At 47.0% G+C, this 69,288-nt stretch overlaps 7 protein-coding genes across 9 annotated transcripts; 4 read left to right on the forward strand and 3 right to left on the reverse strand.

Moving 5' to 3' along the window:
• Positions 1–3,943: 3,943 nt before the first annotated feature.
• rps29 (ribosomal protein S29) lies at positions 3,944–4,935 on the reverse strand. Its single transcript, XM_037449861.2, has 3 exons — positions 4,781–4,935; positions 4,170–4,269; positions 3,944–4,049 (listed from the first exon to the last, which is right to left on the reverse strand). The coding sequence occupies exons 1-3, from the start codon at positions 4,897–4,899 to the stop codon at positions 4,041–4,043; spliced, it is 228 nt and encodes a 75-aa protein (XP_037305758.1). The 5' UTR covers positions 4,900–4,935; the 3' UTR covers positions 3,944–4,040.
• Positions 4,936–5,077: 142 nt separating this feature from the next.
• On the forward strand, positions 5,078–8,532 carry mgat2 (alpha-1,6-mannosyl-glycoprotein 2-beta-N-acetylglucosaminyltransferase). The gene is made up of 2 exons (XM_037449860.2): positions 5,078–5,524; positions 6,725–8,532. Exon 2 carries the CDS (start codon positions 6,983–6,985, stop codon positions 8,390–8,392), a length of 1,410 nt encoding a protein of 469 aa, XP_037305757.2. The 5' UTR covers positions 5,078–5,524; positions 6,725–6,982; the 3' UTR covers positions 8,393–8,532.
• Positions 8,533–11,964: 3,432 nt separating this feature from the next.
• wdr20b (WD repeat domain 20b) lies at positions 11,965–18,562 on the reverse strand. The gene is made up of 4 exons (XM_037449421.2): positions 18,276–18,562; positions 15,929–16,111; positions 14,301–15,812; positions 11,965–13,970 (listed from the first exon to the last, which is right to left on the reverse strand). The coding sequence occupies exons 1-4, from the start codon at positions 18,522–18,524 to the stop codon at positions 13,914–13,916; spliced, it is 2,001 nt and encodes a 666-aa protein (XP_037305318.2). The 5' UTR covers positions 18,525–18,562; the 3' UTR covers positions 11,965–13,913.
• Positions 17,821–24,413, forward strand: hsp90aa1.1 (heat shock protein 90, alpha (cytosolic), class A member 1, tandem duplicate 1). Of its 3 annotated transcripts, XM_062559477.1 has the most exons (12): positions 19,991–20,181; positions 20,707–20,848; positions 20,951–21,097; positions 21,209–21,575; positions 21,675–21,808; positions 21,893–22,198; positions 22,303–22,468; positions 22,625–22,815; positions 22,918–23,065; positions 23,170–23,438; positions 23,548–23,881; positions 24,000–24,413. In XM_062559477.1, the coding sequence occupies exons 3-12, from the start codon at positions 20,951–20,953 to the stop codon at positions 24,107–24,109; spliced, it is 2,172 nt and encodes a 723-aa protein (XP_062415461.1). In that variant the 5' UTR covers positions 19,991–20,181; positions 20,707–20,848; the 3' UTR covers positions 24,110–24,413. The 3 variants fall into 3 exon arrangements, with proteins under 3 accessions (XP_062415462.1, XP_062415461.1, XP_037305316.1); XM_062559478.1 differs by lacking the exons at positions 19,991–20,181; positions 20,707–20,848 and adding an exon at positions 17,821–17,839; XM_037449419.2 differs by lacking the exon at positions 20,707–20,848 and having other exon boundaries at positions 19,992–20,181.
• A 272-nt stretch (positions 24,414–24,685) lies between these two features.
• hsp90aa1.2 (heat shock protein 90, alpha (cytosolic), class A member 1, tandem duplicate 2) lies at positions 24,686–29,496 on the forward strand. Its single transcript, XM_037449661.2, has 11 exons — positions 24,686–24,844; positions 25,900–26,049; positions 26,203–26,569; positions 26,692–26,825; positions 26,900–27,217; positions 27,303–27,468; positions 27,608–27,798; positions 28,008–28,155; positions 28,254–28,522; positions 28,643–28,976; positions 29,072–29,496. Exons 2-11 carry the CDS (start codon positions 25,900–25,902, stop codon positions 29,182–29,184), a joined length of 2,190 nt encoding a protein of 729 aa, XP_037305558.2. The 5' UTR covers positions 24,686–24,844; the 3' UTR covers positions 29,185–29,496.
• Positions 29,497–30,412: 916 nt separating this feature from the next.
• On the forward strand, positions 30,413–46,892 carry ppp2r5cb (protein phosphatase 2, regulatory subunit B', gamma b). The gene is given in 17 exon segments (XM_037448966.2): positions 30,413–30,539; positions 30,960–31,019; positions 32,765–32,930; positions 39,961–40,160; positions 42,778–42,888; positions 43,035–43,127; positions 43,205–43,335; positions 43,443–43,502; positions 43,613–43,721; positions 43,820–43,873; positions 44,177–44,347; positions 44,485–44,612; positions 44,750–44,851; positions 44,995–45,067; positions 45,390–45,506; positions 45,781–45,843; positions 45,845–46,892. Coding segments are annotated over 17 exon segments (1,737 nt in total). The 5' UTR covers positions 30,413–30,512; the 3' UTR covers positions 45,917–46,892.
• A 6,605-nt stretch (positions 46,893–53,497) lies between these two features.
• On the reverse strand, positions 53,498–54,933 carry LOC119194685 (thyroxine 5-deiodinase-like). The gene has a single exon (XM_037448972.2). It carries the CDS (start codon positions 54,889–54,891, stop codon positions 54,085–54,087), a length of 807 nt encoding a protein of 268 aa, XP_037304869.2. The 5' UTR covers positions 54,892–54,933; the 3' UTR covers positions 53,498–54,084.
• Positions 54,934–69,288: the final 14,355 nt, after the last annotated feature.

Here is a 69,288-nt window from a genome sequence, read left to right on the forward strand (position 1 = left end):
TTTTTTTTTTTTCACTTGATGATGAAGCGCAGTCGACTGGTGTGGGAAAGTCTTACCTTCCTAACTGAAGATGTGAAATTAGCATTTGTCTGACCTGACCTTTATGTTTACTTTAAGAGGCTTACTTACTTACCTAAAACTTGAATCTCTTTGATAGCAGAGTTCTAACGCTTTAGTTGACTCCTGTATTTCCTGTAGTAAAACCGCTCTTGTTTAAAATGTATTAAGAAATGAAATGAGTCCCATAATCAGCCATCAACCAAAGCAGGGTAAGAACTAAAAGATACATATTCGGTTCAGTGGTCATGTGGTGTCAAGACCTTGAGCCACACTAAAGGCGGCCATTTTGACTTGTTGCAGAGGGGACGCATGGGTTCAAATAACCACACCGACGACGGCTCTGTGCCCTTCAGGTGTCTCGGTGAGGCGGCGGGAGCCGGGAACTAGCTCGCCGTCGTCATCATTGGCGCCTGTTGAGAGGCGTCGGCTGTCACCGGTTTTACTGAAGCCCAGAGACCACCGAACGCCCGTCGCAGTTTCCATAATCTGACGGAGAAATGAAGGGCTGCTAAAAGTCCTCTGAGCCTGACCTGAGGCTTCGGAGCAGGAGAAAGCTTACCCGAGAGGCGTTGGATAATCAGCTTGTATGCACAGAAACCGAGAAAAAAAAAAAAACCCTGTAAAAACTGCAGTCTGGTTGTTTATGGCAACAGATATAACAGTGTTCTCGTAAGAGGGAACAAATGGATTATTGAGGACTTTCATGACGTCTCCAGTAACTGTTGCTTAAAGGAATTCACGGGATCGAGAACAAAACATCCGGTAACTATCAATAGTTTAGAGCCCCCTCTTAGTAGCTGCATGACTTCACAGCCAGAGTAAACCGCTGCCTCTTCCTTTTCAATCATTATTTCCACGTGTTAATTCGTTTAGTGTGTTTTGTGTTTTATTACACCAGCCATCACTGAGCCGAGGGCCCACTGGGTGCAGAGCGATGAGGAGGACGTGAACGAGCCGCTTGTTGGCTCACGGCTCTTTTGAGGAACCTTGCGGGGGGGGGGGGGGGGAGAGAGAAGTGGCTCTCGGTTCCACAATCGAAAAAGCAGGTGAACCCGGGAGGAACGTTTCCGTGCCAACGGTGCGCCGCAAACATCTTCAATTCCCTTATTTTTCCCCGTACGGCGGTAGATGTGTCGAATGGCCCCCGGCGTGTGACGAGCGAGGCCCCCCCCCCCAGGTCCCTGGACATTAAGCAAGCGCTCCCTTCGGTTTCCGGGCTGTGTGAGTCGGGTTTACCTTCGTGGCTGTAACACCAACACGTTTATACGGGAGCACGTAGCAGCCTTGAACTTCACGCATGGGTCCACTCTCTCCAAACAGTTGATTATTCCTGCAACTGTGCATCTCTGTTGCTGCGACACAAGTGATGAGGGATGGATAACGCTCGGTCACATGAGAGGCCCCCATTTTTTATGGATAGCTATGAAATGAGTGGATTGTGTTTGATAGCTATTGATAATCGTTGATTTTGCACATTCAATTGATTTTTCGGGCCTGGTAATAAAAGATGCTACTACCTTAACTTTGCAGTTTTTATTGTATTATGTTCTAGTGTCGTAATCCTTCTGAGCACAAAGAGATTTGTTACTTATTAACAGATAGGAACTATTTACGTGTTAAACCTCTAATCAGAAGGAAATCAAGGCCAAACGTTCAGCTGACAAATAATGAAACTGCAACCCGGGAACCTGAAATGAAGATGCTGCCATCTAGTGCTTCACTTGACCCTTTGTTTTAAAGACAGAACTGAATCCTGACCGAAACGAATCTGCACAGAATCCCACCCGCCGTTGTGCATTTTTGAATGGTGTCAAAGACACAATTCACCGAGATTAGAAGCCATCTTTGATCTGAGCTTACAGTTTTTCTCCATTGGTTTGGCTCATTTTTTGAAACAGAAATGACATTCTCAAAACAACATGGACAAACCTGCAAACAACTTAGCAATTTCTCAATACAGAATTGAATTTCTCATTCATTTGGTTAAATTGTAAATGTCTAAGTACATGTCTCAATGTCTCAGTACATCTTTGCAAATGATTAAGTACATGTAGCCTACGTTTAGCACAATTTCCAAGTGAATAGATCTTGTTGATCTAAACTGATTGTTGATTCTCAGTCTAATTGTTTTTCGCTCCAAAACGTCTCAGCGTATTTTCATTGTATAAGTCATCACATGCACAATAGTCTGTTCAATTGTCAAAATTACTCAAGAACATAATACCATGAATAACATTTGATAAATTCACAGTATTACAACAATTGACAGTTAGGTGAAACTAGAACTTTATTTTATCTATTCTTTGACCGGCTTTATTTACAGCACTGTAGTATGCATATAATTTACATTGGTTTTTGTTTCTGTGTTTATTTTACAGTATATTATGCTGCTTTTTACTTTGATGTATGGAAGTTATTTTATGTTTGTGAATGATAATTGCAATTACAATTTCCGGTAGTATGAGTGCAATGTGTGATGTCAAACCTTGGAGGCTAATCTTACCCTAAAATCCCATTTTATTCTGTTAGCTAGACAAAAAAAACAGTACAGTAACCATTGTCAATGAAGGACTGGGCTAAGACTGGTGGACATGAGGGATTTCAATGGTCCTCTGCCATAGTGACAAAACAACTAAACATTTTGACCTGCAGTGTTTAAACAATGACAAAAGGACTTTTCCTTTTGGGGGCACTGACTGTATGAGAAAAGGAATTCGTTGTGACTGATGAGTTGTCTGTTTTGGGAGAGATATGACCTTTTGCAGGTGTGCCATAGTGTTTTGCTAAACCATCTAGGTTATTTTGGCAAATGTATTTAAAGCTTTGAGAATGTTGTTTTTTCGAGAGATAGATGAGCCACAGCAATCGAGAAGGAAGTTTTCAATTGGGGGCACTGACTATCTTTATGAGAAAATGATTTGGTTTTGAAGCTTGAGTTAACTGTTTTGGGTGAGATATGACCTTTTGAAGGTGATCTATGTAGTTGTGCTGAACCATATAGGCTATTTTACCAAATGCATTAAGAGCTTTGAGAATGTAATTTCTGTTTCAAGAATTGAGCCAAAGCAATGGAGAAAAACTGTAATAGTCAGCATTTAGCTAGCCACGCCACAGGCGACCGATCACATTTCACTCATCTGGAACAGGAACGATATGCCAGCACGACGCCAATTCCTGGATGTGCAGGAGGTCCTTTCATCCCAATACATGCTGACGAGCTGCTCTTTACTGCGGTGTCATTGCTAATTACGTATAGCGGCGGGGATCAAAAGGCTGTGCCTCTTTTGAGGGCCCTCCTTTTATGTATTTGAATATTTGAGCATTCTGTTCAAACTATTTTCTTTTCATAGCTACAAATCATCCAAAATGGGCTCAACAGGCCTGCAATGAATATATTCTGTACAGTGACATCTGCCTTAACAGAAACTTGTGCTTTAACTCAAGACATTTAGAGAATTACAGACCCTGCTGGAACATTGGACTAATTAAAAATGTATATTGATTAGTAAACACGACACTACAGTGGGGATGCCATCTGAAAACAGGAGCTGAAGACACCTCATCCTTTTTAAATAATGACGCTCCACTGGTCAAGCAGCGTGACCATCACTGACCTTCCCTACAATGGGATCTCTATATACACAAGACCACAAATGCTCTGAACTCTATAAAACAAGTTCGAAACCAGTTTTTGGTATTTTACGTTTGTTAAGATTGCTGACAGGTATTACAGGATGCTCAATAAGTTTGTGTAGTCACTTAGTTCAAGTGTTTTCTTTAGTGTCCATGTGGTGGCGAAGTCTTCCCCGTACAGCATTGCAAAGACATTCTACAAACGTTTGTAATAGGGGGGGGGGGGGGGCGGAAAAAAACCCAAAAGACATTTAGTTTGGACAAAAGAACACATTTATTTGCAGTGCTAAATTATCCCATCTTGGCCAGCTTGACAGAAATCACTGGACCATCTTAGGATGCGACATTTAGTCCAGCTGTGAACAGAAAAGAGGATGCAAAGTATAAGTTAAGACCAATATTGACTTTTTCACCCGACCGATTGGGTAGACATGATCGACCCAAGAGCAACACAGAAAGGGGAGAGGAGTACTTGCCTTGACGAAGCCGATGTCTTTAGCGTACTGCCTGAAGCACTGGCGGCACATGTTGAGCCCGTATTTACGGATCAGACCGTGTCTGTTCGAGCACACCCGGCTGAAATAGAGAAGACGGGTTAAAAACGCGGAATGGGGCGGGAAAATATGGTTGAAATGAGCATACTTATATATACACACAGACACGCTACGACGGCGGAAGTAGTTGAGAATCAGAATTCTCAAGAGCTGAGAATCGGCTAGTGCGACGGTCTCTGTGCAAACACGGCTAGCACCAAGCACCGCGACGCTAGCTGGACCCGGCCGGCAACGTTGGTAGAAAATAAAACATTCCATCCAACTACAGAACTCCCGAATGGACGATTTTATTTGAGCCGTGTGGCGATACAACGAGACCCATTTCGATTGGGGGGGGGGGGAAACAGCGAGCGGCTAACTGAAGCTAGCCCGTCAGCACCGCGCATCCTCCACCGCCATATTGGCTAAGGAGCAGCTTCCACGCGGTGGACAATTGCTGATAAATTCTGAAGTTTGGGGATTCGCGGGCGCCTACAAAACTAAACGGCTTTCGCACACGTATCGATAATGGACCAATTTAAGGCAGAACTGACCAGGAACGGGATCCCTGGCCGAATTTTCGGGGATGACTCCAGTAGAGCTGCTGATGGCCCATCTTGTCTCTTTCGCTCGAGTGTCGGAAAGGAAGACAGAAGGTTGCGCCTGCGCACATGAAACGCTCATATGCGGTGTTTCCGGTTTCGGGGCGTTTGCGTGCTGCCACCTGGCGGTCAAAAGAACTGCGACATGTAGCGGGACGGCACAGCAGTCGCTACCATGGAGGATATTAATGACAGATGAAAAGAGGCATTTAAATCGACAGGAATGTGAGGCTCTGGGTTTAAGGAGGCTGTTCGCACTAAACACGTGGGTTAAGTGGATCAACAAAAGGCGTTTGAGTGGAGTGAGATGAATATGACAAAGAGATGAAATATAAGACTTTTTACAATTTCAACACGGTGTACAGAAAATTTAATATTTAAGTGGATTTCTCATTTACTCAAATGGTATATATATAATATATAATACACATTAACTGAAATGCGATGAGATAATACTATAATTAGGGCACCGGTGCCCCCGCCCCCCTCTACACCAGTGCATTGTGGGACAGCGGCAGGCAGCGGTTCCGTATTTACGATATTAACGTTACTTCTTTCTTTTTTTCTTTTCTTTTTTTTTACAGCTAATGCTAGCTGACGTTTCCGTGCAGCCTGCGTGACGGCACGGAGGAAGATGGGCCGCCGCCGTTCGGATGTTTCTCGGTGAACGGACCGCACGGCTGCCTGCAGTTCTCGGTGAGTCTTGTGGACGCGGTGGTCCCGGTTCTTCCTGGACACCAACAACACCCCCCCCCCCCCACACACACACCCGTTCGAGGTTTGGGCAGGTTCGGTTCGGTTCCGGCCGCCCGGGTGGTAGACGGAGACGTTAGCCTTAGCTTAACGTTAGCCGTTGCTAACTTACTGTTAGCCCCCCCCCGGGGAGATGCTCGCTGTCACAACGGAACGCAGCTGTTGTTGTTGTTGTTGTTTATTTTAATTTCCTTCGTCACTTATCACTTCGCGAGACTAACGCTAAGGCTGCGTGGTTGTAATAATCGATCAAAGGTGTACCCCCCCCCCTCCATTTAAAACTAACGGTTAGTGTTAATACGACGCTCCGCTTAATGGGACTCGCGCTGTGAGGATGGAAGCGGATCCGGTTCTAATAACAAAACCAAATCCGAGGTAAAAACTGCAGCACTTTTAGCTGCAGAAGAGACGTCTCACTTGATTTGGCTTTTTAACTGGGTCAAAACCATTGAGGGGCGAGATAACAAAAAAAATAACGTGCTGCTGTCCTCGATGTGTGTGTTTGTGTATAATATTACTAACGTTACATCAAAGCACTTGCACCTTTTATAGTGGTTACCACCGATGTATCGATGCATACGATCACAGACTGCACATCAAGTACCAGGCTCAACTCATAAATGGGTCAGGCAGTAAAAAGAAGGAGACCATTCATTTATTAACAAGGAAAAGATGGAGGTTTGTTCTGAGGAGTGAGTGCTGATCAATATTGATAATATTGAATCTTGTTGCTTCTATTCAAGCTACTATTGATGTGATGTCACCACCTTACACAGATACACGTACTCATGTTATTCAGGTATTTCACAAAATGAACTATTTGATTTTCTTCTCTGGTCTGTTGCACTCTGCCGCATTTCCAGGTCTTCATTAGCAAATGGAATTTGGCTCAGTTGTAGAGCTGAAACTATTAGTTGATTATTTGATTAGTTAAAACCCCAGAAATTAGTCAATAACACATTTGGTAATCAGCTAATTGTATAATTGATTTGCTAGAGTTCCAGCTGAAGAAAAAGAGTAATTTTATTATCTCTGTCATGGGCTTGTTATGGTCATGATTGTGATTGTGTTTACAGCCATATTGCTCAGCCCTGACCGATACGATGCACCTGACTCTTTGGCTTTTATTCATTTTTCACTCAGGTGGTTCATGCACGCTGCTGCCCTGCTGCCTCCCGGCAACCGTCATGCCTTATGGAATACTCACCCACCATCAATGACATTCCAGCTGGATGTCCCATGTTTACAGTTCATTTTGCCAAAAAAATAGCCTCATATCAGCTTCCTTTTTGAATCAGGCTTGCTCCCTTTGCAAAGCGCACAATCATAGTTGCAAAACCCGTGCTCTTTGTTTCACAACAATCAACTTCTCTCCCTCCGCAAGAGGTCGACCATCCTATCATGAGATTTCGAATCTACAAGAGGAAGGTGGTGATACTGACCGTGGTGGTTGTCATCTGTGGCCTCGCTTTCTGGAGCAGCGGGAGGCCGAAGAAGAGCGGCAGCGCTTCGTTGGAAGCCGAGGCGGCGCGGAGAAGCAGCAGCAGCAGCAGCAGCGGCGGCGTCGGCGTCAGCGTCAACAATCATATCCAGGCGCCAGCCACACCCGCGGTCAGCAGGGCACCGGCTCCGCCCCCGGCTGCGCAAGCAAACGACACGCACCAGGACCGAGCCAAGGTCAAAGAGAAGATACCCAGACCAGAGGTCGACAACACCACCTTAGTCTACCGGGGCATCGTCTTCCAGCTCAACTTCGACCAGACGATAAGAAATGAAGAAAAGTTAAAGGCAGCGCGGCGGAAGGACGACCTGGTCGTGGTGGTTCAGGTCCATAACCGACCCGACTACCTGAAGCTGCTGGTGGACAGCCTGCGGAAGTCGAGAGGCGTGGAGAGCATACTGCTGATATTCAGCCACGATTACTGGTCCCCCGAGATAAACCAAGTGGTGGCCTCGGTTGACTTTTGTCAGGTCCTCCAGATCTTCTTCCCCTTCAGCGTTCAGCTGTACCCCCACGAGTTCCCCGGACACGACCCCAACGACTGCCCCCGAGACATTCCCAAAAAAGACGCCTTAAAGCTGGGATGCATCAACGCCGAGTACCCCGACTCGTTCGGCCACTACCGCGAGGCCAAGTTCTCCCAGACCAAGCACCACTGGTGGTGGAAGCTGCACTTTGTGTGGGACAGAGTCCGAGTCCTGGAGGACCACCGGGGCCTGGTCCTGCTCCTCGAGGAGGACCACTACGTGGCCCCGGACTTCATCCATCTGCTTAGGCTGATGTCGGCCCTCAAGGGGGAGCAGTTCGCCGACTGCGACGTGCTCTCGCTGGGGAGCTACAGCCACATCGGCTACTCCAGCAAAGCCAACAAGGTGGAGGTGAAGCCCTGGAAGTCCACCGAGCACAACATGGGGATGGCTCTGAGTCGGGAGACCTACCGGAAGCTCATGGCATGCACCGACACGTTCTGCACCTACGACGACTACAACTGGGACTGGTCCCTGCAGCACCTGACCGTGTCCTGCCTGCCCTCCTACTGGAAGGTGATGGTGAGCGAGGCGCCGCGGGTTTTCCACGCCGGCGACTGCGGCATGCACCACAAGAAGACGGCGTGCATGCCCAACAGCCAGAAGACGAAGATCGAAAACGTCCTGCAGTCCAGCGGGAACCAGCTGTTCCCAAAGAACCTGCTGATAGCAAAGAGACTGCCGGCCAACGGCGCCGGGGGCGTGGCCCCGCATGTGAAGAACGGGGGCTGGGGCGACATCAGGGACCATGAACTCTGCAAGAGTTATGTTCGAATACAGTGACCTTAATTGATACTATTCTATATTATTGTCTCTTTTGCATCCTCTTTAAAGAAAAAAAGCCTTTTAAAAGCATCTCTTTATGGACTATTCCTCATATTGCCTGTTTTATTGGACTGTTCCAAATAAAGACGAATGTTGGATTTCTTGCCTCTTTAACACAAATATGTCCTCACGTTGAATTATTTAAGTATTCCCTGCTTTGTTGTAATTTCCAAAAATCATAAACTAAACAGTTTTCTCTGCCATAACGTTGGGATTGGTTTCTTTTTTACAAAAACGACTTGAGCTGTGATGGATATTTATAACACATCCATTTGCTGAGATCCCTTGAGACTCCTTGTCCCATTTATAAAATAAAAATCCCCCGCCTATCTACCTTTCAACAGGTTTTCAGAGTCTCATTACTCCTGTAGAAAGGATGTCACTTCAGGTAGACGCATAAATAGTAGGACAGGTGAGTAGAGGAAGCCCAACAAAACCCTCGTCTTTCACACACGGGCCTTGTGAACTCTTTCATTCCTAACGCGCCGTGAAGACATGTGACCCGCGGCGGAGGTCCCAGACAATTGGGCCCGCGCCTCGAGGGAAAGGGGCCCAGAATAGAATCGGGCACGGGGAGGACGCGGCGCTGTGCTCCAATGGTTAACGGTAGCGTGCAGGCGCCTCTGCTCTGATGGATGTCTGAGGGCGACATGGAATCTTTTAGTGGCCCAGTTATGTGTGCAAATCAATCTCATAACTGGCTGTATAATCATTCCTCTGGTTTTATTCCACACTGAATACAATTCAATCAACCCTGTTTTAATGCGTTAAAGAGTGCACATTGACTTAAGCTCTCTTTTTGGAGATTTGAAGATGAACTCAAAAATGGCCCCAGTACACAATTCCCCATAGCTGCATGGAGTATTTTAACGTCTTTCAGCTTCTTGTTTTGTTCTCATTGTGGACAGGAAACTATTAGCGGCAAAGCTAACCGCTAACAACCTGCAGACATAGATGCTAACGTGAGTGCGCAGTAGAATGTTTTGTTCAGGTGGTGGAACCCAAAAAAACGAGCCAAAAGGAGAGTGGATATTGGATTTACTGGCTTGAGAGGATTTGCTAAGAATCCATTTAAAAGATCACTTAAATGTGAACAGCAGGTTCCATTTACTGAACACTGCACCCTAATTGGCCATTAGTTATTATGCCCCGCCCCCTATTGTGCATGCTGACATCACTGTGACAACAAATGTTGCCATCACGCATTTGATCAACTACACATGCTTATCCTGCTATGATGGGTCAAAGTGGCCACTGCACAGGCGGTATGAAGGTGCTTCATGAACCCCCCCCCCCCCCCCCCCCCCCCTCCCCCCCCACAGTCCAAGCTCCCCACCTGCCAAATGCCAACCCGGCCATTCCAGTGTTCATTATCCCCAACTCCTGACACGTCTCCTTCCTCGTTCTCTGAACTCACTGCAGGTGACTCAGTGGACTGAATTAGTCTCCCGGTGGAAAAATACGGCAACAAAAAGTAGGCCGTGTTCAACAATCGGGATTGTTTGGAAAAGAATCCATCAAGGACGTAACTAGAAAGTGTCATTGGTGCACACTCCATTGTTAGCATTGGTTTGGACTCTCGTGGAGGGCGTATTAATCACTCGCAGCCATTGCACACATCTCCGGGTAAACAAAGCTCCCGGGGGTCAGTACACGGAAGGCAAGGCGAAAACGATTAAAGCGGAACCTTCCAGAAGCCTGAGGATTCTCCCTGCATGCGTTGACTACCAATTAAGCGGGAACTATTTCCACAAGATGAATGGAGTTCTTTCCCAATGCTCCAGACGTCTGATTGCCCTTTAGAGTAAAGCGTGGCTGCGTGTGATGAATGAACGTTACGGTCAGCGTGGCGTCACCGAGCTCTAATCCTGACTGATGCCTGCTCAGCATCGGGCCTCTCCACCTCCACCCCAACCCCCCCACCCCGATGCCACCGTTTAACGGCTTAAATGGCTGCGAGTGCTCGGGTTTCTTCTAAAAGTGACTCGTAAATTATGGAGGAGCGGTTGTATTCCCCACTTGGAATATCAAATATATATGAAGTGCTCAGGTGAAGTATTAGGAATACATTTGAATGGAGAGAGAGAGAGAGAACAGGTAATGGAATATAGACAATGGCTGGTCCATTCAGAGTGATGGTTGCTATTAGTGCAAGTTCTCTCGCTTGACTGAGCGACCCTGCCCCCTGCTGGGGTGTGGAAGAGGAGGAAGTTCAAATCCACAGCTCATGGCTCACAAGCCTCCTGCCTCCTCACATTTTTAGACGTTTTATCAGCAGAGCTCCACCCTTGAAAAGATTCCCCATTGCATACCTTTTTACTTTTACCACATACTGTATGTGTATATATCAGAGGTGGGATCAAGTCACTGTTAGGCAAGTCACAAGCAAGTCTCAAGTCATTGCCCTCGAGTCCCGAGTCAAGTCGAGTCAAAGACGAAGCAAGTCCCAAGTCGAGTCACAAGTCGTACCATTTTATCTTCGAGTCATTTCGAGTCATTTTATTATAGTGGGGACGGGGAACCCTGGGTGATGGTGCGCTGCCTCACAGACCTAGACTACGAAGGGAAGGGTAATGGTGGATCGACTGTGACTGTGTTATAGTACTGTAACGCTCACCCCAATGCTGCAGCGTAAATAAGGAGGCGATGACTGGCTTGCAACTCCGCTGCATTTATTTATATAAAACAACTCAACTTCGGTCACTGTTGGCCGTCACCACGCCGAACGAACACTTCCGCATACACGGCCCCCCAAAACTTGGGTTGTCTCGCGTAACTACAGCTGGTAACGGAGCATAACGTGAACACATGCAACATCTGCATAACTGATTAACTAATAACTTTAACTCAGCTCATTACACTACTTTAAAACGCACGTTGACATAATGTTGGCGAGGATTTCCATCGGAGTCTGAATCCGGGTTCAAAAATCCCGATTTTTGTAACCATGAACGAGCTGTCTCGTTGATACGGTCAAATGGACTGCAGTGATTGGATGTCGTGCAGGCAGCGCGCGCTCTCTGCATACAGGTGCCGCACATTTTTTGACAAATGCAGATAAACAGAGCGGCGCGGTGGTGTGAAAATGTTTTCCCCCAGTTTTCATGGGAAGTAGCAAGTCTTCTCGAGTCAAAAGGCTCGAGTCCAAGTCAAGTCACGAGTCATCGGTATTCAAGTCCAAGTCGCGTTGCAAGTCTTTGTACGTTTTGTCGAGTCGAGTCTCAAGTCATCAAATTCTTGACTCGAGTCTGACTCGAGTCCAAGTCACATGACTCGAGTCCACACCTCTGGTATATATGCATTGGGACATACATTTCTGATTGTAGGATATTGAGTGTATTGTATCCCAGCAGTGTGTTAACTGCAGTACGCCAAACAATACCAGGATGTCCATGCTGCATCTGGTCATATTTTTTTTTGCAGTACGGTTTACCCACAATCCTTTGTACAGCGGACATGTGACAGCAACAGGGTTCAACATTCAAGGCACTGATGCAAACGCCCAATAAGAGTCACACAAACGGAACACGTAATCTGTCAAAGCTGTTTTAATAGGCGTCACATGGGAGGGGGGGGGAGGAGGAGGAGGAGGAAGAAGAAGGGGGGAGGCTCCCACTGTTAATATCCTCAGTCTTGCTATTTGGGTGTTTGAAATAAAGAAAAAGAAGAAAAAAAAATCCTCAAGCACGCACGCCATCGAGTGCCGACGTCAGTTAGTTGTTGTTGTTGTTCTTTTTTTTTAACACAGTGTCAAATGTTTGTTCGGCATCGAGTTTCAGTAACTTACTCACAAAAAGGACTCAAACAGATCGCAGCCCCGTCTGCAGCACATGGTCGTCGGGTCTTATTAGTTTTTACAGTGAATTCACACACACACACACACACACACACACATGTTGGTGGATGGAACTAGTGGGTGAGGGTTGGGGGGGGAATGGGGAAGGGGGTGGGGGGTGGGGGGGGACGGGGGCAGCGTAAATTCTTCCTGTGGTTTACCTGAGCTCGGAGTGATGGCTGAATTAAGACAGCTGCATCTGCGCCTGCCTGCCTACGTTGTAAAAGGAATATCTGCAGCATTCAGCACTACCTGTTATTTAAGAGGACTTCATAGCTGTCTCCTATACCAAACGTCTCGTTAATAAAAATACACCTGAATTCTCTTTATGTACAACAGAAAAGAAACATGTTCACCTGCATATTCAAGGTTCATTTAATATTAGGTATAGATCTTCTGTATTAGAAATATCACTATTTTCTGAAATAAGGATCTTTGAACTAAAGTAATAATGATCATTTCACCCATAAATCATTGTGGTACAGTATTTACATATATTACAGAGCCCATTTAATCTGAAACAATATTAAAATAAATGTTCAATAGATACAAAGGTTTCTTTTTAAATTCTATTTATATATTTCAACCTTGTCAAGGAGTCCTTACACACTCCAAAAAATGTAAAGCCATTCTCCTCTAACAAACTACTAAGTGCAAACAATTTTTTTTCCATATAAAAAACTATGATTGCAGCATCCAGCGTTGAGACAGAGGGCAACACGAAGCCGTTTCCACAAGTGCTTCCAGAGCGGTCTTCAGTATATTCTGCCTGTGTTCCACAGCCGCAATGTTTTTTTTCTTTTTCAAAATGGGAAAAAACAAAAAAGCATCAAGAAGGAAAGAAAAAAATTTGTGCAAATACACTTTAAAGTGTGATTCTACTGATTAAAACATTTCTGAAGGAAGTGAAACGCTCCGTTTCTCTTGAACGGGCGTCGGCTGCTCAAGAGATCGCCCAGGAAGTGAGAAATGAAAAGAGTTGTGGCTGCTGCTCCGAAAACAATCCCCCCCTCATACCAATTCCACCTTTTCCCCAAGTGAATACGTTTGAAGAAACAAAATATTAGGAGAAATCTCCAAATTAAACCCACACACAAAAAAAAAAAAAAATATAGGTTAGGGCTGAGGCATCGGCACAATGCCTACAGCATATCTAGTCATTAAAGGTCTACAGGCACAAAGGATCGGGTACTAGAGTTTGCTATTTTCAGACTAGACACGACTTGATATGACCACACAATGGTACAATGAGACAGCAAGTCCCTCCCATAATACCTCCTGGGTGATTTAAAGCTTGCCATCTTACTTCCAATAGCACCCTTTTTTTTTTTTCTTCCACGCCCAGACAACAGGACGTCGAGCTTCTAACCGAGGCTCGGCCCACGTCGGCTATCTGAGCACGAGCAGTAACACAGAAAGGGGGGGGGGGGGTGACTGGGGAGGGGCAGGGGGGGGGGGGGAGGGGAGAGAGAGATAGATAGATAGAGCGTCTGGATGCCTGTCGCGATGAGAATGACGGGGGGGGGGGGACACTGGAGGTCATGTGGTGTGTGACAGTTATGTGAAGAAGCGCTGCAGGACCGTGGCCTCGGTCGTCCCCGTCTCTGTTGCATGGAGCTGTCATTAGCAGCACCAGCACTGGGGCTATACTACTGTTCCACTGGGGGAGTTGGCCGGGTTGTTTTGAGATGATAGCAAACCCTGTGGAGAGACAGATAACACACATTGATAACAAACAACAGTCTTACTCAAATGTATTGGAAAAAAAAACAAAAAAAAACAATGGAAAAAAAAGGCAGTTTAGTGAGGTCGTGAGGTTTACCGACGGAGGACAAATGTGCTATCAACCATTGAAATGCTGCAGGGGGGGGGGGCTTAGTGTAAATCTGGCAATGAAATAACCAAAACCTTTGGCCGCACTGAGTGGCGATAACAGCTCTCTGAGCGCGGATGGGTAAACGCCTGCGCTTGGAGGCAACGTAAAGTTAAGAGGCGTCACATGACAGTGTCCTCGAGAGGCCCGTCACTCACCACTTTCCCGGGCCTAGCCCATGTGCAAACGAAACCCTCCTGACAGGCTGTTACCAGACAGTCCTCGAGGAAGATTAACACAGTGAGTCTCTCGTGAGCGATCTTCTTGCACACCAGCGGCTCGAGCAGCGGCACGTCCTCCATGCGCGGGCACAGCGTGGTGCCCAGAGTCTTGGCGGCCTCGGCCTTCGCCGTCCGCGTGGAGCTCAGCTGGTTGAGCTTGTCGCTGCTCTTGCTGCTGATGTGGCCCATGCTGTGGTTGCGCTTGTGGTCCTTCTCGTGGCGCTCCTTGCGCGAGTCGTGCAGCGACAGGGTCGCGAACTTGCTGACGCCGGTGGCGATGAAAGCGCTGTCGATGATGCTGTTGGCCTTGGTGGAGGTGGTGGTGGTGGTGGTGGTGGGGGTCGGGGTCGGGGTGGCGGCGGCGTTGGTGGTGGAGCTGCTGTTGCTGCCTGTGTGACTGTTGGGGGTGCTGCCCCCTGTTGGGTTGGAGGAGTGTGGCAAGCTGTTGGACCGAGGCAGGGTGCCGGGGAGGGAGTTGGGCGGGTTGCCGCTGGCGCTCGTATTGTCTTTAACATTGGCGCCACCGGGGTAAGTGGCGGCCACGGCGGCGGGCGCAGCAGCAGCAGTAGTAGTAGTAGTAGTAGTCGCGGTTGTTGTCGCCGGCGTCGTCGTCGTCGTAGTAGCAGTAGTTTGTCCAGTGGCTGGAGGGCTTGTGGCACTCATGACATTAGTGTGAGTCCTAGTGCGGGACAAAGGGAGGTGAGGGAAAAGAATGTCGTCCGTCAGGTCCCACAGACACAGCTGGGTGTCCTGGCCCACCGAGCCAAACCTGTAGGTCACGCTGACGGGCCTGCTGTCCGTGGAGTTTCTCTTGGAGAGCCGCGAGTGCGAGCTGTTCGCCCTGTCTCGGCCCGCGCCGAAGTGAATCTGCTCGTGGAACTCCTCGTCGCTGCCGCTGAACTCGGCGGGCGGGTCACCGTCCTCCACGCTCGTGGTGCAGTGGTCGAACGCCACCACGCTCACCCACGACTTGTGGCCGTGGCCGCGCGCGATCACCCGGCAGTCGGAGAAGGACCAGACCGTCACCAGGTCGTCCTCCCCGCCCGCCACGATGTACCGTCCGTCCGGGCTCCAGCACACGCACAGCAGGCCGCCGAAGTAGCTCTTCATCGTCCCGTGGAGCTCCGCCGCGTCGAAGCCGAACACCCGCAGGAAGCCGTCCTGGCTCGCGGAGGCCAGAAACTTGCCGTCCGGGGAGAAGGCGAACTCGTTGAGCGCCCCTTCGCCCACCGTCCAGCGCAGCAGCGGGTTGCGGGCCGACTTGCTCTTGCAGGTGTGCACGGCGTAGTTCTCCCCCTGCTTCAGCAGCTGGTAGTGAGGCGCCGTGGTGCCGCAGGTGTTCTCCACGTTGTACAGATACATGCTGCCACTGGAGTGAGCGACCAGAAACAAGCTCTCCGAGCCCGGCACCCATCGCACACACGTCACCCGGGACTTGTCTATGAGTCTCTGGGGGGGGGGGGGGGGGGGGGGGAAACGTGGAAAACAAAACAGAGACACTCGGTCAGCAAAGTTCTTGGAGCGGGCCTGAGCGTCAGAACATCGGACGCCGAAAGGAAACCCACCTCCTCGTTGAAGAGTTTGCTCGTCTCCTTCTTTATCGGGTCGATGAGCTGCACCTGGCCAGCCGAGAAGCCCACCAGCAGGGAGACGCTCTCCGCCGTAGCCGTGATCGGGTTGAAGTCATGGCACGTGGGCTGCGTTCCTTTGTATATCCGCTTGTCTATTGGCTTACTGAGATCAGCAGCCTAGGAACAATGACAAATGCACACAAATGAGGGAAAGACGCAGCCGAGTGCTGCTTAGAAAGGATAAACAGCTGTGAATGTGAAGGACACTCACTAGGGTACTTATTTCTTTGCTTCTAATAACTCTATATCAGATCAGTACCTCTCCTCTTTGGGGAACCGGATACTTAACTCCACAACTGAGCGCTTTCGATTATTGTATATCTTTAGCGACAAAAAATATTTCTTGTATTTAAACATCAGTCGCAGTAAAGAACACCATGTCTGAGAATTGCATTTGATTTGCTCAACCAACAAATAAACCCGTGGTCTACAGAAAAAAACAACACTTTTTATGAACTCTACATGCTGGAGAGGAAGATTCTCAGCACAGGGCTGCCACCCAGTCTTTGTTGGTGTCTACAAAGTGCTCCTTGGTGCATGATAATGATGCACCGTGACACATGGACAGTCATTATCCAAAAATAGAGAGGACGAGCAGGCCAGCCATACCATATAGATTAACCGTTTAATTTGTCTCGCAACACTCAGCTGAAATCAAACACGAGAAGATGAAATGTGACGTACAAGCCGTCTTTTGTCCCACACCACATGACACAAGTTTCAATGGAGTTACTTTTAACAGATTGACAATGTTACAAAACCAAACCTAATCGTCAATCAACCTAAACCTCTATCAGGGCTAATAGGAAAATGATGTGTAGCCTTAAAGTGACTGCTGAACTGGCAAGAAGGTATTTGGCATTGAACCTGCAAAAATATGATGTTTGAAAAGGATTTATGTTCTATTGGCAGAAACCCTCATGTGGTTAGAGAGTTGTGTGAATGCATTAAAAAAACTTAGGGGGCATATTTTAAAAAGCTGTCAGTCGCGTGAGGATGCTCTAAATCAAATAAGGACATTTGGCACAGCTTAACATTTAAAGTGCTACAATCATGATGATAAGCTACCAAAAGTATTCAGAGGGGAAAGTGATTCATGCATTGAAATCATCAAAAGATCTACTGGAAGAGACCAGCTTAAAGAATAGATGAGCAATCTTTCCTGTGTATTGAGATCAGCTAACTGAAATATTCTTCGTCAACAATCGAGCCCCATGACTTCTCATCCTTCCCCAACTTCCATCGGTAACAGAGTCTCGTATTTTCAGCAGACCTTTCGAGCTGCAACGCCATTAGAGACCATGTCAAATCACAATATTCAATTACGTTTCACCTTACTTCTGTCAAACTACATATCGGAAAATATTTCAAAGCAAGGACGGTACTGTAATGACACTTGTGCCGGTTTTAAAAGATAAAGTTGGAAAGGGGATCCAATAAGATACCACTTTTAGCTGGGTTGACTGAATGGAAAAAGCAACTTCCTCTGGTTGTTTTTACGGTGCTGTGAGATAGTCACGGTCCAACGAGGCACCTGGGATGGATAAGCAGCAGCAGGGAGGTTTGGCTGCCCATCTAGTATTGTGTAGCTGCATCGGGGGACAACCACATAACCACTGTCCCAGTCCCCAACCTTCCCAAACAAGACCCAACGTGGATTGCTGCAGTGACATCACCGCCGACTCGGTGCAACCAAACAGAAGATCATATTGTATTACATCACATCCAAACCCCAACAATGGATTGCACACACACACACACACTGCATCACGGATAACAAACAGCCCCCTCACTACCATTCTGCAGTAGCGGTTACAACTTGGGACACCGGAGTTGACCCTGCTGGTGAGCACTGTTGACAACTTGTCACCCGTATATGGCGTTATAAGAGCGGGGATAAACAAACGCCTCGTACGACATGACAAGGCTTTTCCTCAAGTTAGCCCCCCTCACCGGGAAAATAAAACAGCCGCAGCTCAACGCCGCCAAAGGGCTCAGATTGAAAAGACCTGGCGGACTTTTGAAGCCGCACGCGAGACAAATAGAGGCGCAAAAAAAAAAAAAAAAAAAACACCACCAACTGTGGCGATGTTAGCTAAGAATGCTAATTAGCCACTAACTTAGCTATGGTCTGCAACACGGCCTCGTCTTGACAGCCTGCGCACTTCAATGACAGAAGCTGAGAGAGTTGACAGCCACGGTGCGACACGCCTGAAGACGCCGAGCCAACGGGCGGTTCGCGGACAGCGCGGGCATCGTCGCCGCGGTCAATAGTGTTTACCTTTCTCACGCCTTTGTAGATATAAAAGTACAGTTCCCGGCCCACATTGAAACAGATCCTGTCGCCGTTGCCGGACTGGTCGTTTACATTGACGAAGGAGACCTTGACGGGGTTGGAGCCCTGCGAGTTGAAAGGCACCCTGTTCGGGCGGCTGTATTCGGAGTGAGTGAGGAGTTTGTAGACACCTTCTCGTGTGGTGAATTGAGTTTTAATTTCGTTCATCTCCTTCCCTCCTCCCTCCGCCGCCATCTTGGAAATTGGCGTTCATCCTTGTCCGAACCCCGGATGTTACAGACTGCGCATGCGTTGAGCCGTTGGACCCGCGGCCATGCGTAGAGAGGTGTATATAGTCATGTGAGGTAAACCCGAGATAAATAAACAGTTCATACAAGTAGTATACACCGGCTCCAAACGGCTTCTAGCGCAATAAATAGACCAATTATGTATAAAAAATAAACCCTATTAACATACCGTTCATTTAAAGTCGTCTCTTACTAAAAAGCAGTGAAAAACTAAGAAGCTGTAATCATATAATAACATACAGCAGTATGTACTAGTTAATAATGCAGATACCTTCGAATATAAATTTAAACAAAACAAATGTAAACAACCAGTTTCTAAAAAATAACCATCCTTTAAAAGAACAAAATGCACATATATATAAATAAACAGTTCAGCATGTTATTACTAAAAATAATGAAATTCTTGTGGACCAAGAAAAGAAGACACTAAGTCCTCATAACCAGACTGAGATTGACTTTGCTAAAAATGAATTTTCCAAAATAAGAAAATTATTAAATTAAATTATTAAATTAAATTCCATCCATCATCTATAGGGCATCGGCTCTCCCCATTTGAAAACATTGGATTTGTGATTGCATCATTTCTTCATGGTTCCTTGTTGCAGAGCTGCTTCTAGACATGTGTGGAAACATTTTTATTATGTAACAGATCTGTAGCAAAGGAAATATAGTGCCATCCACTGGTCAGCAGGAGAAACTTACACCCACACGAGACTAGATGGTTCTAGACCTCTAGAAATGTTGTGTCTACTGTGAGGTTTGAAAACCTGGCCTGTGAGTTGTTTAAGGTGAATTGGAAATGTTTCTTGTTTTTCTAGTCAAGAAATACTGCATGAACATAAACTCATGTCATTATAAGACATCAATTACCCACAATGCCTGCATGTCAAAGCCCAGGACAGGCACTACATAGCTGAACTCATAATTCCAAAATGTCCTGAATATTATCTTTGTTTTACAAAGCAGGGCCTTCTTATCACAACTAATCAAAGTTTGCAATCGTTGCCAGTTACCTCATCACGTTAAGGTGGCTGATTGTGTTTCCAAAGTCCATCTGGTGATGAATCCCAACAAGTGATGTGGCTGAAAGTTATGGAAATAACATTGTGTTTAGTTTTACTGTGAAAACCTTTGCGATTTCCCCCAGTCTTGTAGGCCATAAAAAGAAACGGGCCTGCTGTCTTGGGCAAGGCCTGTGGTATGTCGGTGGCAGCTGTGACGCTTTTGGGGGGTATGGGGCCTAGGAGCTGGACAAGCTATCAGGATAAGAGCTGGATTTGAGTGACAGGCACTTCTTGTGACTCTGCAGCCCTACAAGGGCACATCAATTTTAGGGCTCTGGTGTCCCCCCCCTCGCCAACACCCCCCCTTAACGTAGTGAACGTTCTGGGAGCTTCCATTCAGAAGCTTCCAGAAGCCCCCACGCCAAGGTATAAAAAGACCAGCATGGCGTGGGGGTCTGCGTAGATTCACTTGAACACACCGAAAGAGACTTACTGCCTACGGGAGGAGAAGAGAAGAACGCGCTTGGAGTTTGTCAGGAAGAGAGGACAAATTCAGTCATACATTTCAATACTATCGTCAAAGAAAATATTCGATTCAAGGTAAGACTGAAGAATAAATAGTTTTATTATTTTACAGTGATTGAGAAGAAGAAGTACAAATTAAAATCCATGAAAAAAACTAACAAATATCAAATAGTGTACGTGAATTTATACTAAAAAAGTAAGTTATTTGCAGTGTCTGCAGACAGGCCCTTATTACCATTAGTATCCTGTGGAGGTTGTAACCTGCAGGGAACACATGGCGAGCAGGGTGACCCTGGGTGTGAATGTAATGGCGGAGGAGCAGAAAAGCCGGTTATTGCAGATACTAAGAGCAGATACTGCATGTTTGACATTTTAGTGCAAAAAGTGGCAGTGTAAAGACATGGCAATAGTAAGACCCATGTTTGAATTGAATAAAATCACAGAAATGGCAACTTTGTAGGGTCTAATATAATTCTGAATACAAATAAGAGCTGTATAAACGTACGTACAAGGTATAATCATCACTCATGAAGAAAGATCACAGATCATTATCCCTCTAAGGTTAGAACCAGTTGGTCTTCTTCTTCCTTCAAGTTAAAGGTGTTGAGTGACACATGGTGGATGCTTTGGGGGGTTGGGCAAAGCCTCCCAACTCCACCCATTCGACAAATGGCCTTTGATTGACAGAAGCAACTGACCTCATGCCACGAGGCTGCATTTAACAGGGTGGAAGATTTAAAATGTTGGTGATTAGTTTAGAGATTTCACACTTTTATTTAACTTTAACTTTATATATCCAAGCACAAGGAGCACAATTGTGATAAACAATTATGCTTACTCTCAGATGCCTGCCGCTGGAAACGTCATGGAGGAGGAAGTGGAGACCTTTGCCTTCCAGGCTGAGATCGCTCAGCTGATGTCCCTGATCATCAACACCTTCTACTCCAACAAAGAGATCTTCCTCAGAGAGCTGATCTCCAACTCCTCAGATGTAAATAAAAAACACAACTTGATCTTATGTTCCTTTTTCTTTTGCAAATACAAGCCAGTCTCCCATGTGTGCAAACATAGCGTTTTTAACAAGCTTATCCGTTCCTAACAGGCCTTGGACAAAATCAGATATGAGAGTTTGACAGACCCCAGCCGACTTGAGTCCTGCAAGGACCTGAAGATCGAAATCAAGCCTGACCTGCACGCTCGCACCCTGACCCTGGTTGACACCGGTATTGGCATGACCAAGGCCGACCTGATCAACAATCTCGGCACAATCGCCAAGTCGGGCACCAAGGCCTTCATGGAGGCCCTGCAGGCTGGAGCCGACATCTCCATGATCGGTCAGTTCGGTGTGGGCTTCTACTCGGCCTACTTGGTGGCAGAAAGGGTGACGGTGATAACCAAGCACAACGATGACGAGCAGTACATCTGGGAGTCCGCGGCTGGAGGCTCATTCACAGTTAAGGTGGACCCTGGTGAGTTCCCTCGTTTGTTACATTCAATGAAATTGGTATGATGAACATGTCTCGTAGCCCGGGGTTAGCGCTCATCATCGGTTTCTTTTCTACTTTTAGGAGAATCCATCGGTAGAGGCACCAGAGTCATCCTCCACCTCAAAGAAGATCAGACGGAATACTGTGAGGAGAAGCGCGTCAAGGAAGTTGTGAAGAAGCACTCACAGTTCATTGGCTACCCCATCACACTTTACGTAAGTGCCCATGAGCAAACCTAATAATAACCAATGACATTGACCACTTCCTTCCTTAACCACCACTCGTTCTTCACATTTAAGGTGGAGAAAACGAGGGAGAAGGAGGTGGACCTTGAAGAGGGAGAGAAGGAGGAGGAAGTCGAGAAGGATGCCGCTGAGAACAAGGACAAACCTAAGATTGAGGACGTGGGCTCCGACGAAGACGAGGACACAAAGGACGGCAAGAACAAGAGGAAGAAGAAGGTCAAGGAGAAGTACATCGACGCCCAGGAGCTGAACAAGACTAAGCCGATCTGGACCCGTAACCCTGATGACATCACCAATGACGAGTATGGAGAGTTCTACAAGAGTCTCACCAACGATTGGGAGGACCACCTGGCTGTCAAGGTGAGCAGAGTCTAATAACGAAGACTATACCACAAGGCCTCTCTTGGCTTAATGTGATGGGTTGTCAAGCTGATCTATTCATACTTCATTCTTGCCTCTTGCAGCACTTCTCAGTGGAGGGTCAGCTGGAGTTCCGCGCCTTGCTCTTCGTACCCAGAAGGGCGTCTTTCGACCTCTTTGAGAACAAGAAGAAGAAGAACAACATCAAGCTGTACGTGCGCAGGGTCTTCATCATGGACAACTGCGACGAGCTCATCCCCGAGTACCTCAGTGAGTAACATAAGTGACACATCACTAATCATCCAAATATTATTTCTTCTTTATGTTTTTGAGATGCACACTCATTTTTTGTTGTTAATTGTAAGAATATTTGGTTAAATTTGTCTGGCTTTTGATGGCTAAGCACTCGTTTTCATCTCCATTTAGATTTCATCAAGGGTGTGGTGGACTCCGAGGATCTGCCCCTGAACATCTCCAGGGAGATGCTGCAGCAGAGCAAGATCCTCAAAGTCATCCGCAAGAACCTGGTCAAGAAGTGCCTTGACCTCTTCACTGAGCTGGCTGAAGACAAGGACAACTACAAAAAGTACTACGAGCAGTTCTCCAAGAACATCAAGGTAGGTTGATGCATCTGAATTTATGTATTTAACTCTAACATTTCAGATAGTAAATTTGAGGTTCTGCATTTGTTACATGTGACACGTCTTCTCCTGTTTCAGCTTGGCATCCATGAAGACTCTCAGAACAGGAAGAAGCTCTCCGAACTGCTGCGCTACTACACCTCAAACTCTGGAGATGAGACGGTTTCCCTGAAGGACTATGTCTCCCGCATGAAGGACAACCAGAAACATATCTATTACATCACAGGTCAGCATTTAAACTCGCTCCTTCACTGTTTTGCTTTGAAGCTGTCTCAAAAGGGATTCAGTCATTTGCGTGTTGACTTGACAAACTGACATGAACCTCCACAGGTGAGACCAAAGACCAGGTGGCCAACTCTGCGTTCGTGGAGCGCCTTCGCAAAGCCGGCCTGGAGGTCATCTACATGATCGAGCCCATCGACGAGTACTGCGTCCAGCAGCTGAAGGAGTATGACGGCAAGAACCTGGTTTCGGTAACCAAAGAAGGCCTGGAGCTGCCTGAAGATGAGGAAAACCTGAAGAAGCAGGAGGAGCTCAAAAACAAATTTGAAAACATTTGCAAGATCATGAAGGACATCCTTGACAAGAAGATCGAAAAGGTGAAAAAAAACGTACCTGCCCGCCAATTTTACTGTTGCAGAACAAGTTTGCTAATATAGCACGCTCAATGCTAATCACCACAATAACACAATGTTTCATTATCCACAGGTCACTGTCTCCAACCGCCTGGTCTCATCCCCCTGCTGCATCGTCACCAGCACCTACGGCTGGACGGCCAACATGGAGAGGATCATGAAGTCTCAGGCCCTGAGGGACAACTCCACCATGGGCTACATGACGGCCAAGAAGCACCTTGAGATCAACCCTCTGCATCCAATTGTTGAGACCTTGAGGGTGAAGGCAGAGGCCGACAAGAACGACAAGGCTGTGAAAGACCTGGTCATCCTCCTGTTCGAGACGGCCCTGCTGTCCTCAGGATTTACCCTGGAGGACCCTCAGACACACGCCAACCGCATCTACAGAATGATCAAGCTGGGTCTTGGTGAGTTTCCTTTTTGTCCATGACAAGTGACATAACAGAAATTGGTCTGCTAATTATATTTACGTTCATCTATTATTAGGTACTTGTGGTTGCTAACGAAATGCATTCTAATCCACAGGCATCGATGATGATGACTCTGCAGTTGATGACCTCATTCATCCCGCTGAAGAAGACATGCCAGTCTTGGAAGGAGATGATGACACATCAAGAATGGAGGAAGTTGACTAAACTACTGAGAAGACCCTTTGCTGCTTTCTTATATATTATTTTTTATAATGATGTTACTTCTTCAAAGAGACATGGCACCCCGAAACAACTCATATTTCCTTAAGAGTCAATAGAACTTATCTAATATAATAAATGTAGGTCACAGAGTGGCTTTGTGTGTCGAGCTGCTTATACTCAACTGCTGACAGCGATTAAGAGAGTAATGTGAAGTCAGTGGAGATTTGACTGATGTCTCTTTTTGTAATAACTACATTTTTTTATGAAATGCATTCAAATTTGTAATAAAAAATACTTAGAAAAAAGACCTGCAATCTTTCTCACTTTGTTTGGTTTTATAATTCGGTTGAGAGGGGAAAGGCATAACAACGGAGGAAGCAACTAATCCTCGACTTTGGTTTCATTCGATATTCTGGAATCTTCAGTGAGCACGGTTCATCCCCGCCCCCCTCCGCATCGTCCCCCCTCGTCTCCGCGTAGTCCCGCCTCCGCCGGCAAAGAACGCAGAGGGGTTGGTGACTCACAGGCTGACTGACAGCCCGCGGGGCCTGACAGCGAACGCCGCTGAGCTCGACCGAGCAACATTCCAGATGGTTCTGGAAGGCTCACGAGGCTCGCGTCAGGGTAGAAAAGCCGCACAGCTGACCCGCTCACCACTAAACGTTTACCGGGTAGACCACGACTCTTGCGACCTCTACGGCTTCTCCCTCTGGGGCTCTCTTTAAGCTCAGGACCAAGGTAATTATACTATGCATTTAAATATAACTGTAGGCATTAAAGAAAAGTACTACTGGATGCCAACTGATGACATTTTCGGCTTTAATGGTTCGTAATGACGTTAGCTAACGTTGATATTGTCTTAAACTTAACGTTCATTTGTCAGTTAGGCACATTCCTCGGTAAGTTACGTTGAATGGTGATGACAAACGTTATGTCTAAATCTAACGGTTAACCTTAGTTATTTACAGTCTGTTTTATTAAAATTCCTTTAATATGGGGCTTATGAATGGATTTTACATCAGAGTAATTCAACTGGCAATTCGGCGGTTTTTGCACACGGCAAAACTTTCTCTAACGTTAGTTTTATCAAACGTTAACGGCCGACACCGTTTTTTTCCGCTTGCATCGCTCGAATGAACCTGGCGGCATAAACTGACTTCTCAATCGGAGACATTGAGCCGTAGATTTTGCACAGTGCGAAGTAGGAGGCGATCATTCGCACAGCCTCCTCTGACCGTCAAGAGGAGGAGAATTCACTTGCCGTGGAAGCTGCTAGAGAGCTCTGCTCGCCTCTTGGTACCTTCTAGAAACTCACTCAATTCGCCCGGGAAACCGGCAGGTGGAGACACACTTCTACGGATACAATCCATAAACAGCGGGCTTCTCCTCGATCACCTAGAAACCAATCAACATACATTTACTCCCCTGAACCATCTTCATTGGTGGGTTGAAGCGTTAAAAAAAATGTTTTAAACACCTTGTTTTAAAGGCAGAAGGAGGTGGATTTGGTCTGGTTGGCTAAAGATGGATTACAAGTGGAGCACTGAGCAGGCTGGACTGTCTGTCACACCACCTGCCGACACAATTCATTCATGCTTGCACTAATCTATCAGACTGCTACTTACTGAAGGATTTGTCCTGGTGATTTCAAATTCGCCAAGGGTGATTGGCAGGTTGTAGGTGTGACAGAAGAGTGACTCACTGCTGCAGCCAGTGCACAGACTAATGAGCATGAATAAAATAATTATGCTGGTATTGGTGCACTAAAATATTAAGTTGTCCCCTCTGCTTAGATGCCGGAATTAACCGACCAACCGATGGAGGAGGAGGCTGAGACCTTTGCCTTCCAGGCTGAGATCGCTCAGCTGATGTCCTTGATCATCAACACCTTCTACTCCAACAAAGAGATCTTCCTTCGAGAGCTGATCTCCAACTCCTCAGATGTAAGTTTGTTGTAGTATTAGCCTAAAGATGTTCATTAAGCTTGTTTTTGTGTGTTGCTGTACACTATGTTTGTATAACATCTGATTATGCTGATAATCTGATTAAAAAAGGAACTGACAAATAATCTTATCCCTCCCTCCTCCCCCTGGCAGGCCCTGGACAAAATCCGCTACGAGAGTCTCACTGACCCCACTAAGATGGATAGTGGCAAAGAGCTCAAAATTGAACTAATTCCCAACAAAGAGGAACGCACCCTGACCCTGGTTGACACCGGTATTGGCATGACCAAGGCCGACCTGATCAACAATCTCGGCACAATCGCCAAGTCGGGCACCAAGGCCTTCATGGAGGCCCTGCAGGCTGGAGCCGACATCTCCATGATCGGTCAGTTCGGTGTGGGCTTCTACTCGGCCTACTTGGTGGCAGAAAGGGTGACGGTGATAACCAAGCACAACGATGACGAGCAGTACATTTGGGAGTCCGCGGCTGGAGGCTCATTCACAGTTAAGGTGGACAACTGTAAGTAATCTAAAGGCTATTGTTTTGTTGCCTTATAACAATTCAGTTGGATTGATAAAGCAATTCCTGTGGCAGGCGGAGTGTTGTCTTTAACTCTAACGGTCCATCTCTTCCCCATATAGCCGAGTCTATTGGGCGTGGCACCAAAGTGATCCTGCACTTGAAGGAAGACCAGATCGAATACATTGAGGAGCGAAGAATTAAAGAGATTGTGAAAAAGCATTCGCAGTTTATTGGCTATCCCATCACACTCTTTGTAAGTACTCAGTTAATTTTTTAAATTCATAACAGTTAACCTAGTTAAATAAATCAATCCTATTTTTCATACAGGTGGAGAAAGAACGTGACAAGGAGGTGAGTGATGACGAGGGCGAGGAGGAGGAGGAGGTGGAGAAGAAGGAGAAAGATGATGATGAAGACGAGGACAAGCCTGAGATTGAGGATGTTGGTTCGGATGAGGAGCACGACCACGACAAATGTACAGACAAAAAGAAAAAGAAGAAGATCAAGGAGAAGTACATTGACCAGGAAGAGCTGAACAAGACCAAACCCCTGTGGACCCGTAACCCAGACGACATCACCAACGAGGAGTACGGAGAGTTCTACAAGAGTCTCACCAACGACTGGGAGGACCACCTGGCTGTCAAGGTAGTTCTCTTAACTCTCTTCTTCCACATCATTCTTATATGAAAAATTAGCCTATGACTGACCTGATCAACGCTCCACCTCGCAGCACTTTTCAGTGGAGGGTCAGCTAGAATTCCGCGCCCTGCTCTTTGTGCCTCGTCGCGCTCCCTTCGACCTCTTTGAGAACAAGAAAAAAAAGAACAACATCAAGCTGTATGTGCGCAGGGTCTTCATCATGGACAACTGCGACGAGCTCATCCCAGAGTACCTCAGTGAGTAACAGCCTAACTCGCTTATTACTGGCACCATTTGTTCACAAATCAACAGCGTTTGTAATTTAGATAACCAATAAATCCATCTTAGAAATTAGAACATACCGATGATTTTGTCTTTTTGTGAATCTATATTCAGATTTCATCAAGGGTGTGGTGGACTCTGAGGATCTGCCCCTGAACATCTCCAGGGAGATGCTCCAGCAGAGCAAGATCCTGAAAGTAATCCGCAAGAACCTGGTCAAGAAATGCCTGGAACTCTTCACAGAGCTGGCCGAGGACACAGACAACTACAAAAAGTACTACGAGCAGTTCTCCAAAAACATCAAGGTAAGCATCGTCCTTGATGCCAGGTGTTCCTGATCTGGTCAGAATTAAACCTTCTGGTCGAGACTTGGTTGAGGGATAATCTGAACTTTAGCAGGATAGAGCTAGTGTTTGAGTGCAGAAATGAACTATGGAATTGCAGTTAAAGATTACTATTGGTTGTTATTTTTCTACTGCATGTTACTGACACACCCCCCCCCCCCCATTTTCAGCTTGGCATCCACGAGGATAGTCAAAACAAAAAGCGTCTGTCTGAGCTGCTGCGATACTACACATCAGCTTCTGGAGATGAGTTGGTGTCCCTGAAGGACTACGTGACGCGCATGAAGGACAACCAGAAGCACATTTACTACATCACTGGTGAGGACCCCCTTTCATTCTGGAACCGTTGCAATCATGCCCACTTTCAATTACTGCCATGCCACAGAAATGTGTGACGACGTCGCCCTTTGTTTCAGGTGAGACCAAAGACCAGGTGGCCAACTCTGCATTTGTGGAGCGCCTCCGCAAAGCCGGCCTTGAGGTCATCTACATGATCGAGCCCATCGACGAGTACTGCGTCCAGCAGTTGAAGGAGTTTGAGGGCAAGAATCTGGTCTCTGTGACTAAGGAGGGCCTGGAGCTGCCTGAGGACGACGACGAGAAGAAGAGGCAGGAGGAGAAGAAGGCTCAGTTTGAGAACTTGTGCAAGATAGTAAAAGACATCTTGGAGAAGAAGGTGGAGAAGGTGAGAAGACTAATCAATGAAACGCCTTTGAAAATCCCCCCGTGGGGCGTTGTATAGCTTAATACCATACAACCTTCTGTAATATGCCAAAAAATGATCGCTTCCTGTTCACCTCTGCAGGTCACTGTCTCCAACCGCCTGGTCTCCTCCCCCTGCTGCATCGTCACCAGCACCTACGGCTGGACCGCCAACATGGAGAGGATCATGAAGGCCCAGGCCCTGAGAGACAACTCCACCATGGGCTACATGGCGGCTAAAAAGCACCTTGAGATCAACCCTGACCACCCAATCATGGAGACCCTGAGGCAGAAGGCCGAGGCGGACAAGAATGACAAGTCTGTAAAGGACCTGGTGATCCTGCTGTATGAGACTGCTTTGCTCTCCTCGGGGTTCAGCCTGGAGGACCCTCAGACCCACTCCAACCGCATCTGCAGAATGATCAAGCTCGGTCTTGGTGAGTATCGGTGTCTATTGACGCAATGTTGATCTACTGTGATATTCATAATGTAATTCTTTACTGACTCATTGATTTCCTTTTGTCTTTTTAAGGTATTGATGAAGATGATCTGACACCAGAGGAAGTCAACTGCGTTCCCACTGAGGAGATGCCCCCTCTTGAAGGTGATGACGACGACACATCCCGGATGGAGGAGGTGGACTAGGCCCGTTGGTACAGCCTGCTGCTGCTTAGAAGTTGTGTTGTATAGGAATTTAAAGTTTAATGTTGTAAATGACCCTGCCCTCAACCTCTTTTTGAACAATTCATTATTTTGCTTTGCCCATATGCATCTGATTCATTCCTTTTTAGACTTACATTTTCTAAGTTGTTCCTTTTTGTAACTTAAGTTTTATAAATGCATTTGTTTTGTATTTATCGTCATTCCAATGTTCTTTGTGTTGTAACTGTAAATACTTGAATTGATACGGTTATTTCAAATGGGTGGAGCCCAAAAATAAAGTTATATCTAGTTGAACCTCATTGATTTGTTTTTGACACAGAAGTGCTTTAAAGCACAGTTGGTGGAAATAAGTTAGGTGTTTATGACCTGCATACCAGTCCACTACAGCAGCTAATGGGATGCAATGATTTACAGTGGTTCAGTTAATAAAAAACACCTGAAATGCTTCTAAGTGGGAAGGAAAACATAAACGTGCTGTGCTTTATCCTTAATGTGCAAGGGGAAATTAAACATGAACACATTAGTTTGAGCTTGGATCTCCAAAAATGAGTAATTTACAGCCTGGGACAAGGTTATTTTTCTTCACCAGACTAGCAATGGTGACGTGGAACTTGGGGAGAACTTTAACTGAACAGAATAAACTCATGCGGAGATTTGGTCACCTCCTAAATCCTTCCAACAAGACAACAGCAGGCATTTCACAATAACTAAGGTCCTTGACAGCATCAACGTTTTTTTACACCGGTGTTTTTCCTTACTCGGACATGTCAATATGTCATGAATGAAAAGGGCCTGTTACTAGGACAGACAAAACATTTCGTTTTAAACATCCTCATGGGGGGCAGAAATTGATGAATAAATAGACATTAAATTCCAGGCCCAGGAAGAGCTTCTTCCCCTCAGCTGTGCCTATTAAACACTGAACCCCCGTGTGAGGGACGTTCAGCAAGAACGCACTTTATTTAAATTCCAAAAGTATCGTGTATGAATCACCTAAAGCGTTTTTTGTTGGTATTTTTTGCACTCCTCGTTCCATGCCAACCAGTCTGCATTATAACACGTGATTAGCGGTCCCGCGTGCTGTAATGCCCCTCTCTCACCGACAGGGGGCGCCCACCGAGCGTATAAACCATGAGCCGGTGAAGTCAGCTGACTGACAGCAGCCAATCACAGGCCGAGGACAGGCCGAACCCTTTCAGTTTTGCTGCCTTAAGAGTTGTCAAAGGTTTTTTCTTCTTCTTTTTTTAAGGGGGTGGGGGGGCTGGTTGTGGAATATCCGAAAGGGGAGCAAGGGCGGCAACGGTGGTACGATGCCGAATAAAACGAAGAAAGACAAGGTGAGTTTGAGAACCGTCCAAAGAGGGTTTCACGACGGTTTCCGGACAAACCGGCGTCTATAACTAGACGTTTATTAACACAGTTGACTACCAGCGAAGTGTCCCGGTAACGTTAGCAAACCGGCGATGAGCACCAGCTAGCCGCTACATGGCGTGTACAGTACAGCCCTGGTACCCAGGGGGCGGGCGGGGGGGTCAGACGGTGTGTGGTTTTTAATGCACATGTTACGTTTGATTAATGAGTGTTTTAAAGCGTGTGCCCGTGGTGCCTGCCATGGACCGGTGTAACAGGAACAGACCGCTCGCGGTGTTAAACGGGATAGCGAGAGCGCGCGTGCTATATTTAGCGCTGTTTTTTTTTTTTTTGCACGGTGGGGTTCCCTTGACTTGTTTATTAACCGTTATGCGTTTTCCCTGCAGGAGTCCCTAAAGTCTGGCAAAGCAGCAAAGGGTGGAGGACAAGAGAACTCTGAACACGAGGTAACTTTATTTTTAAATTTTTTTTTAATGGAATCTTTCATGACTTTCATCTCACACAAGTTACAATGTCACTGATATTGCTGATATAGCTATAAAATGCATTATCAGTGAAGTGACACAATTAATCAATAAGCCAAACCACCCCTACATTATCAGTGTCTAACACTGCCTTGCAGACATTTTTATGGCATGCATTTAATAATTCATTTCATTCAGTATTAATATACCTCACATTTTCTAATGTGCAATTTCTGATATTTTGCACCATGTTGTAAATGCACGTCTTTGTGCTTTCCGTCCACCCATTTCACACCCGTAAAACCAGAAGACAGAGAAACTAGCTTCATACCGAGCCAATCAGAAATGTCATTTAATAATTTATTTCAGCTCGCAGTATGTGTCACCTAGCGAGATCCTATTGTCCTATTGGCCTGTGCACTGTGACACGAGGCGACCCGACTGTCATTGTCCTATTGGTATGTCCGTCGGTTACGTGCCAAAAAAATGAATGTCTCAAGTCTTCAAGTGGTCCGCTGACAACGTTCTAATCGACGAGTTTGATCAGATTTTATTGGCAAGAAAGATTAGTAAGCTGTAATTCGGCAAAAACAAAAACGTCTACAGGGCTTGTGCGTCAGAAGTGAACCGACACCTCTGTCGCCAAGTTGAATCAAAAGCTTCGGCCCAAATCTACACATTTACTCTGTTGTAATAAATCGGTAAAACATGGCGGTAGCTTGACTAGCCTTTGACCCTTTCGCTTGCAATCTGGATCGGGTCACATCGGGATAAGCGAAAGGGTTTGTTTCTGCTTCAACACTACAAACATTGTGTCTGTGTGAATCATTAACTCTACTTGTACAGGTGCACGGTTTGCTTTCAGATTGATTGCATCTGTTAACAAAGAACCCCCCCCCTTTACAGTCAGATTTTTCCCATGACTTCTGTGATCACCATGTAAACATCTCTGAGCTGCTACGGAAAAGATTCAACTGTCTCTGTTCATCAAAGAACTGGACACTTTGGCGAGGAGGGGGAGGGGGGAGCAGCTGGCATCTACTAGTGCAGCAAAGCGGCGTCCTCCTCTTCCCTAGACATCTAATATTTATATTGTTAGTGCTGCTGACCACCTGTTTGTATTTCAGTGTCCGATGTAACACACGGCACCAGTTGGCTGTAATAAAGAAATGCACAGGGTCTTGACTCAAAGCAGTTGGCCGTTTCCTCATTTTTAAAGCCCATTTAAAAGGCGGAACGTTGTAGATTTGTACCAATTATGTCGGCATTTAACCAGAAAATCCCATCGGACAGATGTTTCTGCTTCAGTTTAATGAATTTACAAGTGGAATAGTTAATTCCTATCCGGGTATTACATGAATATATATAATCTGGTTCCAAGTAGAGCCGCATTACCCTTCGTTACTGGACAGCTTGCTGGGGGCCCGGCTCTTTTAGCTGCCGTCTTGCAGCGCTGCAGACGGCCACCAACTCCAGCCGGGGCTTAACCGGGTTGAATAATTCTCCCGTGACTCAGAGCGCCGCAGCTCCCCCCGCAGTAAGCTCTGTGCCGTCAGGTGGATGTTGATGAATGGATCCCAGCAGGCAGGTAGAATCCCCCCCCCCCCTCATTCACTTGATTCGACATGATTTATTTTTTCAAATCGAAACAGCCAGCTGAAAGACCCCAGGAGACACTTGTTGTACGCTTCGGTGTCGATGATGTGGGGTTTTTGGCTTGTTTTCAGCAGAGCGCCAACAGGAAGGCGGGCAACAACGTTCCTCCCACCACTCAGCTGCTGAAGGGGAAGCAGCCAGGTTCCCAGACTCCCGTCAAGAAGGACAAGAGGCCGAGCTCCTCTCGTTTCAGCTTGAGCAACAACCGGGAGCTGCAGAAACTGCCCGCTTTCAAAGGTATTTACCGGGGGGGGGGGGGGGGGGGAGATCACTGAATGCTGCCATCTAACGCTGAAACATGCTACCCAGTGCTGGTAGGGGGGGGGGGTTCTCCTCGTTCCTGATTCTAGTTCAGCTGCTCTTCCAGGCTCATGTTCGCGGACTTGTAGGCAAAAATGATGAACTAATGATGTTTTGAAACCTGATTTTTAAAAACTAAAGATGTGTCCCGGAAGTGGTGCACAGAGCAGAATACATGCACATGTAGACGTGCACGCCCTTATCTTTCCATGAACATCCCTCGCCGCATCTCTCGCCGTGGAGCCGAGCCGATCGTGGCGTTACACAATACATGGCGACATACAGAGGGTGCGCGTGGACTTTGTGATGGATTTAACCCAAGCGTCTATATTTAGTAGTAATCTAGAGATGAAGCTTTAATTCCGTGGTGCGCGTGTTTTTAGGATTTTGCCGGTGACCGGCCCGTACTGCTCCTCCTTCTCCAGCCCTCCTTTTTAACGAAGAGAGAAATATTGATATTTACTTTGATTACTAACCTACCAGCACAGCACCAGATGGAAAAGCAAGGAGTGGGCATTGCCGCTGGGCCTGTGGGCACACTAGTTTAGCCTCCGTGTGTGTGTGTGTGTGTGTGCGCGTGCATGAATACACACAATGTGGTCAGCTGCCTTGTCCCAGCACAATCCTTGTGTAACGTGGCAGGGTGCTGAAAACAAACCACCGTGCATGAATAAAAGGTTATTAAAGTACATTTTTATAGAGAGATGTTGCGGATGAGAGTGGAAAGAAATCCAGGAACTCTGTGGGACACAATAAATAGTTCAACGTCTGGGGAATAATCAAAACTTTTTAAAGTGATGCGCTTTTAAAAAACGTTTTGTAGCGAGTGATATGTTCCCCGATGACTTTTACCTCCACCCAGCCAAACCGAGCTGGAAGCTTTGCCAGGCGGTTTTAGGGAGGAGAATGACCAAACGATACGTCCCTCAGTGGCAAGTCTGCATCGCCGTTTTACTTCCCCCAGCATCTGTGTTCGGCAGCGCGTCAGTTAAACCGTCTTTTTGGTCCAAAGACGTCGGGGTGATCTCCTTTCTGCATGAAGCATCGGTCTCCCGGGCTTTGTTGCCCCCTGCTGGTTCCTCAAGCAGAGGAGTCGACTTCATGTCGATGAACTGGAACAAACATTACAGTTGTCGCGATGTATTTAGGAACCCCCCCCCCCCCCACCCCACCATGAACATGCAATGCAAACAAACCACCGATTTGTTCTGTTGTGCAGATAAAGGCAATACTGTGTTTACGGTTTTAACATTCCTAGTAACACACACTATACAAGTGTCCCATATTCCAACTTTCACTAATATTTTTAAACTACAATAATTACTTAACCCATTATTCTAATAGTTTGGTTTTAAAATGATTAGTTTTCCATGGATGCCGGTTAATGTCATTTAACCAAGAGTTGTTCGGCTACGCGATGAAGACGAGTCTCTTGTCTTGTTTGCGCACAATAAGTGACAGGAATATGACACACTTCCTTCTGGTCCGCCGGAGCGGCCTTCAGCTGTTGACGGCGTCATCGACCACAGAAAGCGAGCTGTGAAAATGCAGCTTCTACAGTTTTTTCATTTCAGAGGATAGAAAAGGAAATGAGACCTGCGCCCAGATGTTGAATCTCATACTCGTGAAACGCAAGGTGTCTGCAACACTCACAATGAGTGTCGCCTGCAGAGTCTGTAATATAAATGTTCTTTGTGTACATCTTAGAATATAAATAATTCTTTTTTTTAAATATAATATTATATATATATATATATATATATAAAAACCATTGTGGGTAATTACTCAAAGCAGGATGCCAAAGGGCAAGGCGGCTTTCAGGGACGGGTTTCCTGCAGGTGGTCAAAGGAAAGAACCCCCCCCCCCCCCCACCTCATGACAGCAGCTTCCTTTTTCAAGCATCCCTCGTAAAGAGAAACCTCAACACCAACCCCCCCCCCCCCCAACTTTCGATTTAACTTTTTTTGCTCTCAACGCTTTGTCATGACTCTTTTTAAAGCGCGGCCTTTAAAGTAATCGACTGGTCTCCGGTGACCTCGTATGATCTGCTCCGCCAGCAGAGCAGGGTGGAGCTCTGTTTCAGACACGCGGAGCAGCGGGACGTCTCTTAATTAGAGCGGATGGGACTTTCCGACGCTGGAAGCCGCTTCGGGGGTGGGGGGGGGGGGGGGGGGGCAACGTTGCGTTCTGGCTTTCTGTTAGAAGGGCCGGGTTTCGATATGGCTTTTTTTTTTTTTTTGTCTCCAAAACAGACAACAGAGCTTCTGAGGGGAGGTCGCCTCGTGACTCGGGAGCATATCGCCAAGAAAGAGGCCTTCTCATTCACCGCCGCACAGAAATGCACCGCTGTCGCGCGGCGTTGGGAGCAGCCGGTGTTTATGTTCTGAGAGGAGACTCGATCACTCTGCCGGGGGGGGGGGGGAAGAAGGGTGAGGAGGACAGTGCTCCTTCTCCTGTGCCTCGCCGCCCAGCCTAGTGGGAAGTCTCTGATGATATTGCCCGAAAAACATATCGACTGCTGAGGGTACAGTTCACAGCCGGCTCGGCTCGGAAGTAAAACGTAGGCGATGTTCAGCGGGGGGCCGCTGCCTATCTGCCTATCTGCCGATCTCTACTGAAAGCGCAGCTGCGCCAGTGAGACCTGGATTCAGGAACATCCAGTCGCACCGGTTGCAGACGCAGGGACCCACTGGGAGGAGCTGTTACGCTCTGTTAGGTGCTGAATACCCAGAATTACAGAAACACAGTAGACTCAAAGATACACTGCTTTCTTTTGGAAGTTTTCCCCAACTCTGTTCTACAATTAAGATTCTTTTAGACCAAAGTTGACTGGTACACTTCTTTGTCCATGCATATAGCATAGAAATTATAAACGGAGGAAGTGTGCGTGTGTGTGTGTGTGTGTGTGTCATTCATTTAGTTGTTTGCAGCTTTGCATAAGCTCAGACACGTCAAAGGTCACTGCGGTATGCATATCCTCGCGCACACACACATGCTTCGGGTGCAGTGGCTGGATGCACACCGTGACCTTTCTACCCGTTAGAAAGGTCAAGTCTTGTCCATCTGGAGATCGACCTGTAGGATTTGGAGACGTTCGTATGTTGAATTCCGCTTTGTGCGTGCGACCGGGCGTCGATTGTGCGTCTTCACTGTGCGCGTGGATTCGCCCTTTTAGCCGCTCTCTGCTCTGTAGACGCAGCTCCGCTCTCTTGCTCGTGCACATCCTGTGTCGCTTGCATCGAGGCTTCCTGCCTTCCTGTTCCTGTCGCGTACACCTGGGGCGCGTCGAGCAAAAACACAATTCCTTCTTTCTTTTTTTTTGGGTGGGGGGCGGGCAGCAGTCTGTCATCCAACTGCAGCGTGTAGTCCATACACCTCTCAGCTGTTTTAATTTGAAGGAGAAGAGGTCATGTCGAAACACGCCCCCGGGGTCACGCATTCTTTGTGCCTGTGGTTTCTTGCGTGTCGTTTTCCGTGTGTCTGAACTTTTATGCGTTGTGTCATTTTGGGCTTTGCTGTCGGGTGCGATCGAGTTCAAGCAGCCTACGTGTGTGTTGGTGGTGGGGGGAGGGGGGGGGGGGTGTATATCCTGGCCTTGTTCTTGTATTTCAATAACAAAACTGGCTAAACTGATTCCAGATCAGTTGTTTGTGCTTTAACACTCAAACAGATGCTCGCTCTCCAATCACAGCACCATCTCCCCCCCTTCCCCTCTACGCCCTCCGCCCACCAGCCAATCCCCTCCCTCATGTTTATTTATTCTGACACTCGGGGGCCCACGTGACCGCGGCCAGCCAACCAGGCGGCTGCAGTGGGGGATGACATCACTTACTAGCTGCTTCCCTCCAGCAGCAGGGGAGCTTCATTTTCTGCTCCGAGTGTTCGTGCTAAAATGGAGGCTGGCTCCTCGCCGTAGCTCGGGCTGCCCTCCTCTCCGCCGTCCACTGCCTCGGCTCACTGATGTTGGCATGCGCTAGAAGCTCCAGTGGGATGGTTCTGGATGCACCGAGCACCAACGGGCCTTTCCAGCCTATGGCCCTCATGCATTTCAGAGGTGAGAACAGGAGATTCTTTTTTTTTTGTTTTTCAGGGGGGGAGATGTCGGGGGGAAAAAAAATTGTGTTTTTTTTTTTTTTTTTTTAGTGTTGGTTTCGGATGACTTTTCTTAAAGTTGCTGCAAGAGTGAGAGCGTTGATCCTCTAAGCGTTGGTGGCATGTGTGTTTTTTGGGGGAGGGGGGGGGGGGCGCATGTCAAAGAGAAAGGGTTTTGTCAAGGCATTGCATAGCTTCGCTTGCTCAGTCACCGAGGGAAGGCAAGACGGTGAGAAGGAGTGTTACTTCTGAGCCTCCCATCCCCCCACGGAGGCTGCTGATGTCATAGGAAGTGATGTCACAGCGTGTGTGTGTGTGTGTGTGTGTGTGTGCGCCGCGTTGTATACGAGGATCTGGTGTCGGCTGAATCTCGTTCACGTCGAATGTCCAGTAGGCTCCGGAGTTCCGGTCCACTGGGACAAGCTGGCTAGCTCAATGCTAACAGTATCTCCGAATGAGTCCTTTTTAGTGCAACGTCAAATGCAAGTGTTTGTGCGTGTAGTGTTGATATTAATACACCTTTCCGACGTGTCTGTGTACATTCAGCATTGAAGGGGTGTTAATACACACGCGCGCTGCCTTTTGCATCTGACACAGAATGTGCACAAAGCGTTTTATTAATCAGTCAATCATGAAATATTCACCAGCACACGTCGCAGGGATTTGATGTGCGGCCTCTGGAGCAATGTGTGTGTCTCCGAAGCCTCGGTTTCCTGTGCGCACGCCGGAGCCTTTAAGATGAGTAAAGGTCAGCGGCCCATCCATGCAGAGGGAGGAGGAGGAGGGGGGGGGGGGCGGCGTGTGTGATGTCTGCAGGGGCCTGTTGTGTGACCCGGAGACCTCTTGGCTCTCTGATGAGGCTGATGAGATGAGGTGCTGCTCGATCAAAGCTTAAATATCGCTTGGTAAACTTTCGATTGAAGGACGGACGGTCTTCCATGAGTGAACGAGCAGATCCATGGGAGGGGGGGGGGGGGCTTCTGGGCTGTGCAGGAACATTCAGGTTCAGCAGTTCAGGCCTCCTCCTCGTGGCTGCTTAAAGTTGCAGCCCCGTTGGAACGGAAGGAGAACAAAAGAATACACTTAGCCGGGCCTTACATAAACCCGAGTTACAAAACCCACCCGGAGGTTTTCCAGGAATGTGATAGCCGGAGCTGGTGGGGGGGGAGGTGGTGGTGGTGGTGGGGGGGGGGGGTGAAGCAAACCGACCGGCTGTTCGACCTTTTTGTTTTGTTGTTGTTGTTGTTGTTGCCGATTCGGTCGATTTACATCCCGTTTGAAAGCCGGTAGTTTCGACTAAGGCAGGGGGGAGGGGGGCGACGGCAAAGTACGATGTCACCGCGAGGCCACTTAACGGACTCGTCGCTCGGATGGAGACTTTGAAACGTTTGGTCCGGGTCACTTGTTCCGCGGCACCGCGCTGCCCCAGAAAACCACAAAGGCCCACGAGCGCCAAGTATTTTTTTTTTTTTATGGTCGATGTGTATAACGGGAGTGAAAAATAAAAATGTGTGTGTATATATATGTAGATATATATATACTATATATATATATGTATGTAGGTAAAATTGGTGCGTTCTGTAGTGCGCGTTGAACAACCGACCTTTTTCACCACTGTCCATCAACTGTGATGAACCAGTGCCGCTCCATCGGTTGCTTCCTCACACAATACATACTGGGAGGGAAAGTGAAGATGAAGCTATTTTAAGTTTTGGGGGAAAATGTAAACGTGTCTTTTTTTTAGAGCATACGTGAGAATATGTAAAGATGATTCATATGTGTCTATTTCCTGTTTCCTGTTAATCTGAGGCTGAAAAACAAGGGAACTTTCAGTCTATTATTTATTTCTCTTTGCATGTACTTTGTTGTGATGTGCCTTTCTTTCTTTTTCTCTCTATTCGCTTTGAGGTTCTACTTTTTCACACACAAACACCAGTGACTCGGACCCTTTAGTGTTCGTTCTGGCCGATCGGTGTCGACTCTCTTTTCCTCCGTCGGGACGAATCCGCAGCGTCAGCAGCCTGCGAGAGACTCCCTCACGGAGTGTTTTTAACACCATCTTCGCTTTCAGTCACTGATCTCCCCCCCACCCCCCCCCCCACGTTGGACCAAAGCGAAATGAGCATTCGTGCCGTTGTTTTGCTTGTTTCTGGCCCGGCTGCTCGTGGCGGCTGACACCCTTCTGCCCTGTGCGAGCGGGGAAAGCCGCCCCTCCCCCCCTCCCCCCCTCCCCAACCCCCCCCCAGCTGGTCCTGCTGGTCGCTCCCCTGCTCCTCGCTCACGGGGCAGCCCCCCCCCCCCCGGAGTATATTTGGATGGGAATATTTCAAGCTGATAACACACCTTCTGTGACGTAACATTGGTGTAATTATGGCACTGGCTATTCTCTGGTGGTGTTTATTTGATTGCGTATCACGTCGAGTGGAGGATTTGTTGAGAACAGCCGGCGATGATTCATTCCACGCAGGACGGAGACTCATTGACGCCGAAGCCTGTAGTGGCTACAGAAACGTGTCGGGATTTCTGAGTAGCGAGTTAGCGGAGCCTCTGCATCATTGATGGAGTGAATGACGGTGTCTTTTTAAAAGACTGAATTATTGATTACCCGTTACTACATGAACTCCAGTAGAAGAATCGGAATAACCCTGGGAGCAGTTCTTCATCCTTATGACCAATGTTTTATAATTTCTATTTATAATAACTCACTGTGTAAACTTGATTTCTTTAAGAAAACTCACCTCGCTTCCCCATTTTCACCAAAATCCAACTATTTCAAATACTTCCTCCACGTTTTTGAGACCGCGATCGGCACATGCTGCCGTTGTGTTTCTAAAAGTTTTTTTTTTTGTTTTTTTTTTTGCGTGTCGTCCCGCAGACGTCCCCCCCGCCGACCAGGAGAAGCTGTTCATCCAGAAGTTGCGGCAGTGCTGCGTCCTCTTCGATTTCATCTCGGACCCGCTGAGCGACCTGAAATGGAAGGAGGTGAAGCGGGCGGCCATCAGCGAGATGGTGGAGTACATCACCCACAACAGGAACGTCATCACGGAACCCATCTACCCGGAGGTGGTTCACATGGTGAGGGAGCGGTGTTTCCTTTAATTCAAGAATAAAAGGTGTATTTAATTTGCTTCACAACGACGCAGGATGTTGTTCTTAAGCTGCTGATTGAAAGCATCCGTTTCAGAGTTCTTTGGGACGGTGGGGGTTCAATTTTTCATATTTTATTTGTACAGTCAGGTTACGGAAGATCAAACCTTAAAAGCAACAATAGTGAGAAACAAAAACATCACATGTTCACATGTCATCTTTAAAATGTCTTTAATAAGAGAGGCAGTGGCACTAATCACCTTGTTTTTCTGGTTTGTCTGGTTCCTGTTCTCTATTAAGGGAGCTAATCACATCACCACCGATAAAGGCCGCTCATACTTTAAATAGTTAATTGGATGGAAAGCAGTGGCTCGGCCTACGTGGTAATGCAATCTTGCAGCCTGTGTTCGATATAACTCATGCATAGGTCACGTGTAGCCGCTTTACTGTACATTTGTTATGAAGGTCGCGGCCTGGACGCGTCCGCCGCGCGCAAGTTTGCGCTCTCACGAGCCGAATTTGAAAGCCTTTGATTTGACGAATCAAAGACCGGACTCGACGACCGCGCTGCGGACCATTAAGGCGCCAATTGATCAGCGCAGCGGAAAATGCAACACGGCTTCCAGATCTGCATGAAAATCCACTCTTATTCCTGACCCTCTTAAAAGGCTCTTTGAAGCCCCTGACGGCTTTGATCACCGTCAGAGTACAAAGAGATTGACACGACTAACTCTTTTCTTTCGTGTGTGTGTCAGTTAGGGTGTGTGTGGGTTAGGGTGTGTGTGTGTGTGTGTGTGTGTTGAGGCCGGACGCATCATTCCTCCCTCCTAAAGCCTCTTTGTTTGATGCCTTGGCGTTCGAGCTTCAGAGCAATATTTTGGCAGGCCTTGGGATGACATGTGGTTGTTCCATTAGTCCCATTCTCCTGAGGGGGGGGGTGAGATGGTTTCTGCTGGGCACATAAACATGACGGGGGGGGGGGGCGGCGGTTTGACCTCTGCTTGACTGTCTTGAGTGTGCCGTCTTGAATACGAGGAGGCTCTGAGGGAGAGTAGTTTGGGGGGGGGGGTGATGGGGGCCGTTCCACCGTGGGTTCATAGCGCCATTCATTCTTTGTCAGAAGGGAAATGGAACATTTTTGAGGGCCGATGATGACGATGGAATTCGTGCGGCCTAAATTCCGTATTTCTCCAGTGTTGTTATGTCTCTTGGATCATTCTAGTGGAATGAGTGAAGCCGGTGATGAACCAGGGTGCCATGGCTACACAGCACGATTTCACTTTTAGTTTCCCTGGGATTTCTGCATTTAAATAGCTGACGTATGTCTCCCCGTTTCAGTTCATTTTCATTTCCTAGCAAAGTTGTTGAAAACAGCCCGTTGATTGTTCGATGTAAGGGACGAGTTAGTCATTGTGCACAGCATTTGCTTGTCAAATACTCTCTGTTTGCATGGGTTTCTTTGTTGTGTTGTATACAAGGCGTAATGCAGCCTGAGGGGCTGGTGGTGTAATCGGCCTCACTGGCACCGATCAAAAGCGGCCACTCATAGATTTAGACTTGACGTGTTATTTTTCTGTCTCTGCGTGATGTCTGAAGAACACCTAGAAGGAGTTTCATCACATGTGTCATTACATTTCTTACTGACTTGGACTCGAGGATGAACTCATTAGAATTTGGTGCTTGAGGGTCACAAAACACATTTTTCGCCCACAACTCAAGAATTAAAATTCTAATTGGGACAATGTCACACCAATGACTTACGGGGTCAAAGTAAAAAGTGATCTTTTGTCTTTTTTGAAGCACAGTGGGTGTAAACGGCAACTTGACTAGTCGGCGCGAAGCGTCATTTTAGTTTGTCAACTATCTGTCAACTTGAACATGATCAAATGTGGCCTTATTTACTTTGTCTTTATTTATTTTGGCTTTGATTTGTCGAGGTTTGATATCGGGCCCGTTCCACGATCTGCCTGCTCATTTACATTTACTGTGTTAGAATTTGTTTTATATATGGCATTGTAAAACTCCATTAATAATTCATAGGTTCAGAAAATGTCATGGATGAAAACTCTAAATATTTTTTGAGGAAAAAAAAAATTGGGGGGGAAAAAGGTAAAATATGTAGTCAATAAAAGTAATTTTAAAAAATCTAAATAAATGGTGGATTTAAAAAATAAAAACATTTCAAAAAAAATATTCAAAATGTTATGTTGAAAAATAAAGTAAAGTATGTTTGATAAAAAATATATTTTTTTTAAGTCAAACAATATTACGTCAAAAAATGTTGCAAACATTGTAGTTCAAAAGGTGTTCAAAATATTTTGGGTAAAAAATGTTTTTGGAAAAAAGTAATGTTTTAAAAAATATTCAAAGAATGTTTTTTTCCTTTTTTTATATTTAAAAGTCATGGGGAAAAAAATATTAGTTTGAATATGTAAATCAAAAAAAGTAATTTTTATTTTTACAACTTTTTTTTTAATTTAAATATATTGGGTTGAAAAAGTCTAAATATCTTGGGTCAACAAATGTACAAAATAGTCAAATGTTAGTGACGACTGCCATACTTTTGTCCCCTGAGTGATCTCTCTCCCCCCCCCCCCCCCCACAGTTTGCTGTGAATATGTTCAGGACGTTGCCGCCGTCATCAAACCCCACCGGTGCCGAGTTTGACCCAGAGGAAGATGAGCCCACGCTAGAGGCCGCATGGCCACATCTACAGGTACACACACACACACACACACACACACACACACACACACACACACACACACACACACACACACACACACACCTCTAAACCGGTCCTATTAAATCCACACATCTGTTGCTTTCCCTCGGCGTGACCCCGTCTTTCTCCTCCCGCAGCTCGTCTATGAATTCTTCCTGCGGTTCTTAGAGTCACCTGACTTTCAACCAAACGTAGCCAAAAAGTATATCGACCAGAAGTTTGTAATGCAGGTGAGCGCGCGTCGCCGCACACGTCTGTCGCTGTGAACCCTCCCGCGGTGCTCAGTGACCTCTTCTCTTGTGCTCAGCTCTTGGACCTGTTTGACAGCGAGGACCCCAGAGAGAGAGACTTTTTAAAGACCACTCTGCATCGCATCTACGGCAAGTTCCTGGGCCTGCGAGCGTACATTAGGAAACACATTAATAACATATTTTATAGGTGAGTGAGACTTGGGCGCGTTGCCGACGCGGCGTCACTATGTAATGAGTGTTTTTTTTAATCAAATGCACGTCTGTGATTTGTCGGCGTGTTGCTGTATTTCTCAGGTTCATTTATGAGACCGAACATCATAATGGAATAGCAGAATTACTGGAAATATTAGGCAGGTAAGAAACCTTTCTCATCTTAATGCCTCGGGTGCTTTTAAAAAAAAAAAAATGGTTTTCAGTATTTAAACGGTCTCTCGCGTTCCTTCTGACGGCCGCTCTCTCCGCAGCATAATCAACGGCTTCGCGCTGCCTTTGAAAGAAGAGCACAAGATATTCCTGCTGAAGGTCCTGCTGCCGCTGCACAAGGTCAAGTCTCTCAGCGTGTATCACCCACAGGTAACCCGCTTCCTCCCGTCTCCGAGGCGCTGCGCCGCCTCCGCCGCGAGTCCCTCGTTCTAATGATGGGGTTGTCTCTCTCTCTCTCTCTCCTGTAGCTGGCTTACTGTGTGGTCCAGTTCTTAGAGAAGGATAGCACCCTCACAGAGCCGGTAAGATGTCATTCATGAACGTTATGGCGGTAACGGAGTCTAGCTTTTATGATGCGTCTATACTCGCTACACTTGTTGTGTCATTCTAAATCTCACCAAAGCGCATTAGAGCTTATTTAGATGCACAATGAGTGAAGGGGGAGGGAAGGAGGGAACGTTTCCTCGCTAAGGGATTTCGGTACGAGACACGGGAAAACAAACTTGATCTGATCCCGGGGGGGGGGCGGCGAGTAAAACCGCATCCAAACACCAGTTGTGCATACCTGGGTTCCCCCTCACCAACGCTGGCGTCCCTCTCCCCAGACGGTCATGGCTCTGTTGAAGTATTGGCCCAAGACCCACAGTCCAAAAGAGGTGATGTTCCTCAACGAGCTGGAGGAGATCCTGGACGTCATCGAGCCCTCGGAGTTCGTCAAAGTCATGGAGCCCCTCTTCCGACAGCTGGCCAAGTGTGTGTCCAGCCCGCACTTTCAGGTCCGACATCCACCGCAGCACACACACACACACACACACACACAGACGCACACACACAGACGCACACACACAGGCGACATTCAGTGACCCCCCCCCCCCCCCCCCCCTCCCCCGTTATAAACCCGCTGCACTCTCAGGTGGCGGAGCGAGCTTTGTACTACTGGAACAACGAGTACATCATGAGCCTCATCAGTGACAACGCCGCCAAGATCCTGCCCATCATGTTCCCGTCCCTCTACCGCAACTCCAAGACCCACTGGAACAAGTGAGTGCCCCCCCCCCCCCCCCCTCCCCCCGCAGACCAGGGACCTCGCGCTATCGAAGCTGGGGCCCCCCCCGGCCGCATAGACTGGGGGGGCCCCGTGTAGGGAGGACTAAACGGTGACGGTTGTGTCTCTGCAGGACGATCCACGGGTTGATCTACAACGCTCTGAAGCTCTTCATGGAGATGAACCAGAAGCTGTTTGACGACTGCACCCAGCAGTTCAGGGCCGAGAAGAGCAAGTAAGTCCCGAGCGTTCACATCTCAATTCCTAGGTGCAGCTTTCTGGTCTTTTTTTGTGTTATTCATCAAAGTGGTAAAAATACGATCTGTGTCTCTAATGATTGTTTTATTTATTTTCTTTTTCTTTCTTTTTTTTTATCAGAGAAAAAGCCAAATGGAAAGAGAGAGAAGAAGCCTGGCTGAAGATTGAGAATCTTGCGAAGTCGAACCCACAGGTGTGCAGAGAAACTCTTATTTATTTATTTATTTATTATAAAGCTTTTAGTGAAGCTCCAAATGTCGCCATTTCCCAATAACTTGTGTAAATGATTCCTCTGATGAAACCAGTTGACCTTTTTCCAGCGAACACTGTGAGCACCGCAGTGAAAATATGGGGTTTGAACGGCTAAGCGCTAACAAAAAGGCATTGCGGCAGGATTATTCCATCCGATAGAGCCCCCCCCCCCCCCCCCCCCTCCGATAGAGCCCCCAGGTCAGGTGGAAAAAACCCTTTTATTTTTAGCGTGGTGCTAAATCCGGCCCGGTCTCCCTGCACAGTTCCTGGTGTACGTGGACTCGAGGGGCCCGAGCTGTCCCACGGACACGGAGGCCGACGGGCCGCTGCTCCACGACGCCGCCACGCTCAAGAGAGCCGTGGAGGAGGAGGCCACGCAGGTAGGGCGCGTGGCGTGGCGGTGGATACTGTGTGCGCGCCCCCCCCCCCCCCCCCCCCCCCCCACCCCCCCCCCCCCCCGCGGGTCTCACCCGCTGCATCGTGGCTGATGGTTTAACCGTATCCATGAGTAAATTCACCGTGCCACCGGCTACATTTGAGGCCATTTCCCGTAAAGTTGAACCTGTCCCATCAGCCCCGTGTGGTCACTTCCTGTCACGGCGTGCTCTTCACTTAGTTTTTTTTTTTTTTTTTTTCTTGTCTCCGTGTGTCCAGATCCAGAACGAGCAGCGGCGGGAGCGCCCGCTGATGAGGAGGAAGTCGGAGCTGCCCCGGGACATCTGCAACCGTCACGGCCTTGGAGCTGCACCGGAGAGCCGACGAAATGTTGACGACTCATGACGGCCACTAAGAGACCCCCCCCCCCCCCCCCTCCCCCCCCACCCCTCCCCTACCTACCTGCCTACCACCACCAGATCCACCATAAACCATCAGCAGCATCCACAGAGGAACCGCAGCGCGACAGCAGAGCTCTGGTACCCGAGTCCAGCACAAGCACAGAAGTGAACAGTCCCACCTGACGCAGGAAATGCCCCCCCCCCCCCCCCATCGTCACTCGCGGCCCCCGAACCGCACCCGACAGACTGTCGTTAAATCGCTTTATTCTGTTCATTTTTGTTTTTGCTCTCCACTGGTTGGTTTTCGGGGCGCTGTGCCGCCCCCCTCTGGTCATTTCTCTCAGGTGTTCCGTTCAGTCTTCTCTTCTTTGTGGATGTCAGGTGCTTGTAAAAAAAAAAATAATAATAATAATAATGAGCCTTCTCAGTTCCAGAAGAAAAAAAAAAAAGAAGTAAAAAGCTTCAGTTGATAAGAAAATGTCAGTAGTTTCTATATATATTTAATAAGTATAATTCTCATAACAATACAACTAGATGGCTGTTTATATTTTATTTTTTCCTACATAGTATATTAGGAGCTCCTCTCAGAGTGAAATACACGTCTTCTCTGTATAAACGCTCTGTTTGAAGCTGGCTTTTTTTTCTCCATCAGCCGTGAAGATTGTTGTGGCGATCAAACTTTCCTCCGAAGGTTCTCGGCACCAAACGTCTCATTCATTTAGTTCCTTTTGGTTAAAACAGAAAAACCCTTGATGGATGGGGGGGGGGGGGGGGCGCAGTGATCACTCTTTCTGCTCTCCTCAAGCCAGACCCTTCCGTTCATAGAAGACGCGTTGGTCTGCTCCTCAGACGGGTGCGGTGGGTGTGGAGAGGTCCATCGTCAGCCTTTCTTCTCACAGTGCCTTTCACAGTCTCACCGGGACGTTCTTGCTCAACCGAGAATTGAGTGGCGTCGTCGACTCAAAACGCCACACACACACACACACACACTCACAAAAACAAACCGCTATGATGGTCGCACCAGGAAAGAACGAACCGCTCGTCCTCCCTCCCCATGCCTACAAAGCCCCCTCCCGGCCGATGAAGCTCTTCCTGGTTACACTTGAAAAGAAGACGGTCAAAGCACGGCAACAAAGTAGAGAATCGAAATCTGAGTCTGTCTGTCTGTCGGGGGGGGGGGGGTCCACGGAGAGGACATCAGTTTTCATTACGCTCTCCCACCGTTTAATTCGTTGATTTGTACCATTGTCCCCCCCCGCCCCGCCCTGTTTGATCTGCTCCCTTCTTCCTTTGCCTGCAGAACCTCTTGTCAGTGTTTCAACTGAATGTGCAAATTGTAAATAATACCAATAATACTACTGCAGCCGTTCATGTCTGTCTGGAAGGACGTTCACGGTGGGGGGGGGGCAGTTCTTTGGAGCGCTCTTTTATTGCTTTGTGTCTTTCTCGTTGAAATGAATGAAGTGTCCTTTTGGTACACATCTCATACTAAACAGCTTCATCTGATATTGTACATATAATGTACTTTTATTCCATTAAATGGTAGGTTTCATATTTTGTACCAACCCCCCCCGACCCCCCCTCGTGTACAGAATCCAGAGGTTATCACCTGCAGACGGTTGGTCGACACGTGATTTACACTTAGAAACGTCGAGCATTTGGATCGTTTTTTTTATCGATTTGTAATCTGACATGTTTTTGTTTTGTCGAGACTCCACATCCATGATTTGTGTGCGCTTTTATCCAAATCTCCAGTGGTGTACATCTATCTATATACTGCAAATAAAGAGAACATGTGAGTTTTATATTTTCATCCAAAAAAAAAAAAAAAAAAAGCGAGTTCTGCGAGTCGTCATTGGTCCACGTGGAAGGAGACGAGGAGGAATCATCATGTTTCATTCCACCTTTATACCCATGAAGTAAAAAGTTCTGTCGTATTACATGCAAACATTCTGGCACCAACGTGTTGAATTAAATGCCATTGGACAATATCTGGAGGTCCTTCAGGCAGCCGCCCAGCAGAGGGAAGCAAAGCGCCAACATGCTTTTAAAGAGTCTCGTTATCCTTTAACATGTTGGAGATCTGGTGCTCACGTCTACACCAGAAGAGTTCTACTGAATCCAGAGGTACCTCTGCCTTTAAATGAAGCTTACGTTGTAGTTTAAAGACAAATCCATGCTGTGACCATCTAAATTTCCCTCTTTTTTTTTTTGTAATTGTGTAATTTGCAAATATTTAGACCTATAATTTTGAAAAGCGGGGACAGTCAGTTTGAACACATCGACTTGATTATCTCGCTATCTTCAAATGACAACGCTTGTGTTCGCAATATCAATGTTATGGGAAAAAAAACAAAAAAACAGTCCTATTGAGTTTTTTCTTTTCTTTTTTCACAGTACAATTAGGACCCAGCAGGCTGTTAATAAGCTGTTGCCAGACGCAGCTATTCACATTTTGGCCCAAAAGCTCTCCAGATCGGCTCCTCTGACGTCACTGAACTCCTTCTATTCACTGGAAGACGCACAGCGATGTCTCTCCTCCCCCCCCAACCCCCCCCCCCCCCCCCCCCCCCCCCTCCACACACTGGTCAGTAAGCTTCCTCTGAACTTGTGCTGCACGTTGGACTTCTGATGGATTTTCCCCCTCGGTGCATTCCTCACATGTTGTCTTTTCGGGGGCCAAACGTCACTCCTCCGGCTAACCGTGAGCGAGGGGACACGCTGGAGCGTAAAAGCACTTTGTTCCTCCCCCAGCGGCGCTAATGAGCCGTCAGTGTGTGTCCCACAAAGAAATAAAAACAGCCCGCCTCGTTATCAACACATTGTGCCCCAATTATCTCAGAGGAAATATTCTTCTGGATGATACATCATTCGTAAACCAAAAACAAACTCCCCCCCCCCCCCTCTCTCGTGAGATGAGGTCACTTGGGTTCGCCTGCGGTCGCTGTGTTGTTGATCTCGATATTTGAAAATAAATCCCACCTCCCCCGGGGGCCCCTCCCGGGGTCCATGCCGCCGAAAAAATAACATATTTCGCGGCAGGAGATGTCAGAACCCGTCGCCATGGAAACAGAGCTAATAAAAATGTTTGGAGCGCCGACCACCTTTGTGACCACATCCAATCAGGACATTACTCTGAAGTGCAGTGCATGTGTCCCTCTGTGTGTGTGTGTGTGTGTGTGTGTGAGAGAGACAGGCAGTCAGGCAGGAAGTGACTCATCACACCACCATCAAATTGGGTTTGAGATGATTCCTCCTTGTAGTCGTTCCTCCTGGATGAAAAACAGGCCCCGGATCCTTCGACTGCTCCTCTCTTGCTCTTTGGGGACTTGGAATCGGGCACCGGAAGGCGTCCCAGACTCAATCAATGCGGAAGTCACACAAAGCACGCTGAAGGGTGACATTCAGCGGCCTGCAGCATGAACGCATTTGTCCAAAAACGCTTGTTCTCGTCCCACTTTTAATAAACGCAGAGTCATCTTTTTGCATGAAAAAAAAACGCCGGCGTTGCTGCAGAACCGCCTGCGAAACATCTGGAGCCCGGAAGCCTGCAGAGATCCCTGCGACCCTCCGGGCTGGTCCCAGACTCACGTGCATTCAGGAGGTGCAGCTGCGGGAACCTCGTGAGCGATAATCAGTCCTCCTCCCTCCTCCACCGTCTGGAACACACACACGTTATTATCTCCTAGCAGCTGGGGACGTCCCCTTTGTCTGAAGCCACGCGACACACGAGCCTCGGTCTGTACAAAGGGGACGCAGGTAGCCGTCTGGTTATTGAGTGCAAGGGAGGCCTCAGCCGACCGTCTGCAGGGATCGCCGCCGCACGCAATGGCAGGCTGATTGAAATGTCACACGGATCTCTGGGAGCTAAGTGGGATCAAGCTGATTAAGGGCAGGCCCTAGGGAGACTCCTACAAACACACACACACACACACACACAAAAAGCAGGCCTACTTTATTGACGTTGTTGTTGGAGGGGAGATTATCTGCTCACTCAGCAGGGAGGCCGACCTTACTTCACACCCTTAGAGGAGAGCGGTGCCCTTAAACACACGACGGTATGCACTGAGTTAACCCTCGACCCCCCCCCCCCCCCCCCGCGCGCGCCCCCGCTTGACCTTAGGACCTTTGCAATCCGTGAGAAGTTCCTCTGCAGAAGAATTGGGCCGCGGCTTGGGGAGGAGAAGAAGGTGATTATTTGGATTCTCCTGACCAGACGTCAGTTCCACAAGGTCAAGGAGACTATGCCAACTTATGATAGGTAAAAATCCTAAAAGAATCCCTTTGAAAAGACCACTGATCGGTGCTGAAGGGCCACATCCATCATGGAGAGGCGAGGAACGGTAAGTAATTAGCGCCAGAAGAACATCCCCGATGAATTAGGGATGGAAACCATGTGAATCATTCAAAAAAAGTGTCTCGTCTGGCAGCCAGTCTCACTCTGCACCGTCGGTGTGTATCCCCCCCCGGTCGCCGCGGCAACGCGGTTGCTATGTGATCAATTTATCTGGAGATCTGGCCGTTGCAGATGTCGCCCCCGGGGGGGCCCCGCTGCACACAACGAAGCCTCGGTCAAATCTCCCAAAAGCCCCTCTGACGCCGACCGATGAGAAAAATACTTTTTATAAAGACGTACAACCATCATATGTTCGTTTGGGGAATCCTTCACTGTGCGGTCAAAAACCACATCGTGAGGTTTTTTTTTTGTGTTTTTTTTTTTTCTTATCTCGGACGTCAAGAGGCCTGTCAAGTGCATCGTGACGTACACGCCCCCCCCCCCCCCCCTTCTCTCTCTGACGCGCGGGGTGGGAATAGCTTGAGGAAACCTGCTCCTCTGTATTCACCCTGGAGATGTGGAGACTAAACTCTCATTCCGCTCTGTTCATTCAATTAGGGTTAAGGCTTTGTTTGCGTTGCGAAGCCGCTGCGTCACAATTTAAATTTAAGTGGTGAAGGTTCATTTAAAAGGGAGGTCTTGCGCCGAGAAGGTTTGCTCTGTTATGGTTGCCATTCTTTCCTAAAGAGGAGGCCTGCGAGTGTGGAGCCGAATACCAGCTATTGTTTCCAAAAGAAGAACAATAAAGGGGTAAAGTTGCAAGACGGGTACTGCTTGGAAATCACCAGGTGGCCCCGCCTTGAAGCATTCCCGCCTTTGTCAACTATTTTTATTTGGAACCAGAGATCAACACCATAAACTCATGCTTATAATGTTTCCTCTTGCGTTAAAATGACTAAGAAGTAGTGTCATTTTCTCATTGACTTAAATACAAACTGACTTGTTGTTGCAACCAGAGAAAGGGGCCCCCTGGTGGCCACTAGAGAGAATGCAAGTTAAGTCACTTCGAAAATAACTTTAGGGATAAGGAAATATGGAAACATTCCTCAAATTAATGAACTAATAATAAATGCTGTATTTCCATATGGTCTCTTTATGATTGTTAATGTTAACGTAGGTTTGACTGGAGCTCATCGAGAGGAATCTGAAACTGCAATTTGGTTTAGAACCTTTTTCCACTCGAATGGATGTGACTCGGATCCAAACGTGTGAAAGGTTCCGCTCCCTCGTGCACCCGAGAGACAACAAGCGGAACACAAACATTTTTGTCTCCCTTCTCTTTTCACTCCAGCGCCTGTTTCGCTGAGATTTGCATATATCAGTGAGAAAGAGGCAGGATGAGTACAATACTGGAATTAAGGTGGGGGCCTAACCGCCTGTCAGTCAAAGACTGAAAAAACACAAGGAGATGATTGAATTTGTTCAAACGGAATTGCGGAAATGTAAACTTCAAAGGAACTATCGTTTACTTGAGCAAACATGCAGTGTAGAAGAAGACACACGAATCATGCCAAAACTAATAGATCATGTCAGTGGAGTAATTTTCTCAGACTTCTACTATTTTCTTTTTCCTTCCACTTTGGCTCCTGCTTGGAGACCCGGAGGTTGAAGCCTGATCTGGTGTCAGCCCCAGTGGCTGTCCAGACATCTTATAAACAGGTATAAATCAATGAAGTGAAGTGTCATTTTCTCATTGACTTCAATACAAACTGACTTATTGTTGCAACCAGCGAAGGCCCCCCCCTGGTGGCCAGTAGAGAGAATGCACGTTAAGTTACTTCGAAATTACTTTTGGGATGAGGAAATGAGGAAACATTCCTCATATTAATGAAATAACAATAAATGTTGTATTTCCATATGGTCTCTTTAGGATTGTTAATGTTGCAGGTTTGACTGGAGCTCCTTTGAATCCTCTTCTGCAGTGATTTTCTATTTCTCTTGACATTGTGCATTTGACGACCATTTGCTAAAAAAAACCCTGGAAGAAGAGAACCTGTCGTCTGAATGCATTGAAACGAATCAAAGTGAAGAAGGCAACACCGTTTCAACTTGTATGAACTCATAGATTGCACTGAAATAACAGAAAACTGTCCCCTCTAGGAACGCCCCACCGGCAGTGACTCCTCACTCTTCCCACCATCTCTCAATGACACTTATTATAAGTTATTGCTTATTGCTGTGTGCAGAGTTTATGAAACCGAGTGTCATCGTCTCGCTGCTGTGTTGTCTTTACATTTTATGATATTTAACCGTTAAATATCATAAAATGTACGGACCACACAGCACCCTCGTGCACCCGAGAGACACTCCACCTGTTTACCCCGAGATTTGCATATAGCAGTGAGGAAGAGATTGGCTGAGCCTGGAATTAAGGTGGGGACCCTAACCGCCTGTCAGTCAAAGACTGAAAAAAACACAAGGAGATGATTGAATTTGTTGAAATGGAATTGCGGAAATGTACACTTCAAAGGAACTATCGTTTACAAGCAGTGTAGAAGAAGACATAAAAATCAATGTCAAAACTAATAAATCAAGTCAGTGGAGTAATTTTTTCATAGACTTCTACTACTACTCTAATCTGTATTTTCTTTTTCCTTCCACTTTGGCTCCTGCTTGGAGACCCGGAGGTTGAAGCCTGATCTGGTGTGGGCCCCAGTGGCCGTCCAGACATCTTATAAATAGATATAAATCAATGTCATCTGTCACTCCCCATGTGCTTTTGTTGAAAAGTCTATATCCTGACGACGAGCTGGTCAAATATTGAATTGAAAAATGACACTAACATTCGAAAAACATGTCTTGGGTCATCGGGTCCCACAAAATGTGTTTGGCACCAAAAACGGTAATGTGTAAAAGATGCGTTTATCTCAAACACTCCAAGGCATCAACTTCTTAGAGAGAATAAATCATTTCATGAAACACATGAAGCGTTTTGAGCTCCTTTTTGTTACATGTATCTCGGCGATAGTTGATTCATCAGTTTTAGGGTCACAATACTCTGCTGTGGATCACTTTGACCTGAATGGGCCTGATTATATAAGTGCAGAGGAGGTCCGTCCCAAAGATTAAAAAAAAAGCAAACACACACAAAGATATGAGGATAGATTCCCCCTGAAAACCCATCGATCGGATGTGACGTCATCGGACGTTGGATTTAATGACGTGACAGTTGGACTGAGGTTTTGAGAGTGTTTCCTATTAGAATAATAACAAAACATCAATAATGACATTTAAAAAAAAAAGCTGTTTGCTCCACAGGTGAAAAGTAAAAAGCACCACCTTCAGTGTGATCTTATGTTTATTAAAAACATTTGTTCAGTTACATCGCTTCAACACGTTACATCGTTTGGCAGTCGATCATGGAGGAAGGCATCCTGCGCACGTGGACCCACTTCCGGTGTCGGAAACATCAGTGTCGGTTTTCTGGCTTCGCCTTTTAAAAACCGAACTTCACAGAAACAACGGAGTGGGGCCTGAACGCGCGCGCATAGACGCACGCACGCACACACACACACACACACACGCACACACACACACACACACACACACACACACACACACACACACTAGTATTGTAGAAAAATAGAGTGATCACTGAATCCATTCTCACCTGATTCGAGACTTTTTCGATAAAAAAAACAAAACGGTCAAAGGTCAAGACAAGCACAACATACCTGCCTACATTTACGCTGGAACACCACGTTCGGCTATTCGTCAGAGTCCTGAATATCTTTTAACGCAAGCGAAACGACATCATGCACCATGTGCGCACATTTGATAGCAGCATCGGAATATTTGTTTCGCCCCGTGAGTTCGGACGCGGGCGCGCCGCTCAGCATCCCCCATCTAAACGTGGAGCACCGCCGTTTGGGAACGCGCCAGCTCGCCCCTGTACTTCTCCAGCCAGGTCCGGAGCTCGGAAATCCGGTATCCCTCGGGCCCTCGGGCCCCCTGGTACACGACCCTGTCGTCCCTGACGATGTACAGCCTCTCGAAGTAGGCTCCGTACGCGGCGTTGGACGAGTTGTCCATGTTATCCACCACCACGTTGCTGCCGGGCACCTCGGCGAGCATCAGCCGCGCGGCTCGGAGCCTGTCCTCCAGGCAGCGGTGCTTGGGGATCTGATACGGCGCGTCCGAGCTCACCCAGCCGTCCGACGGGTGCGCCTCCTCGATGTACACAACTAAAAAGTCCGCGATGTCCGCGTACTGGCTCACGACGCGCTGAAAAGCCGCGAGGCGCGTCATGAAGGGCGGTCAGGAGCAGCTGCCGAAGTTGAGGACGAGCGGTCTCTTCCCCTTCACGCAGTCCAGGATCTGGACCTGCCGCCGCTCCTGGACCAGCGTCACCTGGGTGTTGGGCGCCGCGCGCCCGAGGTGCGCGGCTTTGAGGCAGTCCAGTTTCTGGCCGTACCACACGGCCCTGAGGGACTCCAAGGTGAACATCCTATTGGAGTCGGAGACGCACACCGGCGGGTCGTCCGGGCCGCTCTGCTGCTCTCCCATTTTCAGCAGCATTTTTTTCCTGATGCACGAGAAATCCAGAAGCCACAGCATCACGGCGGCCACGAGGAACCGGGGCAGCAGCATCAGGCACAGCGCGGCATGCTTCAGCGCCCTCGCCGTCCCGACGCCGCCGGAGTCGTGCATCATCTCGTCGTCGTCGTCCCCCCCCCCCCCCCTCCTCACCCCTCTTTGCCGATAGGATGCGACTGCGCCGGCAGGACAGGCAACAAGTACTTAGTCCCCCGTAGCCATTGGAGAAAACTATCTGACGCACGCAGGCCACTCTTTTTATAGGTAGGGCAGCATTTGAATAAAGGGGGGAGGGAGGGAGGGGGGGTGAGAGGGGTAAGAAGAAAAAGAAAGATACACCAAAAAAAGCAAAATACACGCCTTCGGTACCCGCACCGCCTAGTCACATGGCGGGGATTACCCGCTCCGGGGGGGGGGGGGTGCTCCTTCAGCGCACGTGTGACCACACCGGTCGGTGTTTTTTTTTCGTGACGCAGCTGTGAGGTACTTAGATTCGTTTTAATTTTCCGTGCCTATGGGGGGGGCAGTGACGGCGCTGGACTCAAGCGCACCGCGAGGGGGGGTGGGAACTTGTGCCGATGACTAATGGCGCTCGGGACCCTGCACACCTTTGGGGGGGGGGGGGAACACATGAGGCGGCTTCGGACTGCGAAACAGAGTCCCATCGCGCCCTTTGTAACCAAATGAGCCCGTTGTTTTGGAGAACATTTTGGGGCCAAGCCGAAACCAAAATGATTATATAAGGAGTTGCAGTAGTTTGAGATCAATTTCCCGATATTTGTCGACCATGTGTGGCAATTGCTTCTGTCGCGGGAGCAAAGCAAGGACCAGACTTGAGACTTGAATCAAACAATGCGACCAATGTGTGTTTATTTGTGACAGGAGTATTCAGTCCGGACCTGTTTCAAAGCTGTCTAGCAATAAAGGGGTCCTTAATACAAAGTGCGCTCGGATTATATAGTCTTTGTGCTCCGGGTCATACACAGCCTCCCCTCATTAGTGTAATGTCTAATTGTAAAGTGTAATTGCAGTCTAGCGTGAGCATCCATGATTATATTTAATACTCAACACTTCATTTGTAATTGTTCTCATTTTTAGATGAGAACATGTGTTGCACACGTAGGAATCGCTTTATTATTTACCACCCACTACGTTGGATTTCCGAAAGCAAACCATGGTGGACCGTGCTATTAATTTAGTTCTGAGCTGGACAATGTCTAGGCAACCTGTTCTCCCTCCCGGTCACAGTGTGAGTTTCTCTGGAAACCCCCCCCCTGGATTGGCCCCAAAATCTAAAAGATGAGAATAAGAATGGTGATAATGTGATCAAAACGGAACTCTGAAGATTTGATTCGTCGTGGTTTGACCGCCCCTTTGGGTGGAACAAAATCGACGCTGACGTCTTGGCGAGCGTTGCATGGACAAATGTCCCCCCCCCCCCCCACACAGGGGTCTCACATCGAGAACAGTTTCCAAGGAAATGGATGTGATTCAAACGTGCGGACGGTCCTCTCCCCTCCGGCACGCACGAGACAACGAGCCGAAGACACGCCCTGGTGCCTCCCTTCTCATTCTAACCCCCCGTCACGTGCCTACCCGAGCTTTGCATAAAGCAATGAACAAGACGCTGGATCAGAACTTCAATGACAAACTAAAAAAACGGGTTGTAATCTGATGTCCTGGCGCGCCGCAGATTTATTTGGCCTCTAAAGCTACTGAAATGCTGCCAAACGTATATATCCCGGAGGTAAGAACCGCCACCCATCAAGCACAAAGAGCACGTATGAGGTCCGCCCGAGGTGGAGAACCCGTTTGGCATTCTTTAATCGAGGTTCATTTGGTTTCCATTTATATATTTCTTTTTATCTTATTGCTGCTTGTCGTTATTTTGCTGTCTTCCGTCACCAACCGCCAAGTCAAATTCCATGGATGTCTGACATATGATGGCCATAAACCTTTTTCTGATTCAAAGTCTGTCAAAGTGGATTGGACCACTGGCGTCTTTTTGTTGTCTGCACCGAGAGAAGAAAAGATCTTGTGGGGAACTCCTAGCTGGCGTCGGCAACTCGGGTGCAATCTGATTTTCCCAGAATCATTAGGAGCTCTTAAATCGGCCCGGTGTGACCCCGGCGCATCATGACGTCGGACTCGGAAATGAGTGGACTTGAACTCATTAACTCAAGGAAAGACTCCCAACGTACAAACACTCAAGAGGTTGGTCCCTCTTCCTCAAAGGAACTCATCCAATCACACACACACACACACACACACACACACACACACACACACACCACCACACAGGATAAATAAGCACTGGCTTAGTTTAACATCCGAGATTACGCTGGCAAGGTGCTCTGTCCTCCACCTTCACACCTTCAGTTGCCTCAACCTTTAATTGGAGCAGCATTAAAGTGCGTTTGTTTTCTCCCATCCACATTCAATACAACAAACCAAACAAATGAACCATTCAAATCGCCAAAATCAAAAGGCGCTTCGCTCTTTTTTGTCTCGTTGCGGGTTTCTTGGATCACTGTCACCACATCATTTCCTAGAATAAGCACATGTGTTTAAAAAAAAAATTTCATAGAGCCGTTTCCATTGTGTAAATACCTCTTTCTCGTTTAACCTCAGAGTCTGACACCACAATCCCACAGCTACTTCTCACATGCTCAACCGCCTGCTGGACAAAAACGTCTTAATGAAACACTGGCCAGCCGGAGCCTTGATTCCGGTTTATTTCCTCTCAAAGATTTTTTATTTTTTTTTGTTGTAAAAACAAACTGCTTGAACCTTACTTCCATTAGACACAGCCTGGATCTTGGAACAGAAGCGCGGGGTCATACAATGACATCCCCGATCAGGAAAAACAGGCCAGACCGAGCCTGCCGTGAGGAACCAGCGGTGGCAGGGATCCAGCCGGGCCACCACAGTGCGCACGTCTCATGTAGAGCACACACACACACACACACACATTCCTGTGATTCTATGAATGTGGGGACACTCGTGTCACTCATGGGACACTCATTGACATTGTTTAATTTTGTGTATGTCTGCTACCATTTTGTATGAAGTTCAAGGTTGGGTAAGGTTGCAATAAAAAGCACTTTTGACTATTCATGGTAAAAAAACAAAAAAAACCAGCCCTGTCCCTTATGCTCGGCAGGCATTTGAGCGGGTTTGTAGTTACTAAGCAACCGCCATGTAGACCCTCTCAGGCTAATCCATGCAGGCCGCTGTGGTCGCGCGGCGCCTTCGATGCACACTGAGACCTCACCTTGGTTCACCAGCGTCTTTTGTCCTGCTGATGTGCACCAAGCTCCACGTTTCTTTCTCGCAGCACACAGCCGCCGTTTAGCCCCGAAAAAAGGGGGACAATCTGTTGCAGTGATGAAGATAGGGACCCTCGCTAGGCGTTTCTTTTGGTCTCCAGCTAGACGCAAAGCTTAGCATAACTAGGCAGGCAGGGGTCGGAGTTCGTCAGCCAAGGTCTGGTGTGACAACGCCCGAGAAAGAGTGTTCTCAAATGTCACAGCAACGAGATTTCCCCAGAGTCCGCCAACGTAATTTGGATTTGGACGGGACTTTCCCATTCCCCGAGACCGACTGCGTCATGACAGACCGCTTCTCATTTAGCGGACGCGCGGACAGTTCCACCAGGAACATTTACCTCCACGCACTACTTTGTCTCTGTGGTACTTTGTCCGGCACAGAACACCTACTCAGCTGTGTGATTAATGGAGACACGTGAGTCTGTCCACACACACCTTGAATGCCCTTAGACAAACTGCGTAGGCGGGGTTCATTGTGCTTGATTTGGCGTTTGCTCGAATAACCGTCGATGGAAACGCCTTCGAGCAATGCATTCTGACGTGGCGAACTTTTGACACCCAAACACAAATTTTCACGAAATTAGAGTTTGTCTCCAGACATGATGGAAAGTGACCATAGTGGCTAATGTTGTAATTGAACGGTTGACCGGTTGAACGGTTGAAACTCCTGACGACCTCTCCCACAGATGAGTTAGATAGCCGCGCTGACATTGTTTGCTTATGGTTTACTCCACGTTTAAGCCAAGAAAACCAACCTCTCACGAAACAGCTGTTAGTCAGCTGAGTTGACTCACTCTAAGAGAACTCTGAGGAAATAGTTCCTATTCAGTCGTCAGTCTTCAGTCACATTTCACAAGCCATTCCTTGACAACTGTTGACATCCAGAACATTTAAAAGAAATAGTTTACATTTTTTACCAAACATACCTACTACCTTTATTATCTAAAGTTAGATCCTGTTTGTCGGGTGAATTTGAAGCCGTAAGGCGAGCGAGCGACAGGGGAAGACTGACCGAGGGAGCGGCGTGTTCCAGCGAGCAGGAGCAAAATAATAGAAATAATAAAATATTGGAACCCACCACCCTGGTGTCGAGTGCCTGTGTCCGGAGCCATACCGACCCACCCCCTACAATTGTTCAATAGAAAACGCCCATGAAAAACAGGACTGCAGATGACGGTGTTGATTCCTGGAAGGATTTCTGATGATTGCCTCAAGTTTTTTACATGTATGCCTCAAACCTGAAACCCGCTTGACCTGTCAATTAACAACATGAAGTGAAAACCTTTTAAAAGGTTATATGACTTTGCTCAAGGAGGGGAGCCGAGCAAAGTTTTCAATAATCCAAGGGCCGCTCTGCCGTGTCCTGGTGAGGTGTCTTCACTCACGTGACCCGCCGGAGTGGTTGATTATAAAAGGTTATGTCAAAATAAAAAGCTATGGTAATGCGTGCCTTTAACTTTTTAACTTCTATTTTTTATTTAAACTCCTCTTGGCTCAACTATGTTGTTCTTGCAGTATGTTGTCTTATCTGTCATGTTGTCCATTCTTTTACCGCCAAGTCAAATTTCTTGAATGTTCCTGATTCCTAAGAGGGTGTAAGGTGCTGTGAACCGTACTCATGTACCACATACTCACGTACTCATGTACCATGTGTGTGGAATAACTCCTAGAAGTGTAGAAAAAGTCTTCGTTGGCTTTGGAAAGTTTTGAGGAATTGTTTAGTGCTCTGTTGATCTGTTATCTGACTGTAAATATGATTTAATATGCCGTTGGACCTTTATTAAGGAATGTGTTGAGCAGTTGACTGGTTTCCCAAAAACAACATGGAGAAAATGTCAGCTAGCCTCGTTGATTAAAAGAGCAATCACCTCAGTATCAAAAATATATTTTCATATACATGTATGTATATAGATATATATACCATTCAAGTAAAAATGTGTTTTACTCAGCATCTCACTTCACATCATAGAGATCTTTGAACACACCAAACCTCGACACAGGGGCCCCTTATTTTATCCATTAGATTAGCGTAAAATAGAAATTTGATCTGGTATGAAGGGACTTTCAATATCACGACAGAGCAAGACAGCCGTATCGGAGGCCCGGAGAGAAGGGTTCTCTGAAGGCGTTCAGGAAAGCAAGCTAGATGGAGTCACAAGAGCAGGCACGTGGAGTCATTTTTCTCTCAGCTTTTGTCTGAACACGAGGGCCCGAGAGCCCCCACGGGGAGGTCAATAATTCTATACATACAGGCACCTTCCCTACGGAATGATCGTCATGCCTCACGCAGCACACGAGGCAGCGCGACCCCGACCGGTCGGGTACATTCTGTTCCGGGTTGGCAATAGCAAGGTCGCGTAACGTCACTCGAGAACACCGTTGCGCCTTTTCGTTGCCTTCGGTGTTTTTGTTTCACCGTGTAGAATATCAGACATATTACGTAAATATGCACAGGGGCCTCTTTTTCCCACCCCCAAGCTATTTCCAGGGGGTCGAGAGTCAAAGGTTTTCTTCACATGCTTGAACAAAATGTTCAGTGGAAAACAGGCCGGCTTTACTGTTATTAGTAATTATAATAAAGGTAGGAAGTCTAAACAAATTCCAAAGGTTTATTGGTAATTATCAATTAGTACGATTTAATTTTCTCCTCTTAAACAAATTGGATTTCACTTTTATTTGAATAGTTTGAAATAGGCCCTTCTTCTAGTTTCTTTTCTTTTTTTAAGCTAAGTCATCTGCTATTTACTTCGTTCCATCTGCAGTTTGCTCAGTTATGCTTAAAGGGACACGCTGTAATATTTTGTTCCCGCTGTGCAAACAGAACGAGAGTCACCCGTGGTTGTTAATTGACAGGAAACAGCGCATCTCTTCTTGATTTCCACCCCGAACTGCGCGTTGTGCCTCTCATGGGCGGCATCCCCGATCGTCTGCTGCCCCTCCAGATGTTCTGAGCCTTCACCCAAATGTTAAGGGAGGTCGGCTGGATGCTGAACGGCTTCAGTTACCACATCCAGCCACCGGGGTGTTTGCACTGCAGTTACTATGGAGACGTGCCTCTCCACTCTCTGTTACGTAACACACTTTTAAAATTCATTTTTCACATGCTGAAAGAACATTGAGCACAAAGGGAGACAACGAGAAAGGGAGTTTTTACATTTTTAGTTTTATTTTAACTGCTTGCCTTCAACACTGACGCCACCCAGTATGCACATATTCAAGTTTCTCAGCAAAACGCTGGTGTCATTGTCATTTGTCTGAATGTAATTGGGGAGGATTCTAGGAACGGTGTCCAACGAGCATTCATGGAACATTTCAGAGCCATCTTTGAAGCTGGTAGGATATTGATACTGTTCTTTGAAAGTCAAACCCGCTGGCGGGAATTAGAGGCGAGCACGAGGGAGGGAGGGAGGGAGAGAGATAGAGAGAACGACGGGCAACAAAAGCCTCCCAGCAAGATTTATAACCACGGACGTCACAGTTTTGTGATTTGCATCTCCGACCACCCAGCGGCTGTGGTCACACCATCTGCCCATCCTCCACTGATTTAATCAATATGATGTCATCTCTCTATCTATAAACAACACAAACTTTCAACTTTGAGGTGTACATTGCACGTTGCTTTCAATGTTTTGGGGTCAATTATTTGGCTTTCTTACATTCTAATCAATCTGCACACAAAGGAACACTAGGTGTTTCACAAGCATTTACAGACGTGTCCCCTCTTGTCACACAACTGTTGATATGTAACCAAATCACAGACCACACAGCTGAGGCGGGAAAAAAGCATACAGTGTCCTGTAATACCAGGAGTAACATCTATTGGATTTCCTGTGTAGCTTAAAACATACAAAACAATGGAAACTAGGTAAATATAAATAGATTTCGGAAATGGGGTCGTCCCCAGCTCGACTACATCAATGATTAGCAGCGCTAAAGCCTCCTTTGACTTGCTTAAACTAATAAGGTCAAGTGAGGTAAACACACTGTCGAATTCTACATCCAGCAGGAAGCGACTGTAAGCCTGATCAAAGCGGCAGGAATAGACTTTGCCCCGCCCCCTCCCCCCACCACCCTCCGCTGTGAATGCCGCCGGGATTAGCACCTTGAATACTGCGATCAAAAGGCCTCCTTTGTAGCTGTCATTCTCTCTACGAAGAGGCTGCATTTACTCCTTGTGGCAGATGCTAAATGAAAAAGGACTGACGCCAAGTGGCCTGGATGTATTTTTGGCCCTACAAGTATTCCCCATCCTCACGGGTCACCATTTCGATGGAAAGAATCTCACGGTGCCCTTGAGGCGGCGTGATGGTCTCTTCTTGGAAGGGTCGTGACTTTCCGTCTTCTCTGGTGCACGGCTGTCTGCCCTCGATGGCACACTCCACATATAGCCTGACAGGCAGAAAGCTGCCCGAAAAAAGCGCCCGCAGAGAGCCTCTGTAATGTTCGTATTGAGAAGGAGACAATCCGGCGCGGTGGTGAGAGCGGAGTGCTCTAGGATCACGGGTGAAACGGACAATTCAAGGCGTCAAGAAACCGCCTGTTCGACGAAGACACCAAAACCTGCACAACGGGGCTCTATGATCAGGACTGGGTACCTTTGCCTATCGTATGCCTGTCTCGGCGTCATTCATTTTCAGGCCTTCAGACAGAAGTTGCCGTTGACCTGAAAGGACATCGGTTGTGCCAATGTCTATCAGGGGCGAGCATTAGTGACTTAAGCGGATTGACAAGCGATACCATTCATGCACGTCGTCCCCGCGGCTGAGACTAAAGCCAGCTTTAATTACCACCGTCTCATGTCCCGGCCCATTAAAATGAATTCCTCCATTGACATGCAGGTCAGTCAATTATGTGAACGGATGCGTTTCAGAGGATGAGGTGGCGCGCAGTTCACCCGAGGTGAATCCCTTTTAATCAAGGGCGTAGTGAAGTAAATGCCCATTGGTGGATTTCCCTTTAAAATCCTGCCAACTTCTGACGGCCGTGACAAACGCTACGTGACCAGGAACTTGTGCCTGTTCACGCCTCGGTGTGCCTTTCCCAGCTGTTGCAAAGAGTTTGGATTCATCCGTATGCGTAAGCGACCGCATGTCCTACCGGTTCTTCTGATGATTTAACTTTTGAGACTCGTCACCAGTGTGCGTCCGTGTTTGCTGAACTCTCCCTCTATCAACAATTCCGAGTACATGCTGTATCTGTTGTCTTTTACGCAACCCTTTATGAACCAGTTACTCCAAATTATCTGAATTAGCTCCCCTTCGCTATCGTTGTCACGTGTCACCCCAGTTTGAAGGGCACTCAGTTTCCTGCTTTTTTTCCTGCTTTTTTCCCTCTAACATTTACAATTGCCGATTACTAAGCATTTTTTTTGTTGATTAGGAACCACTTGCTCAACAGAGAGAAAGACAATCATCATCGTCTTCAGCAGTAGGGTGACAGTGGCAGCAGAGAGTACACAAGGTCTGTTACACCCTTACCTTTCATTTCAACAAACAATCAGGGTGGAAAGCATCCTCTTAATCTCCCAGTCTGATCCGGGTTTCAATGCTAAGCTAACCCCACGTTAGGTCAGATATGAGGGTTAACAAGGCATTGAGAGATGAACTGCTGGGTCACGCGTGCGGTGAAGAATGCACAGTTCGCATCGCTGTATCTTGCATTGAGGTCACTGAGGTTCATTCCTCTTTGCGCATTCCCCCGGATCTGTGCCCGGAAAAATACTGTCACGTTAATGCTCACTGTGCTGTGCTAAGGGTCAAAAAGATAAAAGGAAAACAGGTATCTGTTAATTGATTGAGTTCAGCCACGGTGAGCTGGACTCTCAATTAAGAGTCCCTTCAGTTAAACAGGTTTAATGGCCGTTGGAGGAGGGCGGGGGCGTTGCTACGCCGGGCTCTTTCTGTCCTCTTTCCCCGTCCTGCGTCCTCTTAACCCTCCTCCTCCTTGCGTCCTCCTTCAGTCCGTTCTCTTTCTTTTCCTTCCCTGTGTAATGGTATTTTTCTGCCGAGGATTTTACATTTCGCTGCTTCCGACACAACAATTCCCACATCATTAAAATGTGCGATTGTCTCATAATAAGAAACGAGGACATGCCCTCAAAAACATGTTTGCTCTCGCAGCGGTACCCCGTCGTCTATTGTCTCTTGTGCACCCTCCACCCACCGGCTGCAGTTTTTGGACCCAAAAAAAGGGCCCTCTGAGCCAACAGCGAGGACATGACCCCGATGTTGACTCCTCCGTCGATAGTGGTGTTTGTTATTGATGTGGTCTTTTAAAGCGGTGACATCACAGCAGGCAAACAATTTACCTGAAGCGCCATTGGAAAACACAATTAAAAACTGCAGACTGACGACCTGTGATGTAACGCTTTTAGGGGAAATATGGCCAAAAGCGGGCACTTTGGTTCACTGGTTGCACAAAACCACATAGCTGGAGCTAGTTGAATGAAATGACCACAGATTAATTATTCATGGGTTGATGATCTGACCTTTTTACTTTTGTCTCCAGACAAGCATTGTTTTCTTTTTTAGCATTTATAAATATATATATATATGTTCATATATATATGTTCCATTACAACAGCCCTTCCAAACTTACACTGGGTACAAACTACACTTTTAATCAACGTAAACCCTGGGAAATTGACTTAATAAGAAGGCTAGGGCTTAACGCTAGAACACCTCTCTCCACACAAAGTGAACTTTCACGAGAATCTGCCACATGTTAAAGACTGCCCGTAAAGAGTTTATGTGCTGCTAGGACAAAGGTTCTTGCACATAGACTTTTTCAATAAAACCTCATAAGTGGAAAGCCGCGCATAGATTCAAAGCTTTTACAGGGATGTATGGAGTACATTCAGTTGGCAAGCCAGGTCTCTTCTGTTCTGTGAGTGAAACACATTTTTTATTTCTAATCAATTGTTGATGCATTTTATCAAACTTTTATTTTTCTGCCCTTCATGACCTCACTACCTCTCTTTCCCTTTCCAACACACACACACACACACACACACAAATGAGACATTACAGAATTAACTTCCAAAGGATTAACAGTATAAAGGCCGGTTACAGCCGGACATTAGACTGTAAATCCTTTGGAAGTTTCTTTAGCTTACCATTTTTTACCAGATAAACAGAGTTAATTGAGAACATCTCACATGCGGGTCCCATTTGACAATTGAAAACTAGGTGCCTGAAACGAGGAAGTCGTTTTTTCCCAGGAAAGCAGACATGTCAAATATCCACTTCAGCGCCAGAAAACGCCAAAATATGAAGGGTTTTGTTTTGCAAACTGGAGTCTCAATGTCACCACGTATCCCAAATTGTAAATGCAATGTGCGACATGATTTAGCAAAACAAGTGAAACCTGTCCATAAAATAAAACTATAAATCTAGACGTTTAAAGTTTTATGAAGCTGCAACAGATTTCCCAAAAGAATAGAACAAAACTGTTTGAATGACACTGTTGTTTTTATTTTATGTGAGTACGTGATACTTGGTTGTGAAGTTCTCTCCTGGAGAGATAAAATGAAGAAGGCCTGTTCCCGTACGCTCAAACACTGCAGTTAGAAAAGCGGAGCAAATTGAGCAACGCGGCCCGAGGTTGAATCAGGTCAGCGAGGCGAAGGTCCATTGAGCGAGTCTAATGCAAGGGGGGCTAACCTTCCAAAACAAAATTAATTTAATCAAAGTCAACATAGCCGTTGTGTATTTCCCCCAGTGCCAAAACAGAATGATGGTGACAATTAGGAATAATAAAGGCCCTCAGCTTGTTCTCACGTCCCCGCAAGGGGTGAAACTGGACAGACGCAGGTATTGTTTGTTGCAGTCGAGGAGCTTTTGAAGCATTTGCTGACTAGAAAATGATTTTGATTCGATGCAAGCCTGCAGCGTGGAGCTCTTGTATGGGGGATACGTCTGCTTGTGTATCTCCTCTACGCTGTAGTGGGTCAGCGGCGTGGTTGACATGGCTTGAACCGTCAAGCAGAAAGAGAGAGTTATTCATGGTCTTTATCATATATTCAAACCTAAACTGTAAAAGTGTCACTATAACACCAGTTAAAAACGACTCCAACTGGCATTCTCTCTACTGGCCACCAGGGGGGCGACTCCCTTGGTTTGTCTGCTTCTCTATGTGTTTATCACTTCAGAAAACACAAGTTTATGGTCTCAAGTCAGCAATGCATCTTCATTTATTTAAAGGTCACATTTAGGATACGTATGAATACAGTGTATGCTTCAGGGCGTACAGGTCGCGATGCAATGCATAAAAGGAGGACTAAACTTATATATGACATTAAAGCCATTTCTACACATTGAGTGGCCACTTTATGAAGTACTTGTGTATAATCTGCTGGAATTAGATACAACAGCGCCGTTATTTTACAAAGGTTTTAGTTGACATTGTCCAAATGTTTATTGTGAATACTCAAAATATATCTGAGCTGTGATGCAGTCCAATATAATGTCATCACCAAATGAACACCTCTGACGGTGTAAAAGACAAAGAAATTCTTCTTGGATTGCGTGGGATTTTACAGGTTATAATGTTGCCGAACCCTCATCACACACAGACTCCCACTCGCTAATACATAGTCCTGTTAAATGAGAAAAATGCATCAACGCATGCCAAATCTACAGTACAGCAATCTCTGCTCTAAATCAGCGCCCCATTCTGAGGTTAGACGTAAGTGTGGCTAAAGAGTTAGTTCTGCTCTTTCAAGCAGAAGTCAAGCCAAATTCTATGAAGGCGTGCATGTCAATGTAGCCCGAAGCATCAGAGGAAATGAGACGGACACTAAGAATGACCTGCAGATCGTGCACATGCTCCTGGTATGTTTGCGAGCGTAGAAAGAGCTGTCTAGGTGTAGAAATAAATCCATTACATGTTAGATATGCCAGTTTCTATCTGACAATTCGGAGGAATGAAGTCTCTACTATCGGATTCTGGAGCAGGACTGGATAGTGGATGTAGAAAAAAAAAGAAAAGGTCTGAGCAATAGTTGATGCGTTTAAGGAAAAAACACACTGCCAAGTCGAAGCAATTCCCTTTCTCCTTTGTCTGCACCGTCGGTTTTCTGCCAGGTTTTCTGCAACCGTGGAGATTATGCCTTTACGAGCTGTGAGATTCCAATAACAAAGATAAAAGGAATAAAAACACCAGCGATGTTGTTGGTTGAGAAAGCCACGATGACGCACAGCAGCACTGTGTTCCCATTCGTGCTCACATCGAGTCCTACAATTCATCACCAGGACGCTCCAACTCAAACACAACAAGCTCGTTAATATCTGACACTGAAACTTAAATGCATTTCTAGTAGCCTCAACCACAGCGGACAACTGTTAACCATTTTTCTGCAGGGACACATGCTTTCCATCACAGTTGGCGTTAAAAAGAACTCCTCAAAGAAAAGCTCGGGTACAGGCAGGGACTTGGAGTGTTGGGCTGGCGTCCAATTCTCCCTGTGATCCGCAAGAGGAAAGGCTTCATTGAACCAATCTGTTCAAATAATTCACTCGGCGGTTAAATGACAAGCCTGAGCTGCACGCCACGTTATGCACACAAGCGGATTATCGTTCAGTCAGAGCATGATGCTATTCAAAGAAAGCGCAAAGGTCGATTGCGCGAAAGCACTGAACCGGCCGGTCGTGTTGCCTTATCCCAATTTATTATGAAAAGGAGCTATTGTGAAACGCCTTCACCGAGACGTGCCTAGCGGATGCAGAAGGTGTAGGTAGAGCGCAAGGCCAACGTTGGGCGACGCCTTGGTGTCAGAAGGCGACAGTCCTAATCCCCCCACAAACACAAAGTCCGATCACACCCAAGGGTTACCCGTGCCTCGTTGTGGTGGCTCAGCACACTTTGACTGCAGGCTTAGTGATTTTTCGTGGTTGAGTGATGCGAGTATACCTTTATGTGTGAAGAGTGCTGTCCTTGACTGGTGTTATCATGAGCACAACTGCCCCCGGTACAGAGTTCAAGGGTTAACACGGCTTTGTAACATAACACAGGTATGTTAAAGGTTCCCAGTGCTCAAAAATGGGCTGTGCTTGTTGTTACTAGCATGTGGTGAGCATGTGCAGGGTTTGACCCCAGGGTACTGTTTACTAATGAACCTGCTGACGGAACAAAGTTCCTCTGTGTTCACCTCAAACCCCCCTTCGATTCGAAACAGCATTTGCTTCTACTTACTTAAACCTGGAAACCTTCGAGGGAAGCGGAAGGCATCTTTCATTTGCAACCCTTTTTCTTCGCCATGCTTTTACTTTGAAGGCCAACTGGACCACAAGATGCAAAGAGAGATCAAAGGTCTGATTAATAATCATGGCGCCATTATCTAAATACTCAAATCCATCCCCAGAGGAATGTCACCCGTTGACCGGGCCAATTTACATCTTCCATATGTCCAATTCAATGCTTCGTGAGCCATGACTTGAGAACATCCGGTGTATTGAGTGCAATAAAAGAAGCGGTTCATTTTAAAATCTTTAAAGTAGTCATAAGAGAAGTGATTTGTGGGGTTGAAGGAGCAACGTGACATAACCGACATAACAGCTGTCCTCACATAACAAAATAAGGATCACTTGTTCTTTCAAGATATATTTGATTATGTTCAATTTTCTAAAGCTCAAAATGTTCTGTCAAACAGATAAAAACAACAACGAGAGAAGCTGACAAGCAGACGGACGGGGTCAAATTGCTCAACGAAAACCATTGACATCAACGTCGTGGTGTCGTGGTGTTCTCAGAAATGCAACACGGGAAAATCAGTACTCATACTTGCACTGACTGGCTTTCCAGTCCAGGGACGGGTGAACTATAACGGTCCAACAAGAACACCATTCACCATTACAAGGTGGCTCGACAACAGAGAAGCCGTGGGAACGCACAGCCACATAAAAGACCCCACAAGCAACCCAACTGGGGCTGCCGCTGCGAGAGACGCTCCATTGAGCCTCACAGCCAGAATGGACACATTTGCAGACGATGTGACGTGGTCTGTAATTAACTGGACCCAGGGCTTTAGTCTTGACGTCGAGTGGAGGTCGGCGTCGAGCGGCAGCTTGAAGGCCCGAGCCGATCGAACGTGTTCTGACATATTGACATGTCTCTACATTACACTGCACTGGCTCTCTGGCTGACTACTTGAGCGGAACCATCATGAATGGCAGATCTTGCTCCTGGT

Source organism: Pungitius pungitius, chromosome 20, assembly GCF_949316345.1.
Source record: "Pungitius pungitius chromosome 20, fPunPun2.1, whole genome shotgun sequence".
NCBI lineage: Eukaryota > Metazoa > Chordata > Actinopteri > Perciformes > Gasterosteidae > Pungitius > Pungitius pungitius.

Bases quoted from the DNA above. Each gene is read 5' to 3' on its own strand.
- hsp90aa1.2 (XM_037449661.2), top strand. From the start codon at position 25,900: ATGCCGGAATTAACCGACCAACCGATGGAGGAGGAGGCTGAGACCTTT. The intron at 26,826-26,899 runs GTAAGTACTCAG...TTTTTCATACAG, and splicing joins GCTATCCCATCACACTCTTT to GTGGAGAAAGAACGTGACAA. The intron at 28,523-28,642 runs GTGAGAAGACTA...TCACCTCTGCAG, and splicing joins TGGAGAAGAAGGTGGAGAAG to GTCACTGTCTCCAACCGCCT.
- rps29 (XM_037449861.2), bottom strand. From the start codon at position 4,899: ATGTGCGCAGGCGCAACCTTCTGTCTTCCTTTCCGACACTCGAGCGAA. The intron at 4,270-4,780 runs GTCAGTTCTGCC...TCTCTATTTCAG, and splicing joins GGCCAGGGATCCCGTTCCTG to CCGGGTGTGCTCGAACAGAC.
- mgat2 (XM_037449860.2), top strand. From the start codon at position 6,983: ATGAGATTTCGAATCTACAAGAGGAAGGTGGTGATACTGACCGTGGTG.
- hsp90aa1.1 (XM_062559478.1), top strand. From the start codon at position 20,951: ATGCCTGCCGCTGGAAACGTCATGGAGGAGGAAGTGGAGACCTTTGCC. The intron at 21,576-21,674 runs GTGAGTTCCCTC...TTCTACTTTTAG, and splicing joins CACAGTTAAGGTGGACCCTG to GAGAATCCATCGGTAGAGGC. The intron at 22,199-22,302 runs GTGAGCAGAGTC...TGCCTCTTGCAG, and splicing joins AGGACCACCTGGCTGTCAAG to CACTTCTCAGTGGAGGGTCA.
- wdr20b (XM_037449421.2), bottom strand. From the start codon at position 18,524: ATGGCGGCGGAGGGAGGAGGGAAGGAGATGAACGAAATTAAAACTCAA. The intron at 16,112-18,275 runs GTAAACACTATT...CATTGTTCCTAG, and splicing joins TCTACAAAGGCGTGAGAAAG to GCTGCTGATCTCAGTAAGCC. The intron at 13,971-14,300 runs GTGAGTGACGGG...GTCTCTCCACAG, and splicing joins GGGCTAGGCCCGGGAAAGTG to GGTTTGCTATCATCTCAAAA.